This window comes from Sturnira hondurensis, unplaced genomic scaffold (genome assembly GCF_014824575.4).
Source record: "Sturnira hondurensis isolate 20B ecotype Veracruz unplaced genomic scaffold, ASM1482457v3 Scaffold0015508, whole genome shotgun sequence".
Lineage (NCBI taxonomy): Eukaryota > Metazoa > Chordata > Mammalia > Chiroptera > Phyllostomidae > Sturnira > Sturnira hondurensis.
This window is the reverse complement of record NW_028088139.1, coordinates 201994-271692: the sequence shown is the minus strand read 5'-3', so window position 1 is coordinate 271692 and position 69699 is coordinate 201994. Positions and strand designations below refer to the sequence as shown.

General features: G+C 48.0%; 4 protein-coding genes, 1 long non-coding RNA gene and 1 pseudogene across 9 annotated transcripts in view; 3 read left to right on the top strand and 3 right to left on the bottom strand.

Moving 5' to 3' along the window:
- The window catches only part of LOC118999835 (sialic acid-binding Ig-like lectin 5), a 132506-nt gene extending 124778 nt beyond the window's left edge, over positions 1 to 7728 (top strand). Inside the window, exons 1-9 of one of the 2 annotated variants that reach the window (XM_037064580.1) lie at positions 3067 to 3118; positions 3192 to 3572; positions 3818 to 4087; positions 4312 to 4359; positions 4558 to 4812; positions 4951 to 5235; positions 5451 to 5550; positions 6588 to 6678; positions 7212 to 7728. In XM_037064580.1, coding sequence (XP_036920475.1) covers positions 3082 to 3118; positions 3192 to 3572; positions 3818 to 4087; positions 4312 to 4359; positions 4558 to 4812; positions 4951 to 5235; positions 5451 to 5550; positions 6588 to 6678; positions 7212 to 7406 — 1662 coding nt within the window. In that variant the 5' untranslated portion in view covers positions 3067 to 3081 and the 3' untranslated portion in view covers positions 7407 to 7728. Of the gene's footprint in view, positions 1 to 3066; positions 3119 to 3191; positions 3573 to 3817; positions 4088 to 4311; positions 4360 to 4557; positions 4813 to 4950; positions 5236 to 5450; positions 5551 to 6587; positions 6679 to 7211 lie in introns of those variants that run through there. The other variant, XM_037064577.1, reaches the window with a different exon arrangement.
- Positions 7729 to 18472: 10744 nt separating this feature from the next.
- On the top strand, positions 18473 to 23136 carry LOC118999833 (sialic acid-binding Ig-like lectin 5; annotated as a pseudogene).
- Positions 23137 to 26208: 3072 nt separating this feature from the next.
- On the bottom strand, positions 26209 to 30198 carry CTU1 (cytosolic thiouridylase subunit 1). Its single transcript, XM_037064600.1, is given in 4 exon segments — positions 26209 to 26753; positions 26755 to 26831; positions 28400 to 28949; positions 30069 to 30198. Coding segments are annotated over 3 exon segments (1047 nt in total). The 5' UTR covers positions 28908 to 28949; positions 30069 to 30198; the 3' UTR covers positions 26209 to 26291.
- Positions 30199 to 36262: 6064 nt separating this feature from the next.
- Positions 36263 to 60576, bottom strand: LOC118999859 (uncharacterized). Its single transcript, XR_005069191.1, has 4 exons — positions 60497 to 60576; positions 53174 to 53185; positions 51472 to 51476; positions 36263 to 36273 (listed from the first exon to the last, which is right to left on the bottom strand). It is a non-coding gene; the product is annotated as an uncharacterized LOC118999859 (long non-coding RNA).
- Positions 40716 to 48619, bottom strand: ZNF175 (zinc finger protein 175). Of its 4 annotated transcripts, none has more exons than XM_037064557.1 (5): positions 48546 to 48619; positions 46561 to 46828; positions 45467 to 45593; positions 45112 to 45207; positions 40716 to 42773 (listed from the first exon to the last, which is right to left on the bottom strand). In XM_037064557.1, exons 2-5 carry the CDS (start codon positions 46708 to 46710, stop codon positions 41017 to 41019), a joined length of 2130 nt encoding a protein of 709 aa, XP_036920452.1. In that variant the 5' UTR covers positions 46711 to 46828; positions 48546 to 48619; the 3' UTR covers positions 40716 to 41016. The 4 variants fall into 4 exon arrangements, with proteins under 4 accessions (XP_036920452.1, XP_036920453.1, XP_036920451.1 ...); XM_037064558.1 differs by having other exon boundaries at positions 46561 to 46729; positions 48511 to 48612; XM_037064556.1 differs by having other exon boundaries at positions 48511 to 48611.
- Positions 59797 to 67533, top strand: LOC118999837 (sialic acid-binding Ig-like lectin 5). The gene is made up of 9 exons (XM_037064583.1): positions 59797 to 59879; positions 59987 to 60361; positions 60515 to 60793; positions 60961 to 61008; positions 61417 to 61671; positions 61756 to 62040; positions 64589 to 64688; positions 65031 to 65115; positions 66591 to 67533. Exons 1-9 carry the CDS (start codon positions 59843 to 59845, stop codon positions 66768 to 66770), a joined length of 1644 nt encoding a protein of 547 aa, XP_036920478.1. The 5' UTR covers positions 59797 to 59842; the 3' UTR covers positions 66771 to 67533.
- Positions 67534 to 69699: the final 2166 nt, after the last annotated feature.

The window sequence follows — 69699 nt, the reverse complement described above, 5'->3', positions numbered from 1 at the left end:
TTGAGATCACCCAATTTTCCTGTTTTATCTCTTGACATTTAGTTAGTCAAGGGCAGACCAGGAACACAGAAGCCCCACTATGGATTTCAGCAGCGGAAATCAACACAATGAATTTATTATGCTGACTTTGGAGTGCACATGGAGCAGAAGCGGAACTCTGCCTGGAAGACTTTGACCTTCTAATGGAACCCAAGTACCCAGCCTCAGTTACTTAGTATATATATGTGTGTTACTGAGATGTAGTTGACATATGACATTACTGCAGTCTGAAGTTGTACTTAATGATCTGATAGATGCATTTACTGCTCAGCACAGTATGTCTTCTTTTTTAAAAAAAATATTTTATTTATTTATCTTTTTAGAGAGGAAGGGAAGGAGAGAGGAAAGAAACATCAATGTACGGTTGCTTCTCGTGCATCCCCTGCAGGGAACTGGCCCCTGCAGGAAACTGGCCTGCAACCCAAGCATGTGCCCTGACTGGGAATCGAACTGCAATCATCTGGTTCACAGGCCCTGCTCAATCCACTGAGCTACACCAGCCAGGACTAGTATGTCTTCTTAAATATTCATCGCCACATAGACTTACACACTTTTTACTTGTGGTGAGAACTTTTAATACTTTCTCTCAGCTACATTTAGCAATTGTTAAATGTACAATGTGGTGTTATTAACTACATTGTTATAGTTAATGGTATCAATACCCACTGTTATTGACCACAGGCACCATGCTGTACATTACGGCCTCATAATTTAATTATCTAATAACTGCAAGTTTGCACCTTTGACCACCCTCAACCCTTTGGCCCACTCCCCACCCTCTGCCTCTTGCTACCAGCAATCTCTTGTCTCTATCTGTGAGCTGGACTGAGAAAAAATTTTCACATTTAAGTGAAACGGTATGGGCTTTTCTCTGTCTGATTCACTGCACTTAGTCTAAAGCTTTCATGGTCCATCCACGCATCACCAGTGGAGGATTTACTTTCATTTTGACATGAACACCTTCCACTGTGCATATAGTGCATTTTCTTCATTCACTTATCAACAGACACTTAGGTTGCATTCGGATCTTGGCTGTTATACATAATGCTTCAAGGAATACAGGGGTGCTTATATGTTCTCAAGTTAGTGTTTTCATATCCTCCAAATGAATATCCAGAAGTAGAATTCCTGGATCTTATGGCACCTCTATATTTAATTTTGAGGAACTGACACTTACATACCAGTAATTTACATACCAGCTGCCCCAACTTACCAACTTTCTGTTTCCCAGAAACAGTGCAAGAGGATGTCCCTTTCTGTACATTCTGGCCAACACTTGTTATTTACTGTCGTTTTTAAAATCAAGCTTGAAATGTGTTAAACTTCTCAGGGATGTGAATTGTGGGGGCACAACCTCTCAGGGAAGTGGATTTTTGTAACACAACCACAAAACAATCTACTTTTTAGTCCACAAGGAGGCCAGTGTGATGTGGGGACAGAGCTGGTTACCTCTGGCTCCCATGTTCCCTCTGGCAGGGGCAACCCCAGGTGTTGTGGGGCCTGGTATTTATACTCATGTTGAGATCACGGCTTTGAAAAAGGCAACACGTGGCACCCGTGCATTTTTCTGAAACGAGAAAACACATCCCATGAAGTAAGAAGAGGGAAAATCTTGTAAACCAAATAAATAATTCAGATGATTACAGACTATTTTCATTAGTAGCGTGCTGTTCCTGTGTGGCACTCCTGAAGGATACATATTCCCCATGTTTTTTGACTGATACTGCTTGATTGCCTCGTCATAGGAGAATTATCCTGTCTTATAGTAATAAATATTAATATTATAGTAGTAATCATTATTGATTATTACATACTATTATACTTATGTTCTACAGAGAATAGGAAGAGAATTTGATATGTCACTTGGCACCATTACTGACATTTCTTTTCCTCCTGCACAGTTTAAGAAACGTTTTAAAATCACATGACTTATTACAGGAATGTCAGAATTCCTCACATCATTGTCATATTTGGGAAATTGTTCATCAAGTTTCTTCCTCTCCTAAAAGAGCAGTGAGGTTGCAGATTATTTCAAGATCTCCCTGAAGCCCTTGCGGGGGTTTTGAAAAAAGTTGGAGTCTGTGAGGGGCCCTGAGGACTGGGCTTCCTCAGGATTAAGGCTGCAAATTTCCTACTGTGCTGAGGGCCAGCCTTTGGGGTACCCACAAAATGGGGTGTGATCTCCCAGTACACTCCCATTTTCAGGGTTCCTGTGTTGCATCACTATCCTACAGACTCTCAGACCCTGGAAGACCATCACTCATGTGCATCCCAGGTCACCAAAGAGGACTCAGAGCAAAGGGCTTTAACACCCAGCTTCCCCCTGGGTCCCACTCTCCACTGGACTTGGGTCTAAATTCCTTCCCCTTTTTTTAAATATTTTATTTATTTATCTTTAGAGGGGAAGGGAAGGAGAGAAGGAGAGAAATATCAATGTATGGTTGCCTTTTGTGCATCCCCTGCTGGGAGTTGGCCTGCAGGGAACTGGCCTGCAACCCAGGCATGTGCCCTGACTGGGAATCGAACCGTGATCGTGTGGTTCGCAGGCCTGCGCTCAATCCAATGAGCTACACCAGCCAGGTTAAATTCCTTCCTTCCTCTTGTATCAGCACTTGGTGGTCTAAAGAAAATTTGAAAATATCCTCTTCTAGGAGGTTCAGTGGTTTCAGCTGGAGGCTGGGTTCCCCCCCACCCAAGTCACTAGGACATGCTCTACCACAATGACCCCTGGGTGACTTCCCTTTTGACTTTAAACATTCCCTGCAAGGTGATCACATTCGGATTCACATAAGGACAAGCCTCTGAACCTCTGGGGGCCCTGGGTATATCACTTGGAGGATGTGGTAGAGGGCTGACCTTGAGACAGTTTGATTTCTGAGCTGCTACCTCCATGGCTGTGGAGCCCAAGTTCCCCTTCTGGGCCTGGCCACAACTCTGTCACTCATGGCTTCCTGTTCGGGTGTCACTGACCCCACCCCAGAGCTGCGTATTTTCTTCACTGACACAGGGATTTGGACATGTTCTGCCCTGTCAGGTGCAGACATGACACTCCTGCTGCTGCTGCCTCTGCTGTGGGGTGGTGAGTGGGCCTGGGATGGGGAATGGATGGGGAGAGGGGCTGAGGCTGCAGCTGAGCCTCTGTGTCCCCCCAGGGTCCCTGCAGGAGCAGCCAGGCTATGAGCTCCAAGTGCAGGAATTGGTGAGGGTGCATGAGGGTCTGTGTGTCCACGTGCCCTGCTCCTTCTCCTACCCATGGAGGTCATCGTATTTCTCTGGCAAACTCTACACCTACTGGTACCGGAGGGGGAACAACACACGTGGTGATGGTCTTGTGGCCACCAACAACCTAAATAAACCAATGAAGGGAGATTCCTGGGGACGATTCCACCTCCTAGAGACCACAACCAACAACAGGTGTTCCCTGAGGATCAGAGATGCCAGGAACACTGACACAGGAACCTACGTCTTCCAAGTGGAGAGAGGAAATGTGAAATATACTTACCAAGATAAGAAGCTGAATTTGCAGGTGACAGGTAAGTCGGTGGCCCAGGAGAGGATGCGGAGACATGGTACCTGCTCTTAGAACAGGAACAGGACACTGTGATCCTCCCTGATTTAGCTCCTGGGCGCAGGGTGGTCAGAAGAGGCACAGAACCCGGGGTGACATTAGTCCCTGAGTCAGGTGTCCCTCTCTGGTTTATACTTTGAGTTCCTAATCATCTGAACCCAAGGACTTCCATACAATAATGCTTCCATGTCTGCTCCTCGGCTCCAACAGACAAACCAGACATCCTCATTCAGGAGCCTCTGGAGTCCGGACACCCCACACAGCTGACCTGCAGCCTGCCAGGGTCCTGTGAAGGGGGACGACCTCTCACCTTCTCCTGGGTAGGAGCTGCTGTTGGCTCTCTGAATCCCCAGAACCTCCACTCTTCTGTGCTCACCTTCACCCCGAGGCCCCAAGACCATGGCACCAACCTCACCTGTCAGGTGAAATTCCAATGGCCTTTGGTGACTACAAAGAGAACCATCTGGCTCAATGTCTTCTGTGAGTGTTGGAGGGATGACTGGTTTCCTGAAAGCAGTGGGGCTGGTGTGTGCACATGTGTATGTCTGTGCAGGAGGCAGATCTAACCTGAGAACACTTGTGCGTGGATCTCAGTGCAGCTGGGCAGTTGGCCAGAAAGACAGCAATCCCACCTTCCCAGTTCCCACCATCCCTCTTCCAGATGCTGGTCTCCTCTGAAGTGGGGCCCTATCTTTCTGTCCCAGATGCCCCAAGGAGCCTCGCCATAGGCGTGACCTCCACAAATGCCACAGGTAAGGGAAAACCTTCCTCTCTGGGGCTGGGGCCTGAGCCTGGGGCTACCACAGACTTGAGGGGGGAATCACAGTGTGAATGGGATCAGATACGGGAGAGACAAGGATGAAAATCATCATCCTTCCTCACACTTAGTGGGTCGGTGCCTGCCCTGTGTTCTCTTCTCCACCTCCTGCTCTGTGCTTCTCTCCCCAAAGCATTCAAGATTCTGCAAACCACATCCCTTCCCATCCTAAAGGGGGAGGCTCTGCAGCTGCTCTGTGTGGCTGACAGCAACCCCCCTGCACAGCTGAGCTGGTTCCGCGGGTCCTCAGCCCTGAATGCTGCCCTCATCTCCAGCACAGAGATCCTGGAGCTGCCTCGAGTGGGGACTGGGGAAGAAGGAGAGTTCACCTGCCAAGCTCAGCACCCGCTGGGCTCCCAAAGTATCTCTGTCAACCTCTTTGTGGTCTGTGAGTGTGACGAAGCCTGGGGGCAGGGCGCCCGAGTCCTGGGAGGGTAGAGGCACAATGAGTTTATTACGCTGGTTTTGGAGCGCACATGGGACACTGTGCTGACCAAGCTGACCCTTCTCCTCGCTCCCCACACAGACCCCCCACGGCTGCTGGGACCCTCCTGCTCCTGGGAGGACGAGGGTCTGCGCTGCAGCTGCTCCTCCCGAGCCGAGCCCGCCCCCTCGCTGCGCTGGCGGCTGGGGACAGCGCTGCTGGAGGGGAACCTCAGCAACGACTCCCACACGGTCACCTCCAGCTCCACGGGGCCCTGGGCCAACAGCTCCCTGAGCCTCCGCGCGGGGCTCAGCGCCGGCCTCAGGCTCAGCTGCGAGGCGGAGAATGTCCACGGGGCTCAGAGCGCCAGTGTCCTGCTGCTGCCAGGTCAGGGGCCTGCTGGGGGGAGAGGCTGAGGGAGAAAGTAAGGATCAAGGAGAGGATGGAGCTGGGGAGAGAAGCTGTGGCCTGGACTGGGGCATTTCTAGGACAGGAACCTCCATTTTATGAGTGAACAAAACCTACAGATAATCTGCCAGGAGGTGGGAAGACCACACACCAAGTCCTGTGAGTGGGTGGGCTCACAGTCCTCTTCTCTGCAGGGCAGTCCCTGTGCATGCCAAGGGTGGTTCCTGCGACTCTTGGAGGTGCTGGTGCCATGGCCCTACTGTCCTTATGTCTGTGCCTCATCTCCTTTTGCATGTAAGACCATGTCCTGGGGGAGGTACAGGGGGCCGAGTAGTGGGGAGTACAGAGAGAGGCCCCTGATCCCAGAAAGGGGAAGCTGAGTACCTAGAGAGGGGTCTTTGGGGGGATTGGGTAGCCGCTTTATTGAGATAACATTCTCATATAGTTATCGTATTTTTAAAAGATTTAATTTTTTATTTTTAGTCAGAGACTAGGGGAGGGATAGAGGGAGAGAAACATCAATGTGTGGTTGCCTCTCCTGCACTCTCTTATGGGGACCTGGCCCATGACCCAGGCATGGGACCTGATTGGGAATCCAACCAGTGACTGTTTGGTTCTTAGACCAGCATTCAATCCAGTGTTGCCACAGCAGCCAGGGCAAATTCTTATATATTTATATGGTACAATTCAATGGCTTTACGTCCACCACAGAGTTGTTCACCCATCCCACCATCAATTTGAAATCGTTTCCACTAGAACAAAATGAAAAATAAGAATCCCCTATTTGTCATTTGCCACCATCCTTACCCCAGTCCCAGACAGATACTAATCTATTTCCTGTTCCTCTAGATCGGCCCGTTCTGGATTCCATATAAATGAAATCATATGACCCATGATCATTTGTGACTCTTTTTCACATAGCATGTTTTCAAGGCCCCTGTTTCATTATTTTATTCCTTTTTGTTCCAAATAATATTCTGTGGTAGGGATGGGGCACTTTTTATTTCTCTCTTCATTAATTGACAGGCTGTTGCGTTGTCTCCTTTGTTGGCACTCATGAATAATTATTTATGATATGATGAGTGTTATGATGGCTTGTGTGTAAGTTTCACTCTGTACAGGGGCTATTGTACAGAGTGAAACAGGCTGTTAGTACAGGCTGTTAGTCTTGGTCAAACACCTGGTCATGCAGGAGATGGAGCACCCACTTTCATGTCAGAAAGTCTCTGAGTGAGGTTCCTGGGACTGGATGCCTCAGTGGTCTTATAGGGAGTGGGAGCAGCCTGTCCACCTGTGCTTGAGCCGTTGTGGCTCCTGACTTCTTCTCTCAGAGTGAAATTGTGCAGGAAGCAAACAGGCAGGAGACGAAAGGTCATGAATGATGAAGGCACTGTCATGGGCACAGTCCCTTGGGTGAGTGATGTATCTTCTCCTTAGGTATAGGGGGAGGGGCTGGGCATGTCCATTCAGTGAGTTCACAGTGAGCTTCCCTGCATTTCCCCAAACCCGCTCCTCTGTGGTCAGCTGGACAGACAGCTGGGAGATGACTTCCCCTTCCTTACCCAGAGCCCAGGGTCAGCCTCCTTCCCCAGCCCTGCTGACCACTGAGCCCACCTCACCTCTCTGCCTGGTATAGCGAGCCTGAACCATTGCTCCAAAACTATTCCTTTCTACCCATTCTGGGCATTTTACTTCACCTCTCCTCATCTAGTTTCCCCAGCTATAAATGAAAAGAGTAAAACTATCATTTATACTTGGTTTCTGTGAGGATGAAATATGATTACCAGGCCCTTGATATGGACTAAGAAACTGAAGTATTACAACATTCTAAATGAGTGACAAATAGTTGAGTTCCTGTGGAGTGTGTAAGTAAAAAAACTGTCCCATCAGCCCAATTTCCCCTTGAAGCCATATCTGACTTATTCTTCGCTGACTTTTCTCTCCCTTTCATTCAGCATTCCCCACAAACTCCACAGCCAGACAGGGCCCCGGTCCAAGTTTTGCCCATGGAAGATGCTTCTTCACCAGGAGAGGAGCAGGATACCCAGTACGCCAACCTCACCTTTCATGGGAGGAAGCTGTGTGAGGCTCAGAACAAGAAGGCCACCAGCACCTGTGTGTACTCAGAGATCAAGAAGACAAGCCAATGAGGACTTGCCCAGAGCTTGGTCCTGACCAGAAATATCACAGCCTCTGTGAGGGAAAGAAGTCAAGGACTAATTGATGAAACATGAAGAGACCTCGTGCAACATTAACTTTAACCACTGTAAGAGTGTCCACAGGCAGAGCAGAAAGAAGAAAGGTGACAAGATTGGAGAGACTTGGGCGCAAGTGCAGACTTCAGAACTTCTTAAGGCAAGGTCTTCAAGTGAGTCACTTCCTTTTTCCCACTCAGTTTTCCTTCTGTATGGGAGAGATCATACATGATACTCCAAGGCAGCTATGACCATTAAAGAAATCACAACAAACAGAGGTCCAGGACTTGCCTGTCTCTCTTTTTTGAAGAGAAAGGTCCTAGTGGCAGGTCTCCTGAAGCCAGGAGTGATCAGCCATAAAAAGAGGGTGGCAACTTCTTGGTGTCATTTTCCATGCAGAACTCTTCCAAGCCCCCTTAGGGAAAGACACTGAACACGGTTGGTGTTCCGTTGTGAGCTGGTATCTTGTAGTTTCTGTAAGGTCATCTCACTTCACTTATCCCTGTCCATTCCCCACCACCTTCTGAGCACCAGTCCCTTCTCCATCCCAGTTACAGCCCCAAAGGGATCTTTCCAATAGCCTGTTGACGGTAAACAGGAGCTGAGTAGGTATTTCATCACCATAAAGAATGGAGAAGGCACAGAAAATAGCATAGATGGTAGGCAGAAAATGGATAGGGGGAGGGCGAGAATAGTGGGGGAAATATAGAATCTAAAGAACTTGAGATACGTGGTTATAAACTAAGGGGGGGAGAATGGTGGGGGAGGGAGTGTGCGGGTGGAGGGGAATGAAGGGGGGAATAGAACAACTGTAATGGTATAATCAATAAAATATATTTTTAAAAAAACAGTATTTTATAAGAGACAAAGAAAGGGCTGTGATGAAGCTGATGCAGCCACAGTGAGCCATGTGCACACCCTGGACAGGGAAGCAGCAAGCATGAAGCCCTTGTCACAGAGCAAAAGCAGAAGTTTGGGGGAAAGGCTGTTACCACCACAGAGCTCTGCTGTGACCATGGTGTATTTCCTGTAAAGCTGCCAGCACCACATAGGGTGTGACAGCATCACTGAGAGGCCTCCCGATTCCTGGTGGGGTTCATCCTCCACAGTAAAACTGGACACACCAGAGAACTGACCCCACCTTTCTCCTCCAAAATCCCCTCCTGACTTTGTGGCCTCAGACAGAACTTCCCAGGCCCATTCCCCTAGCATTTACTCCTCGCCCACCCTCTCCCCATGGCTTTGTTCCTTCAACCTTCTATGGTGGTTAGCAAAAGGCTTAGCAATTTGACATCCCCCTCCTGGAGGCCATGCACCATGGCTTTCATCAGGGGCAACCCACCTGTCCTTTAAAGCTGAGTTCTTGAGCAGCCTTGGTTGAGCAGGTGGACTGAAGAAAGAGCTTACCATCTCCAACAGAAACACAGAAATGCTTTCTTTCTGGGGTCTCAGCTTCCTTGGTTGGGATCAGTCCCCATTTCTCTCCTAGAGTCCTTCTCTGCTCTAATGCTGAGTGGATGTCTCACCCTGAAACAGGAAGGGCTTTTGTTATGACGTTGCTGCTGGACACGTCTGTATCGTTGGTGGGGAGAGTCAGGACTGAAAGAAGGCTCTTTGTTCAGGAAATCCAATGCTGTACATGGACATGTGAATTGCTGGTTACAGTTACAAGCAAGACTGATTCCTTTAGGAACAAGTGTAATTGGCTATGACTTCATCTTTTCTTGTGCCTCCAAAGGCCACTTCTTCAGATTGATTGTAGACTGAGCAGATCTTAGAAAGCTCATCTTCTTTCTTTCCTTGTATTCTTTTCTTCTGACTTAGAGGAGTGGGAAATATCTGTATGATTCTACCTATTATTCTAATAATTTATTTCTTTTTAAAGTTTGTTGATTTGCAGATTGCAGAAATAAAATCACATTCCTCTAAAAAAAAAAAAAGACCACAAGTTCTCCCTCCTCTAGATAGTTGATCTGATTTAATTTTCTGAACAAAGCTCTAAAACCCAATCAGCCTAAATGCAAGATATAGTGTACCATAGTGTTAAGGGCCTATCAATAAGGTTTTGGGTTCTAAGTGCATTAGTCCCCCCTATCTGTGGGAGAGATGTTTCATGTCTGACACTACAGATAGTATGAGATCTTATTTACACATCATTATTTCTGTACACAGCTATGGTAAAGTTTAATTCATGAATTAGGCACAGTTAGAGATGAACAGAATTACTAATAATAGAAGAATTCTAACGATATACTGTGATGAAGGGAATATGACTATGGTCTCTCCTTCTCTCACAATATCTTCTTGTACTTTACTCACCCCACATCCTGTGCTGTTGAAGATGCACAATGCCTATGTGATGAGGGGTAGGGAGGGGAATGACACAGGAATTGTGATGGAACATGAGGCTACTGTAAGGGTGACTTGACACAGGCACTTGATAGTGGGATAGTAGATCTGATAACCTAATTGGCTACTTAGGTTCTCACAAGGGGGTAGTGTATACAGTATGGAAATGCCAGACAAAGGGATGGCTCATGGCAGGGCAGGACAGACAGAAGAAGTAGAGAATCCACCGTATTACTCAGAAAATCACAAAATTTAAAACATGAATGCTTCATTTCTGGAGTCTTCCATTCAGTAATTTTGGACCATGTTTGAATGTGGATAACAGAAACCATAAAAAGCACAAATAAGAGATGACTGTAATTCACCTGTTTTTTCAAAGTTCCATAATGGTTGTTGCTGAAGTGTGTCTTATAACAAGAACCACAAGGGCTGGTTGAGTCACAACATTGGCTGCAGTGCAGGAAATGTCTGTGGGCACCCAGGTGACTGCCCCAGTGACACAAAACAAGCACCTGAATGCAGATGACTTACTTTGGGAAGTGGCCCTTAGGACAGAAGGAGACAGTTACAGTGTGGGACTAGGAGGGCTTCGGTTCATCACACCCACTACACAAACCCCCATTTCCATGTGGTAAGAAGTCCAATTGTGACTCTTGTTTTGGTAATAACTGGTTAACACATTCTGCTCAGCACTTGTGCTAAAAATAACAAAATTCATTGGGGGAAAAAGTAAACAGAAGAAATAAAATTTCTCAATGTAAAAATATAGAATAATTAAAAGGAAATGAACATTGGAACTTATTAGGCTAGTATTTGGGGGAATGCTTGAATCCAGAAAATGCGACAGAATATTTAGGCCAAGACACCAAAGTTCCCAATGGCAGTTACCCACACTGATCGTGTAGCTTTGGTTCTGTGGCCTTGGAAGCCTGAAAATGATAGTCATGCTTCTGGCCCTGCCCAAGGTGGGGAGTTTCAAAGGAGGCCATTCCCACAGGAGCCTTCCTGTTTTTTTCTTGACTTGAGATATGATCCCATAGCGTAACTGATATGTTTATATACTATAAACTATTTTAATAAGATAGCATATTTATATTTATAATATTTATAGACATAAATTATACTATTAAACCACAATATAATAAGATACTGTAGGGTATTTTTAGTTATAATAATCACTTATATATAATTATATCTATAAGACATATTTATACAATGTAAACTATAGTTAATACATAAGGTTTACAAAATGTAGACTCTAAATATATTTTTCATAAGCAATACATGTAACATATTTCAAGCCAGGAAATGATCCAGTGGTCACTTTTTGTGGAAAAATAAGAAGGAAGAATAACATTAAACAGCGTGATGACAAATCAGAGAAATGAGAGGAAAAGCACAGATATCAACCCAGCCCACTGTCACACCTTCTCCTGACCTTGCCTTCTCAAGAAGGACCCTGCCTTTCCGAAGCCCCTCCAGACTAGGGGCCCCGCTTACCTAAGGCTCAGGCCCTTGTGACTGTGAACTGGGGTCCATGACAGAGCGAATCCAGGTGTGCTCCAGGACCACAGACAGCTCCAATCCTCTGCAAGGAGCTCCCTGGTCTGGCAAGGAGGACAGGGCGCCCCCTGGAGGCAGAGGTTTGACCTGCCTCATGCAGGGGTAAGACTGGGAAGTGAAGTTGATGGCATTCTGTCCAACAAGACAAAGGTGCACCCAAACTCCTCCTCAGTCTCCCCTTGGACACCCTCACATCCTAGGGAAGAGGAGCCCTAGCTACAGAGAAACAGTGCATTTCTCAGAGGCCACTGGATTCCATGCCCCTCGTGACTGACTCCAGAACTCCTACATCAGCCCCTTGCTCTTCCTTCTTTTCTTCACAATAGTGGGTTGATATTTCCTTTTTCATTGAAACCCTTCTTTGGTGACAGAGCTTTGCACACCAGAAACACGATCTGTGATTGTCTTCTGTGCCTGGCAGAATCCAGTCCCAATTCAGCTCAAATGAGGAACTGAAGATTCAGAAGTCTGGTTGAGATGTTGTGGTTAGAGCTGACATTAGAGTTCCCTCAAATTATTTCTAAGTTTCAGTGCACTCTACATGGAGGGTAAACATGCATGTGGAGAGAATGTTTCTGTGGCCTCAGTGAATCACAGTAGGGATAATGTTACCGTGAAGGGCAGAACATGCCAGGCAAAGGGAGAAGAAAGTGATGGTGGGGTTAAAACAGAGAGATTCAATTGATTCATAAAGATGGGAGGCCTTTTCTGTCTGGAGGGACTGTAGCGAAGTTAGAAGGTGTGAGTGTAGGGTCCTGGGAACCCTGAGAATGAGCTCACAGCCCTACACCAATCCAGTCACTGTCCAACCTCAAACTGAAAGAGGAACCAACCAGCAGCACCCTCACCTCCGGGGCTGGAATCAAGGCAACCCTTCTCGGTTTGAGCCTCAAAGCACAAGGGGCTCCTTGACCTGAGTGTGAGTTCAGCCACCTCTTCTTGAGGCTTCTTGTGTGACTAGACCTGGGCTGAGGACCAGGACAGAGAGGGGACTGGGTTTCAAGTAGGTCCTGTCCCCTTCACCTTCCTGCTCCTACAGATGTTCTGAGAAATATGGGAGAGCAAAGAGACCACACTTGGTCCATTCTCTGACAGGGAACAGAGATGAACACTTGGGACATGTGGCATGAGTGGCAAGCGGAATGCAAAGGGGCCATCGTGACAGGCTGTCCCCAGAACTAGATGAGAAGATCTCTGTCTACCTTCCCCTTCTTGTCACTGGGAAAAAGGAATGCCTCTTGCACAAGGCAGGTTTGGGATACCACCCCCGAAAGATTGATAGATAGGAATCTACTGCTTCCCAGAGAGAAAGGACTGGCCCTGTGACCTCAGGAGTGCTGGACAAGACCCTCCAAGGCCACATGGTGCCACTGCCCCTGCCTGTAGGATAAAAGGGCTGTGGGACACTGTCCTTCCTCTTTATTAGGGAACAATGTAGAGAAGCATCAGGGCTGAATTGCAGGTGTGAGGATTGGGGACACAGGGAGGACCAAAGTGCCGGTGTATCATCGTGCTCTCATCTCCTCTCATCCCAAAGCCTATGGGTTTACTGTAGAATAGACTACACCTGGTTTAATGAAGAGGCCAACATATACCATGATCCCCCTGTGCTGAAACAGAATGGCTCAAGAGCTGCAGCAGGTGACCAACAACCTTGGGCCAATTCAACCTCCTCAGAAACATCCACCTGTGATGGTTCCCTGAGAAACACAGGTGTCAGGATGGGGAGAGCAGGACATTCTCCTTCAGGAGAACACTGCTTAGGAGATCCTGTCACACAGAGGAAACACCCTCTGTGGTTGAGACATGTAAAGTTGGAGCCTCAGACAGAGTTAACGTGAAGGACCCACCTGGTGCCATATATTTCTGAGCTGTGTCTCTGTCTCCTCCCTCCTGCTGACTCAGATACCTGACATCCACACCCTGGGGACCCTGGGGACTGGGCTCAGGGTTCTGGTAAGGGAGTCTGACATTCAACCAATATTGGCAATATTTGACCCTGAGTCCAACACACATCTCATGATTCAGAAAGTCCTGTGCAACTTTTCCCCTTCTCCACCTAGGACGCCTGGGTGCACTCAGCTCTTGTTTATTCTGCTGGTTCTTGGAGAGAGCCATCCTCGTTTTTGTATCATGATGTTCATGCTGTTGACCATGACGTCTTGTATACCATCATTTTTGGTTATTCCTGTGATAGAGGAATGCATTTGCATTTTGGAATTTGGTTTTGTCTTTAGTACCCCTGCTAACTCTCTTCTTAGTCAGTGAAATATATCTGTACATACTTGTATACTTTACTGTACATGATCTCTTTTATGACAAATGACAATTTTGTTTTCTTTTTAATTTCTATAGCCTGTACTGATTGTTATAGCTTTTGTAGACTCAGACCTGATACTACTGCATTAGGTGTAATGTTTGCTAAAGACACTGCCTCTTTCATAGGGAAATTCATCTTTATTCTTAGTTGTCTTCGAGTTTTTTTCATGGAGGCATTTGAGATCACCCAATACTCCTGTTTATCTCTTGACATTTAATCAGTCAAGGGCAGACCAGGAACACAGAAGCCCCACTATGGATTTCAGCAGCGGAAATCAACACAATGAATTTATTATGCTGACTTTGGAGTGCACATGGAGCAGAAGCGGAACTCTGCCTGGAAGACTTTGACCTTCTAATGGAACCCAAGTACCCAGCCTCAGTTACTTAGTATATATATGTGTGTTACTGAGATATAGTTGACATATGACACTACTGCAGTGTGAAGTCGTACTTAATGATCTGATAGATGCATTTACTGCTCAGCAGAGTATGTCTTCTTAAATATCCATCACCACATACACTTACACACTTTTTACTTGTGCTGAGAACTTGAATGGTTTTCTCTCAGCGATCTAGTCTCTGAGGAGTTCTCAACTGTACAACATAGTGTTATTAACTACATTATTATTATAGTTGATGGTAGTAATACCCACTGTTATTTTTATATATTTTTTATTGATTATGCCATTACAGTTGTACCATCCCCCCCCCCTTCATTCCCCTCCACCCTGCACACCCTGTCCTCCAACATTCTCCCCTTTGGTTCATGTCCATGTGTCACAAGTTCTTTAGCTTCTACATTTTCCATACTATTCTTGCCCTCCCCCTGTCTACTTTCTCCCCACCATCTATGCTACTTATTCTCTGTGCCTTCTCCCCCCTTCTCCTCCTCCCACTCCCCTGTTGCTAACCCTCCATGTGATCTCCATTTCCTTGTTTCTGCTCCCGATCTAGTTGTCCTCTTAGTTTGCTTTTGTTTTAGGTGTGGTTGTTAATAACTGTGAGTTTGCTGTCCTTTCACTGTTCATATTTTTTAACTCCTTTTTCTTAGATAAGTGCCTTTAACGTTCCATATAATAAGGGCTTGGTGATGATGAACTCCTTGAACTTGACCTTATCTGAGAAGCGCCTTATCTGCCCTTTCATTCTAAATGAAAGCTTTGCTGTGTAGAGCAATTTTGGGTGTAGGTCTTTGGATTCATGATTTGGAATACTTCTTTCCAGCTCCTTCTTGCCTGTAAGGTCTCTTTTGAGAAATCAGCTGACAGTCTGATGGGCACTCCTTTGTAGGTGATTGTCCCCTTATCTCTTGCTGCTTCTAGAATTCTCTCCTTCATTTTAATCTTAGGTAATGTAATTATGATGTGCCTTGGTGTGTTCCTTCTTGGGTCCACCTTTTTTGGGACTTTTTGAGCTTCCTGGACTTCCTGGAAGTCTATTTTCTTTGCCAGATTGGGGAAGTTCTCCTTTATTATTTGTTCAGATAAGTTTTCCACTTGTTTCCTCTTCCTCTTCCCCTTCTGGTACCCCTATAATTCAGATGTTGGAGCGTTTAAAATGTCTTGGAGGTTCCTAAGCCTCTCCTCATTTTTTTGAATTCTTGTTTCTTCATTCTTTCTGTTTGGTTGTTTCTTCATTCCTTCTGGTCCACTCCATGGATTTGGGTCCCAGTTTTCTTTCCATCACTGTGCATTTTGCTTCATTTCACTTAGTGTAGCCTTCATTTTTCATCTAATTTGTGACCAAAATCAACCAGTTGTGAGCATCCTGATCACCAGTATTTTGAACTGTGCATCTGATAGGTTGGCTATCTATTGGTTCACTTAAAAGTATTGGCTCTGGGGCTTTGATTTGGTCTTCTGGTTGAGTTATTTTTGGTCAGGTCACACCTGTTATGTATGAGGGACAGAGCCTTCAGTGTTCACCAAGGTGGGGCAACCCAGGTGGTTGGGTTGTGATGCTGTACGATCAGAGGGAATAATGGTGCTTGCTCCACTCTCTCAGATTTTTGTCTTCTCTGCCATTTCCTACAAGCAAATTGGGCCCTTCTGGTGCTGGTTCCTGGATGGGTGGGCTTGTGTCCATTCTAGGACTCGGTGGGTCTCTCCCACAAACTCTCCTGTTAGGCTGGGAACCACTCTCACCACCTCAACCCTCACAAGTTTTTTCAATCACTGCTTTTTAGCTCTATTTCCTGTCACTGGTGCCTTGGGTTGCATGGTCTGTCTCACTGCTCTTTTTTTTTGGCTTGGTTTATCTGTGTCTAGGAAATGTGTGGTCATGGTCAGCCAACTACCTTGCGTGCTTTACTGGGTTTGCTCATTTCCTCCCTGTGCCAAGGTCTGCTAACCACTGCCTTTTCCTGCTGAGACCCCTCTCCTCTGGCGGCCGACTCCACCCCTCTTACCGGTCTGGATGAATAGTTCGTTGTGTCACTTCAATTTTTTGTCTGTTCTGGTTGTGTTTTTGTTTTTAAATCATTGTTGTCCTTACATTTGGTTGTGCAAGGAGGTACAGTGTTTCCACCTATGTCTCCATTTGGCCAGAAGTCCTAATATCCACTGTTATTAACGATACTCACCATACATTACATCCTAATGATTTAATTATCTAGTAACTGCAAGTTTGTACCTTTCATTACACTCAACCCTTTGGCCCAACCCCCACCCTCTGCCTCTGGCCACAAGCAATCTCTTGTCTGTAGCTATGAGTTTGATTTTTTTTTAAGTTTTCACATTTAAGTGAAATTATATGGGCTTTTCTCTGCCTGACTTACTTCATTTGGCCTAATGGCCTCATGCTCCAATCACATGTCACAAATGGCTGGATTTCCTTCTATTTTATGACACAAACACCTTCCAGTGTGTGTATAGTACATTTTCTTCATCATTCACTTATTAACAGACACTGAGGTTGTCTTCAGATCTTGCCTGTTGTGATTAATGTTGCTACGAACACAGCGGTTCATATATTTTCTCAAGTTCGTGTTTTCATTTCCTCCAAATAAGCGCCCCGAGTGGAATTGCTGAATCTTAAGGCCGCTGTGCATTTAATTTTGAGGATCTGATGTAGTAATTTCCATAACAGCTGCCCCAACTTACATTCCCTGGCACAATGCAAGGGTGCCCCTTTCTGTACTTTCTTGCCATCATTCATTCCTTGAGATTTGCCAGACCACTCAGAGACGTGAATTGTGGGGACACAGCCATGCAAATCCTACTTCCTTTAGTCCTTTGCTTGCACAAGACAATCTTCTCTGCAGTATGTGAGGAGTCCCAGGTGGGTGGGGCATAGAGCTGGTTCACACGTTCCCTGAGACAGGAGAGCCCCAGGTTTTGCGGAGCCTGATATTTATACTAACGATGAGATCACTGCTTAAATAAAAATAGTAAAGAAACCTGTGGCACCCAAGAGTTTTTCCAGAAAGAGAAAACACATCACATCAAGCAAGAAAAGCTAAAATTGCCCTGACTGGTGTGGCTCAGTGGACTGAGCAGTGGCCTACACATCAAAGGGTCGCCAGTTCAATTCCCAGACAGGGCACTTGCCTGGGATGGGAGCCAGATCCCCAGTAGTGGGTGTGTGAGAGGCAACCACACAGTGATATTTATCTCCCTCTCTTTCTCCCTCCTTTGCCCTCTCTCTAAAATTAAATAAATAAAATTTTTAAAGATGCTGAAAACCAAAATATAAGAGAACGAACAGTTATGGACTATTTTCATTAGTGTGTGGTGTTCCTGTCTGACACTCCTGCACAGCACATGTTCCCCACATTGTCAACAGATCCTGTTTGATTGCCTCTTTATGGGACAGTAATTCTGTCTTATAAAAACAACCATAGATACTATATTAGTAACCATTATTAATTATTATCATAATATAATATTTATATCATATCGCCAATAGAAGGAGAATCAGTACATCCTCTGGCACAGGAGACCGACATTTCACTTTCCAGTATAGTTTAGAAACTTTCACTGGTCACGTGACTCATGGCAAGGAAACTCTGAATTGTTTTACTTCATGGTCGTGTTTGGGGAAAATGTTCATCAAGTTTCATTCATAAAAGAGCAGCAGGATTGCAGGTTATTTCCACACATCCCTGGAGCCCTGGTGGGGCTCTGAGAAGGTGCTGAGCTTGTGAGGGGCCCTGAGGATGGAGCTTCCTGAGTTTAATGTGGCAAGTTGGCTGCTGTGCTTGGGGCCAGCTTTTGGGTCCCCTGGTGTAGAGTGAGATCTACCACCACACACCCCATTTCGAGGGTGCCTGTGCATCGTCACTGTCCCCCAGATCCCTAGACTCCAGACGGCCACCACTTGTGGCCCATGTCCCCAAATAGGCCTCAGAGCAAAGGGCTTTAACACTCAGCTCCACCCCCACGGGGTTCCAGCCTCCACTGCAGTTGGGTCTAATTTCCTTCTATTCTCACCAGCACTTGTGCGGTCTAAAGAAAACATAAAATTATCCTCATCCAGAATGTTCGGTGGTTTCAGGTGAGGGATGGGTCCTCTGAGCCAGTAGGACCAGTTCTGACTGCCACGTGCCCTGGGCGACCTCCCCCTTGAGTTCGGTGATCACATTCAGCTCCCCATCTGGACAAGCCTCTCAAACTCTGGGGACCTTGGTATAACCACTTGGAGGATCTGGCAGAGGGCTGAGGCCGAGACAGGGGTGATTGCTCAGCCCCTTCTCCACCCCCACAGCATGTGGAGCCTCAGTTTCCCTTCTAGACCTGGCCACAGCTCTATCACCCATGGCTTCCTGTTGGGGCATCCTCTGCCCCACCTCACAGCACAGCATTACCTTCCCTGACACAGGGACTGGGACCCACTCTGCCCTGTGAGAAGCAGACATGGTGCTCCTGCTGCTGCTGCCCCTGCTGTGGGGGGGGGGGGGTGGCCCAGTGGGGGAGTGGCTGGGGCTGCAACTGAGTGTCTGTGTCCCCACAGGGTCCCTGCAGGAGAAGAGAGGCTACGAGCTCAGAGTGCAGGGATTGGTGACAGTGCAGAACGGTCTTTGCGTCCACGTGCCCTGCTCCTTCTCCTATCCATGGAGTTCATGGCCTTCCTCTAGCAAACTCTACACCTACTGGTACCGGCATTGGGACAACACAGGTTATACTGATCTTGTGGCCAAAAACAACCCAAATAAAGCAGTGAAGTTGTGGACCAAGGGCCGATTCCTCCTCGCAGACCCCAGGACCAACAACTGTTCCCTGAGCATCAGAGACGCCAGGAAGAGTGATACAGGAACCTACTTCTTCCAAGTGGAGAGAGGATATAATGTGGAATATACTTACCAAGATAAGATGTTGACTTTGTGTGTGACAGGTCTGGTAGGGGGCCAGGAGAGGATGCTGAGTTGTGGGATCCCATCTTAGAACAGGAACAGGACAGTGGGACACTCCCTGATCCAGACCATGGGCCCAGGGTGGTCAGAGGACACACAGGACTCAGGGTGAGCTCAGGTTCCTACTCTAGGTTCCCAACCTCTGTAAGGAGGAGTTCCCAAGCACCTCCCTCTCTCCTCCTCAGAACTGACACAGAAACCAGACATCCTCATTCAGGAGCCTCTGGAGTCTGGCCATCCCACACAACTGACTTGCAGCCTGCCAGGGGCCTGTGAAGGGGGAAGGGGAAGCTCTCTCACCTTCTCCTGGGTGGGAGCTGTTCTCGACTCTCTGAACCTCCAGAACCTCCACTCCTCAGTGCTCACCTTCACCCCAAGGCCCCAGGACCATAGCACCAACCTCACCTGTCAGGTGAAACGCCAATGGCCTTGGGTGACTACAGAGAGAACCATCTTGCTTAATGTTTTCTGTGGGTGTGGGAGGGATGGCTGGTGTCCTAGGGGCAGTGGGCCTGGTGTGTGCACATGTGTGTGTGTGTGTGCACAGGAGACTGAGCTAACCTGAGAACACTTGTGCATGGATCGGAGTGCTTGTGGGCAGTGAGCCAGAAAGACAGCAATCCCACCTTCCCAGTTCCCACCATCCTGTTTCCTGCTGCTCCTCCCCTCTGAAATGGGCACCTATCTTTTTGTCCCAGATGTCCCAACGAAGCTCACCATTGATGGGTTGTACAGAAATATCACAGGTAGGAAAGAACCTCCCTCTCCGGGGCTGGGACCCGCCCTGGGGCCACCATGAAGCTGAGGGGGGAATCACAGTGTGAATGGGATAAGAGAAGGGAGAAGCAAGGAGGAGAATCACCACCCTCCCTCCCTCACCTCTCTGGGTGAGTGCCTGTCCTGTGTTCTCTCTCTCTCTCTCTCTCTCTCTGTCTCACTCTCTCCCCACTTCTCCCTCCAAAGCCCTCAAGATTCTGCAAACCACATCCCTTCCCACCCTGGAGGGCGAGGCTCTGAGGTTGCTCTGTGTGGCTGACAGCAACCCCCCCCCNGCCCCCCCCCCCCCCCCCCCGACAGCACTGAGCTGGTTCCGGGGTCCTCAGCCATGAACGCCGCCCCCATCTCCAGCCCCGCGATCCTGGAGCTGCCTCAAGTGGGGACTGGGGAAGAAGGAGAGTTTACCTGCCAGGCTCAGCACTCCCTGGCCTCCAAAAATATCTCCTTCAGCCTCTTAGTGGTCTGCGAGTGTGGGGACCCCTGCGGGCAGGACACATAGGTTTGGGGAGAGCAGAGGGACTACTGACACTTCTCCTCACTCCCCACAGACCCCCCACGGTTGCTGGGACCCTCCTGCTCCTGGGAGGACGAGGGCCTGCACTGCAGCTGCTCCTCCCGGGCCAAGCCAACACCCTTGCTGCACTGGCGGCTGGGGAAGGCACTGCTGGAGGGGAACCTCAGCAACGCCTCCTACACGGTCACCTCCAGCTCCTCGGGGCCCTGGGCCAACAGCTCCCTGAGCCTCCGCGAGGGGCTCAGCACCGGCCTCAGACTCAGCTGCGAGGCGGAGAATGTCCACGGGGCCCAGAGCGCCAGTGTCCTGCTGCTGCCAGGTCAGGGGCCTGCTGGGGGTGCAGGCTGAGGGGAAAAGGAAGGAACCAAAGGGAGGATGAAATTGGGGAGAGCGACTGTGGTCAGGAGTGGCATGATTTACTAACACGGGCCCCTCCATCTGGTGTCTGAACAGAACCTAAGGTGGTTCTGCAAGGAGGTGGGAAGACCACACACCGAGTCCTGTGGGTGGATGGGCTCACGTCCTCTTCTCGGCAGGGCAGTCGGTATCTGCTTCCAGAGTGATTCCTGCAGCTCTTGGAGGTGCTGGTGCCATGGCCCTACTGTCCTTATGTCTGTGCCTCATCTCCTGTTGCATGTAAGTCCACGTGCTGGGGAAGTACAGGGAGCTGCATGGTGGGGAGTAAGGAGAGAGGCTCCAGAATCCCAGAAAGGCAGAGCTGAGTCCCTACAGAGGGGCCCTTTTGAAGGTGAGATGGCACAGCAGCTTTATTGAGATAAAATCCCCATATATTTAATGGGTGCAAGTCAACACTTTTTACTTCAGTCACAGAGTCGTGCACCCATCACTACAATCAATTTCAAAATTTTTCCTTTGGGTCCAGATGAAAAAATAACCCACGTCCCTTATTCGTCATTTTGCCACCTCCTCCCCTCAGCTCTAGGCAGCCAGTAATATAACTCTTCTCTCTCTTAATTTGCCCCTTCTTGACATTTCCTATCATTAAAACCATACCATGCATGGTCCTTTATGACTGACTTTTTCACATACTATATTTTCAAGGCTCACATCTTAATACTTTATTTCTTTTTATTTCCAAATAATATTCCATGGGACACATTTTACCTGTCTTCGTTCCTTGAAGGATAGTTGGATTGTTTCTAATTTTTGGCTCTGAGGAATAACACTGTTATTGCTCGTGCATACGTTTCTCCCTGGGTAGGGGCCTATCATGATGTAAGTTTAGTCTTGGCCAAACACCTGGTTGTCCAGGGGATGGAGCACTCACTTTCATGTCGGAAGGTCTCTGAGTTAGATTCTGGGATCTGGATGCCTCAGGGGTCTTCTCAGGAAGTGGAGGCAGCCTGCCCACCTGTGCCTGAGCCGTTGTGGCTCCTGACTTCTTCTCTCAGAGTGAAATTCCTCAGGAAACAAACAGGCAGGAGATGAAAGGCCACGAATGATGAAGACCCTGTCATGGGCACGGTCCCTTGGGTGAGTGATGTGGGTCTCTTCTCGTGAGGTATAGGGGGAGGGGCTGGGCATGTCCAGTCACTGAGTGCAAACTGGGCTATTCAGCATTTCCCCAAACCCGCTCCTCTGTGGTCAGCTGGACAGACAGCTGGGAGGTGACTTCTCCTTCCTCTACTGGGGCCCTGGGTTAGTCTTGTGCCTCAGCCCTGCTGACCACTCTGCCCCCTTCACCTCCCTGCTGGATACCGGTAGCCAGAACCTCTCCCCCGACAAACTGTTACTTTCTGCCTGTCCTTGGCTTGTTAATTCACTTCTCCTCACGTCAGTTTCCCTATCTGTAAATGGAAATAATAAGAGTATCATTTATATTTGGTTTCTGTGAGGATGAAATGTGATTATTAAGCCCTGGATATGGTCTAATCATTTGTAGTATTACAATATTTTATTCACTTTATTTTATTTATTTACTTTTAGTGAGAGGGGAAGGAAGGTAGAAAGAGAAGGAGAGAAACATTAATGTGAGGCAGATTCAGTTGCCTCTCGGACGCCCCAAGCTGGGGGACTCAGTTCACACCCCAGGCATCTGCCCCAACTGGGAATCAAACCAGCGACCTCTCAGTTCACAAGCCAGTGCTCAGTCCACTGAGCCACACCAGCCAGGGCAGTATTACAATATTCTAAATGAATGAGCAAATAATTGAGTTCATAAGAAATGGGTATGGAATAAGAGGATGAATGAAAAACTGTTCCATCGGCCCATCTTTCCATTAGGACCATGTCTGCCTTATTTTTTCTCCAACTTCCTTGTCTCCCCTTCACTCAGGGTTCACAGCAAAAGTCCCCGCCAGACAGGCTCCCAGACCAAGCATCGCCCACCAGGAATATCCCTCCATCAGGAGAACAGCAGGAGCTCCACTACGCCAACATCAGCTTTCACGGGTTGAAGCCACGGGAGCCCCAGGACCAAGAGGCCACCAGCACCTCCGAGTACTCAGAGATCAAGAGGACAAGCCAATGAGGACTCACTCAGAGCTTGGTCCTTGCTGGAGGCATCACAGCCTCTCTGGGGAAAAGAAGTCGGGGACTAGTTGGTGAAGCATGAGGAGACCTCGTGCAACGTTAACATTAACCACTGTAAGAGCATCTGTAGGCAGAGCAGAAAGAAGAAAGGTGATGGGCTTGGAGAGACTTGGGCTGACGCACAGGCTTCGGCACTTCCTACGGCATCGTCTTCAAGCGATTCACTTGCTTTCTCTGTTTCTGTTTTCCCTTCTGTGCGGCAGAGATCACGCATCCCATCCAAAGGTGGCTGTGAGCATTAAAGAAGTTACTGGAAATTAATTCATGGAAATTAACACGTGGAAATCAGCCCACAGAGGCCTTTGACACTCAGCTCTCCCAGTGGGTTCCACCGTCCCCTGGAGTTGGGTCTGAATTTCTTAAGACCACTTGGGTGGTCTAAAGAAAATTTAAAATTATCCTTTCCCAGAGTGTTCACTGGTTTCCACTGGAGGACGGATCTCCCCGAGTCACCAGGACCAGTTCTGACTGTGGCGGTGTCCTGGGTGACCGTCCTCTTGACTTAAACACCATCTGCAAGGCGATCACCTCACATTCACATCTGGACAAGCCTCTCAACCTCTGGGGGCCTTGGTACATCCACCTGCCATGTTGGGGTGAGGTGAGACAGGATGATGTCTCAGCCTTCACAGCACCCTCACATCCTGTGAAGCTCAAGTTCCCCTTCCAGGCCTGGCCACAGCTCTGTCACCCAGGGTTTCCTGTGGGGCATCATGGGTCCCAACCCACAGCTGGGGACTTCCTTCCCTCACACAGGGACTGGGACTTGCACTGCTCTGTCCGATGCAGACACGGTGCCCCTGCTGCTGCCCCTTTTGTCGGGGGTGGGTTGTGAGTGAGCCAAAGGGATGGTGGAGGTCATGTGGGGGAGGGTGTGGGTGGCAGCTGAGCCTCTGTGTCCCCCCAGGGTCCCTGCAGGAGGAGCCAGGCTATGAGCTCCAAGTGCAGGAGCCGGTGAGGGTGCAGGCGGGTCTATGCAGCCATGTGCCCTGCTCCTTCTCCTACCTGTGGTGTTCTCATTACTCCTCTACCAAACTCTGCACCTACTCGCTCTGGTGTGGGGTCAGTCCATGCCTGAAACTCCTATACCTGGGTCACCTGGACTAGGTCCATGCTGTTTTCCTCTTGGTGTTCTGTCATTGTTCTGTCACCTGGCAATCTCGTAAATTTTTTATTGAATAGTGGGTATTTTGTGTGAAAAACTGTGGAGATTTCGAGGCTGCGGTTGAAAAGTTTTCCCTCTGGATTCTAGAACAGTCTAGGATAACACTGCAGAACAGAATTTTCTGTGATAGAAACGTTCTGTATCTGTGCTGTTCACCCAGCCACATGTGGCTGTGAAGCAGTTGAAATGTGTTTAGTATGGCTGAAGAATGAAGCTTTAAATTTAATTTGAACCGATTTCAATGTAAATTGGATCGCGTGGCTAGGGCTACCCCACTTTTGCTACCTGGAAAGCAGATGGAGTATATGAATCCAGTGTCAGATTGAATTTGAACATGGGTTCTGGTCTTCTTGTGAATAGGCCTACTTGCCCATGACCCTTACTCTAATTGGTAATTCTGTTTGGGTCCTAAGGGAGGTATTTATGGGGCTTCTCCTTCTTAAGAGATCCTGAACATCACATTTTGTTTACCCAGTTCCATGGCAGCCCAGGGGCTATCTGAGCACATCGTTAGGCTCACCTCAATGCTCTTTCCTGCTCTCCAGGATTTTGGACCCCTGAGCTCCAATGGCCTTGGGAGCCCCCGATGCCATTTCTGTCTCCATCCCCATGATGCCGCAAAAAATTCAGCTGTTTCCAGCCTCTTAGTGTGAGCCTTATGGCCAGTTCCTTAGTCTTCTGGTCCCTCCTGCAAGTTAACCTTCCCTTTTCTCTGGGATTGTGATTGCTGTTTGGTGTCTTCAAATAGATTCTGTTTTCTGTGTGTGTGTGTGTGTGTGTGTGTGTGTGTGGTTTTCTTGCATTTGGTTTCACTATAAGGATTCTTGACATGAAATATTCCATCATGGCTAGAAACCTCCATGACTTTATTTTGGTCTCTAACCCAAGCCACCTCCTCAAAGAAGCCCTGACCTCCCCAAATAAAACAGCTCCCTCCATCGCCTTTCCCCCTCATGTTCCTTCATTTTCTAAGCATAGCTCTCATCATCAGTCCTCACAGTAAGTATTCACTTCTCTTAGTCTCTTCCCACAAGACTGTAAGCTCCACAAGTGAGACATTGTGTCTTTTTCGCCAGCCCATGTATACATTAGGGGCTCCATAAATGTTGGAAGAATGCTGCTGTGTTACCTGGTGGGGAGGGAGACTTGGTCTCTGCCCTGAAAGCCCAGTGCAGTTGGGAGAAATGACACCCAGAAACTGTGGGTGGGCACACAGGAGGGCCGGACCCAGGGGATGGGGTGTGGGTCGGATGGAAGAATCAGGGAGTCTTCCAGGAAGACCCTGGAGGATTTCAGCAGAAAGATGGGAAAGGAAAGGCATTCTTCACTCAGGAGCAGCCTAGGAAAGCTGAGAGGTGGGACTGAAAACACCACGTCTCCCCGGGGGTCCAGCAGGAAGCATGTGGGCGTTAGGCCTGCTTGGACCAGCAAGATGGTCCAAGGTGGGTTCAGGGGTCCTGAAACCCAGAGTCCCTGGTGTCCAAACTTTAATGCGACCAACCAAGCCGGCACCATTTATGGAGCGCTTTATCAAATCCTCATAACAGTGCTTCCTCCATTCCACTTTCAGAGGAGGAAACTGAAGATCAGAGAAGTTAAATCACTGACCCCGGCTCACCCAGCTCCGCCTCCAGAAGCTGAGGTCTGGGAAACCCACCCAGCTGCTCCTCATCCATCACAGAGACACCAGGAGGGATTCAGGTGTGTGTGGGGGGGGGGGGGGGGCAAGAGCCCCAGGCAGACCCTAGTGTGTGAGTCGGTCCTGTCCCTCACCATGCAGGTGACCTCAGGCCAGTTGCTGGTGCTCAGGCTACAGCCAATGAGACGGTGGGAATGAACTGAGGGGGCGGCGCCTGCAGCGTGTACCCGTCTCAGAGAAGCACTGGGATTACAGCGAAAGACGTGGGCCCATCAATGCTCCTGACTTTGCTTATCCCGCAACAGGCAAACAGGAAACGTCTGTGCACAGCAGGTGCTCAGAAAGGGCTAGGGCTGGCTGAGAACCTGGCAGGGGTACGAGGCGAGCAGCCCCCAATTCGCACTCGCTCGGGAGTGGGAAGTTGCTCGGGCCTCCTCCTCCCTCAGACCCAGCTCAGGCCTCAGCTCCCGCAGGGTCACAGCTCATCGGTTCTGTCCCCCTCCGGACTTCACACCGAAGCCTGGGCAAAGGTAACCGGGGTTTATTCACAGTGTCATTTACAGGCTCCCTGAGCTCCCAGGTCGGATCCCAACAGAAAACTGTGGTTCCTAGAAGGAGGGAACGGCCTTGGAGGCTGGGGTTTGCACCTGCTCCCGACGCGCCCCACGCGGCCCCATTTCGTCCAGCCCCCGGCGGCCCTTGCCGATGGCCAGGCGGGGCCGGCCGCGGTCCAGGCTGTCCAGAAGGGCGCAGGCCTGGCAGAGCGCGCCGCTGGCCAGCGCCCCGCAGCGGGAGCAGGTGCCGGCGGGCGGGGGCCGGGCCGAAGGGGCCAGCGCCAGGCGCTCCGCCGAGTGCACCAGGTCCAGCACGGCCGAGGGGCGCGCGGCCTCCAACAGCTTGAGCAGGTCGCGCGCGTGGCCGCGGAAGGCCTCGGGCGCGTAGACGCACTCCTCGGAGAAGTAGTCCAGGCGGCGGAAGTGCGCATACAGCACCACCTCCTTCTGCGAGGCCAGCTGCAGCGGGCGGCAGCGCGGCAGGGCGCCCCCCTCGCCCGGGGAGCCCAAGCCCCCCGCCCCGGGCCAGCCGTCCCACGTCGCCCCGCAGGAAGTTCATGAGCACGGTCTCCGCCATGTCGTCGGCGTTGTGACCTGGGGGAGAGAAGGGGAGCAGGTCAGGAGGGGGCGCGGAGGGGGGGGGGCTGCGGGTCATGGGGACAACGTGGGGCAGCCAGAACCCAGAGAGACGGGGAGGGGCCTGACGAATGGCACAGAGTGTGTGACCCCGCCATGGGGACACCCTCCCCCACCCAAAAGAAAAACTCCTGGAGCAGCCAGAACTCTGAAAGAGACCGGCAGGTGGGGGCAAAGGGAGCAGGCCTTGGCGGCCCCCAGGACCGTGGGGCAGTCGGTGAAGGCGGAAGGTGGACACGGCAAGAAACAGGAGGGGACAGACACGGGCTCCCACGGAGCAATTTGGGGTGTCCTCACCGCCACCCACCGACTGGGCCAGGCCGGCCCTGTGCTAGATGCCCTTTCACGGAGGCAGTAAAGTGCTTTACGCTACAAACATCATGCCAGTCTCAGTTGAAAGTGTGCATCAGACCGAACGGGAGGAGCAGAAACGGCACTTAACGGAGACTGTCAGCAGCGCTGTCCACACAGGCACCTCTGCGAAGGCAGATGGTGGGAAAGCGACCACCCAACAGTCGCCGCAGAATTTAAGCCAAATCCCTGTTTCCTCCGCATCCTCACATCTTACACCCGAGTCTCTGCAGTAAAACACTGCTCTTCTCAGGGGTTCTCGATCGCCCCACATCCTCGCCTCAGGGCCTTTGCATAAGCGCTTTCCTTCGCTCAGAACTGTCCCTCCCAACCTCCATTCATCCCTCACTAGTTACCCACGCAGGCTTCAGGTCCTGGCTCACCCAGGAAACGCTTCCTTAGTCCCCATCTTTCTCCTCCCACTAGGTCCTCCTGCCTCAAACTCAAACTCACGAAGGTTAATTTTCCTTGTTAGCATTCAGGTTGCAGTGAGCGCGTGGCAATCGGGCGGGAGCAGGGACTGGGTTGTGCCTAAGAGCGAAGGTTTGTATCAGGGTCACTGCTTTCCAGCCTCTGGTCTAAGTGCTCCACACATCTATTCTCAGCATCTCCAGGACCGAGATGGTTGGTATTAATGCCCCCCATTTAACCAAAGCGGAAACCGAGGCTAGGAACTTTGCTCTGTGCTACACGGCTGGTAGTAGCTGAAGTAATGATAGGAAGAGAATTAGACCATTATCAAAGAGGTGAAGCGAGCAAAGGAAAGGAGTTAAAAAGATACAGTTGCGTTTCAGTCGTTTGATAGCTTCTACTGGGAGACACCCCTGCAAGCCCCTCCTTTTGGGAGGGGAAACCTACAGAATGCCATTTAAAAATGCAGAGAACCACAGCCCTAAGAGAACCCGCCCCCGCTCTCCATTTGCCATTATTTGTGTTCGCATGAGCACCAAGGTGATGACAATGACCCAAAATCTTGCCGCACCTGCCCCACACCATCCCAGGGTCGCACACATTCCACGGCCCTGAACTATACTAGACCCACCACTGAGGACACACCCAGGGGCGCTTTTCCACTTCTTGGGCATGAGCCTCAGCCTCCTTCCAGCGCCCACCCTGGCCTGAGCATGTGCCTGATCCTCCCACAAAGTCTCTCCTATCCCAGCGCGTGAGTTCACCTGTCACGATGTGCGTGGCCCCCACGAGACGCGCCCCTTCCTCCAGCGCCCGGCGCCTCAGCACCCCGCAGAAGGTGCAGCAGGAGCGGCTGCGGCCAGAGCCGGCCGTGCTGCGGGCCACGGCGTCCATTGTCCAGCCCCCGAACAGGTCAGCGTAGGCCACCACGGTGAGCGCCAGCTCCCAGCGCGCCGCCTGGCGCCGCACCGCCGCCAGCGCCGCGTCCCGGTAGCCACCGATGCCCTCGTCCACCGCCACCAGCTGCAGCGAGATGCCCAGGCGGGGCGCCAGTTCGCGCAGCACATGCGCCAGCACCGTGGAGTCCTTGCCACCCGAGGCGCCCACGGCCACCACGGCGCCGCGAGGCAGCAGGCGGCCCGCGACGACCGTGTGCAGCACCTCGGCCTCGAAGGCGGCGCAGAAGCAGGTGCGGCACAGCGCTTGGCCGGAGCGCGGGCGGCGCAGGGCGGCGCGGGCCTTGCCGCAGGAGGCGCACGGCGGGGCAGGCATAGCGGAGTCCCGGCTGGGTCGGAGGGGTCGGCTTTTCCTGGACTGGGAGAGAAGGGAAGGTGGTCACAGGTCGATTCAGAATTGTAGGGACATTGCCTCCAGGAAGCCCGCGTGGATAGCACCCAGAGTAAACCCATTGCCTGGAACACTTTCCCCTCAGCACTGCAGGCCAGGCACCTTCACATCTCAGCTTAAGCTTCCATTCATTCCACAAATACCAACTCAGTGGATCCTGGGCACTGGGGACACAGTAGTGGACAAACGGGAAAGGTTGCAGGCAAAAAGTTCTAGTGAAGGAACCAACCCATGGCTCTCTTCCATGGGTAAGGAAGAAATAACCAAGACACATTTAAGCAAATGAGGAGGAAGATGAGGAAATCATCGCCTGAGATGAAGCCAGAAGAATGAGAAGTCAAGCATTAGATCAGGATGGGAAGAAGGTGCCCGATAGAGCTACCAGCAAGTGCAAAGGATGTGAACGGAAGGGCCTGTCTGTATTGGGTTGGTTGGAAGATGTGTTGAGGCTGAACAGAAGAGACGCAGGGGGTTGGCGGTTGTCGGGATGAGAAGCTTGGGCTTTTTCTTAATGAGATAGGAATTACGGGATGGTTTTAAGCTGCGGAGTGACGGGATCTGATTTCTAAGTTAACAAGATCCCTCAGGCTGAAGTGTGTGAATAAGCATCGAGAGTGGCCAGGGCAGACCACTGAAGAGGCTCCTGCAGGGACCCACTAGGTAACAAGGAGCCACTCGGAACAGAGTGGAAGCCGTACAAGTAGAGAGACGTGGTGGGATTCTGGATCTCTGCTAGAAATAGAGCAGCAGATGGGATTCACACAAGTCGTGGCTGGGGGAGGGAAGTGGATGGGAGAAACAGAAAACTCGGGACAAGCCCAAGGTTTTGCCATGAACAGATAAAAGGACAGTGGGACCATTTGGTGGGGAAGAGGCGAGAAATAGGTAAGAATGGGGAACTCGTATGAGAGGGGTAGGTTTAGGGCAGAGAATCTGGAATTTCATTTGGGCACGGTAGAGTTGAGTAAGGAGCTCTTTGCTTTGGAACTCTTGCCTGAACCCAGGGCTGGGTCTGGCGCTTCCCTTGGGTTCCATCCGCCGCCTTGATCGCCCCTTTAGCCAGCCCTGACCATTGTAGATTGTAACCCGGACAGAGGAGAGTGCGCTCTCATGGCACCCAGCTGCTGAGTGCAATGCGGGTCAGCACAGATACTGGCTGCTTAGGGCACCTCCCACCCGGAGGGCCGCTGGGCGGGGATCACGTAGAGGAGTGCCAAGTCTGCAGGGATCCCTACGGGATACGAAGAAGAGAACTATGGAGACCATCAACTCCAACACGGCAGCGCGACAAAGGACCAGGACCATTCCCCACAGGAGGGTACACTCACCTGAGCTGAATCTGCGCTGGTGGAAAGTCCAGGCTCCCAGAAAACGCGAAGGTAGCTGAACGGACTACGACTCCCAGAAGGCTTCAGGCCCACCCGCCTACAAATCCCAGGTACCCGTGCGGCAGTACGGTGTTCAGCGCTCACTTTTCAGGGATAGGTGGGCCTCCTAGTGACGTCACGAGCTCCGCCAGCGCTCTCAAACAGCTCCAGGCCAGTCTAGCTTATTTCTCGTCTGCGCTTGCGCAGGAGTTGGAGCGGCGTCTCTTGCGTACGTGCGTCTCTGCGTGCGGTGCAGTATGCAGCATGTTTCAAAGCCGGAGTGGTGGCTTTACTGATTTCGTGCTTTCTTGGGAGAATGATGGAGTGTGTGGTGCGGGTGGGGAGGCTTCGGGGCGGCGGAGAAAGGAGTGGGACGGGAAAGGGAGAGCCGGCGTGTGCTCTGGACTGGTTCGGAGGGGACGCAGGGTGGTCCGCGGCGCGCGCAGCCTCCGCCTGAGTGCCCGGTAGGGATGGTTTCGGGTTTGCGGTTCTCTACGCGCGCCCTGGCCTCAGGGTGTGGACCCAGCGGGCAGGCGTGGGTTGGTAACCAGAACTGCGCTAATCCCCACCTTGGTGCGCAGTTCTGCCCTGTGGAGTTAAAGGCGACCGTCGGGATGGAGGGCAGGTGAGACCCGTGAAACGGAGGGTTTTCCGGGGTACAGCCCCTAAAAGACGGCCTATCCGGGTCCGAGCCCTTAGCCTCCTTCCAGGCCCCAAAGCGCTCCCTTTCCTTCGTGTTATTTTCTGAGTTTCTTTTGCGTCTACTCCTGTGAAGCCCTTGATAGGGAGGATTGAGAGCGAAGGGCATCTGTTGGAGGGGTTGAATCCTGGTCATCAGACTGATTCATTTGTTGATTATTTCGTTTCCTGAGGTCCGTCTTGTGAGGCACAGGTGAATCAGGCCTGGTTGGGGAGGGAGGGATGACAAAGCTTGATGTAGAGGCACCTGAGTCGGGGGCTGCAGGAGCCCAGAGGCCACAAGCGCTCTAACCAGGACGTGGGGGGCCAGAAGGGGGGCAACAGCACTTAAATGAGCATGTGCCAGACACTGCGCTAGACATCCCACATCTCAGGTTCCTCATCTGGGAAGTGGGGACGACAGTAATAGCACCTGCTTTAGAGTTTTGGGGAAGATAAATGAGTTAACGTGGAAAGTGTGTGTTAACCAACAGTTCGCTGTCTTCATCTCATGTAATTCTCATAATTGGGGAAGGCTTCCTTTTCTGGGGAAGGCCTAAGGTTTCTTGTAAAGTCAGGCAGTGAGGTGGGGGTTTTAAAACCTCAGATCGTCTCCGGCAGTTCTCAATTGGTGATTTTCGTCCCCCGCCCCCACCCCTGAGAACTTTTGGCAATGGCTGGGGGTATTTCTGGTTGTCACAATTAGGGAGCAAGGGAAGGGCGCGACTGGTATGTGGTAGGGCCAGGGATGCCGCTAAACACTGTGCACAGGAGGCCCTCCCGTAAAAGTTACTTGGCCAAAAACAATACTAGGGCCAAGGTTGGGGAACCCTGGCCTAAGTGGTATTCTGCTGTACCTTGGTCATCTATTCAAAAACTAGTGTACAGATCGGGTGTTTCTGTGTTGACTTTAGTCTCCCACTTTCAAAGTTTCCTTAATACGTAAGCACTCATCCACATGACTTACATACTTTTGAGTGAGAAATTAGTAAAAGAGAAGGTCCAGCCCTGGCTGGTGTAGCTCAGTGGATTGAGCACAGGCCTGCGAACCAAAGGATCACGGTTCGATTCCCATTCAGGCTGGGTTGCAGGCCAGTTCCCAGCAGGGGACACACCAGAAGCAACCAAACATTGATATTTCTCTCCCTCTCTGCTTCCCTTCCCCTCTAAAGATAAATAAATAAAATCTAAAAAAAAAATTAAAAGAAGGTTCAGCTCACACTGGGTATCCGTGAAGAAAAGGGGATATGAAAGTCAGCCTTCCCCAGGTGACTAAGCCTACTTCATTGTGTGACCCTGAGTATGTGGCTTAACCTTTCTGTGCTTTCTGTTCAGTGGGGGGTGATGACAGCAATTGTCAGAAGAACTGAGTTAATATATGTAAAGAATTAAGACTAGTGCCTGTCAGTATGTCAGTACTGTGAAGGGTGGGGTGGGGGCGAGTTGCAGCGGTTTGGTTCTTCATGTCAGTTATTTGGGGTAGCGGTAATTGGCCATGCGGAGAACTGGGCCAGTGTTCCCCACCAGCGGGCACAGTTTGGGCAGGGGTTTCTCGGGGGTGCTTTGCAAACATTTGACATTTCATTTATTGCAACATATTCATTTAATATCTGAGGGGGAAAGACTGTGTCAGTGTCAGGAAGGCAGACTGTCTGCAGCTTCTTGGTTACAGGGTAACGGTCAAGTTCCTCATCTGGTGTTTGTGACCTGACCCATGACGACTTTTCTAGATTCATCTCATGACTGAACCTCTAACAGGGCCCCCATTTGGAGGTGAAATAGGTTTTTCTGCCAGGTGTTTACACATGCTCCCTCCTCTTCCTGAAGACTCCAAGCCTCCCCCATCACACTGATTTCAGTTTCTCAACCAGGTATCCTCTTGGATGGGCTTCCTCCAGGAAGCCTACAGGATCCCTCCTCCCCTGCACTGGATTAACACCTGTGGGCTCCCACAGCCTCTGGTCCCTCACTTTGTCATAGGCCCTGTCACCTTGGGCTGTGGCTGTCTCTGTTTCACGGTCTGTTTAGGTTGGGGACACCTTGAGTGAGGAGTTTGGCGGGATCTGAATCTGGGACTCCAGCATCAGTGGGCACGAGGCCTGGCACAGAGCAGGCAAGCTATTCAGGGCCCTTCCCCAGCTGCTCCTGGCTTACATCGCTTGTCTCCTGGTACCTGCACCCTGCTGAATACAAAGTTCAGGCTGGAAGCAGGTTGTGGGGTGAGGTGTGGAGGTGGAGGACAGAGGCACCTGATTCAGGCCCTGGGACTTCCATCCTAGCTGTGTAACTGAACACGTTACACTTCCTCACCTGTAAGACAGAAGGAGGAATAGTATAGCCCTCATAGGGTTAGAGCAGTGGACCCCCACGAGACTATTTTGCCTGTTGCTCTTGGGTTGGGAGGTACTGGCATCCAGCAGGTAGAGGCTGGGAATGTTATGAGATTCACCTACAGGACAGCTCCCTCAGCAAAGAACCTAACTTGTCCAAAATGTCAGTGCCTCGGTTAAATGCTTAGGCCTCTTGGGCCGTAGTTAGTGCGCTGTAGATACTAGTTACCATTACTGCCAGTACTTCAGCACACTAAGCTCTCTAGTGCCTCCATCTCTTTGCCCACGATGCCCTTCCCCCACTTGACATGGGAGTTGAATATCTACACATCCATCAGGACCTATCCAGAAAAACCACCTCTTTGGGGAAGCCTTCCCTGGCCTTTCCCAAGAACTCAACCTGGCAGTGGAAAGAAGGCACGCGCACGCACGCACGCACGCACGCACGCCAGGGCACGCATTCAGGGGTTTTACACCCGAGTGACTGTAGGCAGGTGATTTCTGTTTGTGCCTCAGTATTCTTATCAATGAGATTAAGGAGTGGCTTTGGGGAGGAAATGGGTCAGCCCTGGGCAAATGTTTGATCAATGGCAGAATTTCCTTTTTATTAGTCAGTAAAACCTAAAATCTTAGTGTTGGTTCACATTAGGGGAAATTCCTAAATAGGTTTTTTAGTAAGATTAGCTATGGAAAGAATAGGAGCTAGCAAAATTACCCACCACAGAGAGGCTTAAGAAGAAAACAATGTTTATGTGCTGTTTATGTGATGCTCACATATTCCAACTAAAGATTCAGAAAGTGGGAAAGTAAAGGGTGGGAAGAGATTGCTAGGAAAATAACCCCAAGAAACCTAAGTTTAGCTACGCTATCCACAAAACAAAACAGATTTTGAGTTAAAAGGCACTATCAGAAGTAACCAGGGTGACAAAAACAAACAAAAAAAAGCCCTCTAAACTTGGATGCACCAAACAACATAGTCTCAAAAGGAATGAAAGTTAACAGGATGACTAGAAATCAATGCATTCCAATAGCGTTGTGACATATCTCAACTGCGTGGGGAAAAACTATAAAGCTATGGAAAATTTCAACAAGACCACCAACAGGCTTGAACTAATGAACAGAAATGGAACCCTGTGCCTGGAGTGATTTGAGAACATAGGTTTAGCCAGTAACACATGCAATCTACAGATGCCCTAGGCATAGCTGTTCAGGGTGGTGCCCGCTGGCCACATGTGACTAAGGACCATTTGAACTGTGGCCAGTCTGAAGTGAGCTGTGCCGTGAATGCAAAATACATACCAGATTAAAAGACTGTGTGGGGAAAAGATGTGATGTCTTAACCACTTTTATCTCAATTGCATGTCGAAATGGTAATTTTTAAAGATTTTGTTTTTGGAGAGGGGAAGGGAATGAGCAAGAGGGAGAGAAACATCAATGTGTGGTGGCCTCTCATACACCCCTCACCGGGGACCCAGAGAGTTACCTGATGGGAAAAACAGGTTTTATTACTGAAGAAACTTAAGATTTCTAACAGTTTATTTGGAAGAAGGAGCTTCTGGATGCTCTGGTGTCCAGAGTTGCCCACTTGTCTACAGTGTGTTTTCTGGAGAGTGTGGGCCTTGGAGCGTTTGTGACTTAGGTCAGCTGAAGGCGCCCTCTGCCTCAGCCTTTCCTCTAACCACTAATTCCCTCAGTCTGACTCAGAAAACAGCTGGGCAGGGGGAACATGTTAGGACTCTGAGAGGAGGAAGAGGAATCAAGCAGTCCAGACGCCCCAGGGGAGACCCTCCTGGATGTCCCAGCTTGCACTTGGCTCCTGAGGGGTGTGCAGCCAGAAAGAGCCTTCTATCTACAAGTGGAAATACAACTTACTATTCTGGGGTTTTTTTACTATTTAAAAAACAAATAGTTCCAATGTCACTTGGAAAATGTGACTGCACTCTACTAATTTGAATCATGTAACATGCATGGGAGTTGCTGCTAGTTTAAGACATCAGAAGAGAGTTTATTTTGAAATCTTACATAACTTTGGGAAACAAAAAATATATACAGTTGATTTTATTATACTTGTTTCATCTTTCAACAGTAGTAGAAGAGCCTGTTTATTTTTTTGAGGCGGTAACAAGAATATATCCTTATGCTTCCGTACCTAGTCACATGATTATGCTGCCAAATTCTTTAAAAAAAAAAAATCGTTGTTCAGCTCTGGCTGCTGTGGCTCAATGGAATGAACACTAGTTCGATTCCCAGTCAGGGGACATGCCTAGATTATGAGCCAGGTCCCCAGTTGGCGACGCATGAGAGACAACCACACATTAATGTTTCCCTCCCTCTTTTTCTACCTTCCCCCCTGTCTAAAAATAAATAAGACCTTTAGAAAAATTGTTTATGCCCTGGTTGCATGGCTCAGTTGGTTGGAGCATTGTCCTGTGCACTCAAGGGTTGTGGGTTTGATTCTCAGGGCACATACCTAGGTAATGGGTTCATTCCCTGGTTGGGATGCATATGGGAGGCAACCAGTCGATGTTTCTCTCTCTCCCCCTCTCTCCCCACACACACCCACCCCTTTCCTCTCTCTCTAAAAATCAGTGGAAACACATCTTCACATGAAGATTGAAAAATAGAAATCATTGTTCATAACTAAATTTTCACCATCAAGAGCCTGGAATATAGTGGCAGTGTGGCTTAAATCATAATAATCCTTGTGATTGCAACAGGAATTACAAAATAAGGAATAAGGACAAAATGTGCAAAACTCTCAGGCTGTAATATGCCTCTGCTGTTTCCTGTGGCATCGGAGGGTTCAGTTTCACTGGGCTCTCCAGGAGACAAACCACACTTTCGATAGCAGCCTTTCCTGTCTCAGCGCAAGGAGGAGGAAGTCTGCAAATCCAAGCCTGGGTGTCCCCACGCTGGCTGATGTGTGACCAGCCCTCACTGTTGGCGGCTCTGCAGAAACCACCAGATGCATCTGACTCCTGCGGTTGGCCAGTGGGGCATGATTCAGGCGGGGTCCACACCCACACCATGCACAGCTGGGAAAGAGGAATTATTACAAGCCCTGCTATTTTCAGCCCAGCCAACACATTTATAAATTGCTACTGGGTCAACTCTTAACAGGATTATTTCAAAGACCGTCCCCAGATGACAGCACCAAATCCACCTGAAATGTTCTTGACAAGTGTCTTCTTTGTGCAAACAGGGTGCTGTTCCACCATATCTAGTGCCTTCTCATTTTGCCTCAAGGAGGGGGTGTCTGGGTCTAGAAGTGCCACTCACATGCCTGGGTATTGCTCTCTGAAGCAACTCCCTTCTGTAAGCTGCCTTTCTAGCCGAAAAGCTGGGAGAAGTTCTACCAGTAGGTAGTTCTTCCCTATTTCTGTCCCAGAAAAGAGACTTGGCTGTTTAGATTGGATTCTTGTTTCCTTCAATGCTCCAAACTTTAAGGATTATCTATCCCCAGTCACATTGTTCCTACCCACATTTGACATTGGATCCAGAGCCTGCTTCTGCAATGAGATAATTTTCTAGTTTCTCTAAAAATACACTCACTGATTTAGTGACAAGGACACCAGCCTGTAATGTAACTTTTTAGTGACTTTTAACGGCATCAATTCTTATTCTTCACCTTTGGTTTCAAAATGATCACTGGGACCAATGCAAATCCTGTTCACTTCTGTTCATGGGACCCATTTGCTTCCAGTGTAAAGGCGGCCCCCACTATGAGCCTGGAGAGCGGAGCTTCTGAACCTAACCCACTCCCAGCCATCTCTCCCCAAGATTGCCAGTTTTCACTGTAAATGTAACACCTTCTCTCCAAGGGCAAATTCAAAACAGGTCTCAGCATACATCAGCAGGAGCCCATGACTCCCAGGAAGATCCCAGGATTCATTCTTCAGCTACAGCCACCAGAAAACCTTCAGGGTCCACAAATCAGTCCTTGTCTTCAATGGGTCTTTCAAAGAGCAGGACTCCAGAACCCTCCCTGGTCCTTCTTCAGGAGTGAGGCTGACACTGCCTCAGTCTTCAAGGCCAAGTTTCTTTGGCAAGACAGAGGCATTCTTCCTATGCAGGTCACTCTTCCCTTGTAGGGAACATCACATTGCCTGTTGAGCACTTTCTCAGCCTCAGCACTGTTGACATCCTTTGGTTTGGTGGGGCGTGGGTGGAGCTGTTGTGTATACTGTAGTGTAAGATGTTCAACAGCATCCTTGGCCTCTACCTACCAGATGGCAGCGCCGACCCCCCCACACACACACACACACACACAGTTGTGACCATAAAAAATGTGCAGATTGCCAGATGTCCTGGGGGTGGTGGGGGTAGCATGGGGTAAAATCTTTGTTGAGACCACCATCCTAGGGCAGTCTTTTTGACACATGGGTCAGGACACATCCCTCTTGGGGTCCCTCACTGTGACCCAGAAGACTGGTCCCAGAAAACTGTAGGGCCATAGGGGACCATGGGAAGAAAAGCAGTAGGAGGTGATGAACTTGCTGAGGTGGAAAGAGAGATACATGGGAGCTGGGGGAGAGAGGAGGGAAGAGTAGGAGGAAATCTTGAGATGTGGAGGGAAGACCAGGAGGGCAGGGCATGTGTGAGCCCACAGAGGAAGCTCAGAGCCCTTTGTGCTGGTGTATGGGTTTCCAGAGCTGCCATAACTACGTACCACACACTAGGTGGCTTTAAACAATAGAAAGTTTCTCTCTTGCAGTTCTGGGGGCCAGAAGTCCAAAATCAAGGTGTTGCCAGGCTTGGTTCCTCCCAGAAGTTCTGAGGAAGAAACCAGCCTATGCCTCTCTCTTAGCTTCTGGGTATTATTACTGGCAATCCTCAGCATTCCTTAGCTTGCAGTCATATCACTGTAACTTAATGGCTCCGTGGCAGCCCTCTCTCTGGGGCATCATATGGCCTTATAGGGACACCAGTCATTGGATTTAGGGCCCACCCTAATCCAGTATGACTGCATTTTAACCAGTTATGTCTGTGAAGACCCCATTTTCACATAAGGCCACATTCTGAAGTTCTGGGTGGACAGGAATTTGGGGGGTGGGGAATGATTCAACCAGTACAACTGGGTTGTGAAGTTTCTGGGGTAGGTTCCTGATTATCTTTGGCCTCTCCCTCTCTTAAGTGGCCCCTCGAAGGTGATGATTCCAGAGAACCTGACAATGGAGCAGGTGATGGGAAAGAACCCACTGGAGGAGCTGGGAAGCCAATACTAGCCACCTGACTGCTGGACACAGCACCACACAGCAGCAGTGGTGACCTACTATGGGCAAGCCCAACACTGGTAGCACCTGTTCTTCCACTTGCACCCTTCCTGCAGCGCCAGCAACTGCACTATGCCATCTAGGTGGTGAACCGAGTGTGGTAGGAAGGGGGAGGGGCAAGAGGGCAGAGGGCTCTGAGCACGGCCTTGGACAGTCAGAGCTGAAGCGGTCACTCTGAGCTGCCAGTTTCTGGGCCAGAGAGTATCTGGGGAGCTGGACTTATGAGTCAAGATCTTGAAGTGAGGGAAATCAGAGCGAAGGGCTGTAGGTTTGGTCCTCACTGGCTGAGTTTGGAATCAGGTTGAATGGCTGGCTGAGGGAGAGGCTCTGTTTCACTGAATCTGGGTCTTTGAAACCAGGCTGGCCAGATCGAGCAGTAAAGCTAATAGGTCAATTAAAGGGGGGTTGAGTCAGGTGCTTGTTTGAATCCTGGCCTTGTCCATTGTATGGGTTTCGGGTGCATACTTCCACAACACATCATCTGTACACTGTATTATGTGTTCACCACCCCAGTCTTCTTCCATCACCATGTATCCCCCCATACGCTCCTTTGGGTTGTGGGAAAAATTAGTCGATATGATGTACAGCATTTAACAGGTGGCAGCACAATGGCACCAACTTGCCAGGCTATAGGAGATGCAGCCCCTCTACACCAACCTCACCATGGGCATCGTTCCAGCCCCAGGAGCCCCGGTGCCAGGCTGAGGGCTATCTGGGGGCTGGAACAGAAACCCTCTGATGGGCTGCAGGGAAGCCCTCCCACCTGTTCCAGGTGGTTTCTTACTAGAGTTTATTTAGCTTGCTGCTTCTCTCTACATCCCTAATTCTCACCCTTCCATTTCTACTCATTCATTCAGGGCCCCACTCAGACTCAACAAACACTGGTTTTCTCCACACAGTTCCAAGTACTTAAGACCCATCCACCCACTTACTTCTAATGCAAACTCATGGGGTAGGCACTATTATAAACTTCCTCTTGAAAACCAGGGCAGATGAATTAAATGACTTGCCCAGTTAATGGAGAATCAGACACAGGAGCCTGGCCCCTGGGCATGTCCATTTAAAGGTAATGCTATTCTGCTTTTTGTGGTAAGAAAAAAAAAGTGGGGGGGAAATAAATAAAAATTTATACCATGTCCATGATAGAAAACCATGCAGCATTGAGCAACTGTACTGTATGAAAAAAGAACAAGATGCCCACATGTGTAAGCTATGATTTGATATTTATAAAGCAGAGTTGCTATTCAACATATAGGTATGAGCATACTAATGCGTGTATGTGGATAGCAAATGTTGGCAAGCTTCTTCTGTAAAGGGCCAAAAAGCAAGTATTTTTGGCTTGTAGGTAATAAGATCTTTGCCACAACTACTCAACTCTGCCACGGGAGCACAAAAGCAGCCACAGACAATAAACAAATGAGTATGAATGTGTTCCAATAAAACTTTATTTAACAACAACAACAAAAAACACGTATCTGACCACATTTAGCTTATACCCAGTTTGCTGACTCCTGGTGTATATGATTGGTAGCCCATATAAACATGAAAGAGCCCATAACCACTCCTTACACTGGTTATCTACAAGAGGCTCTTCATAGATGGTGGAGGTGGAAAGACGGTAAAGCTGAGCTAATCATAAACAAAGATAAATTATACTACAAAGACCAGTATACATTATACAGACACATTTATGCATTTACCAAAAATGTGAGTTCATGTGTCTATATAAATAATTATTGTGCAACTTCAGGGTATATATCAATAGGAAATAAGTTTAATGAACAATTTCATTATTTAAAAAATATATAATCTATACCTCCTATTGTGTAGTGGATTCTGTAGCAGGTGCTATAGAATTGAGGGTGTGTGTATTGATCTGACTGTAAAAATATACATACATATATAAATATACAGATACCACACATACATACATACATACATAATACAGTCTAATCATCAGTTTGCTGGCACTTTAAAAAATATTAGTATCTCACATTAAACAGGGTTATCACTAATATGATTGCTCACAAACTAGCCTATAAGTAATCTGGTAACAATCTTTTATCCCTTTTTATAGAATATTTCTCTCAATACATTAGCCATGACTTCTTCCCCAGATGAATTTTATAATCCTTAACAAAGGTAGTACAAATATGGACACTTCACTCATCCTTAAGTTCTTTTCTGAGTAATTCCCTTACATAAAATAATGTGTAACTTTGTGACATGCGGTGCATTTTCTATAGTTTTTCTGAAGCATAAATTCTATAATGTACAACTAACTCTCATAAATTTTTTTTCATTAAGAGATTCAGAGAGTTTGCTTCATTTATGTATACACAAATTTATACTAGGTATTGATTTCCAGGTGAAGCCTTTCACAGAATTAACTTTTTTTGTACAATTTGTCTCTGGTATGAGTTGTTTGGTGTTTGTTAAAATTTGACCTATTGTTGAAGGCCTTCCCACATCTAGTACACACATAGGGTCTCTCTCCTGTGTGAGTTCGCTGATGCATTTTGAGTTGTGGTTTCTTACTGAAAGATTTCCCACAGTCACAGCATTCATATGGTTTCTCTCCAATATGAGTTCTCTGATGGGTCACCAACTCTGACTTCTGGATGAAGGCATTCCCACATGTGTAACAGACGAAAGTTCTCTCTCTCGTGTGAGTCATCTGATGTTTATGGAAATTTGACCTCCCATTGAAAGCCTTCCCACATTCAGTGCACACATAGGGTTTCTCTCCAGTGTGAATTCGCTGATGCTCTTTGAATTGTGATTTGGAAGTGAAGGCTTTCCCACAGTCACTGCATTTGTAAGGCTTCTCTCCAGTGTGGATTCTTTGATGCATGCTGAGTATTGACTTCTGGTTGAAGGCTTTTCCACATTCACTGCATACATGGTGTCTTTCTCCAGTATGAATTTTCTGGTGTATATTGAGATGTGACTTTTGGGTGAAGGTTTTTCCACAGTCACTACATTCATAAGGCTTCTCCCCAGTATGAATTCGATGATGTATATCAAGTTGTGACTTGGAAATGAAGGATTTCCCACAGTTGTGGCACTGATAAGGTTTCTCTCCTGTGTGACTCCTTTGGTGCAGAGTTAGGTGTGCCTTTTGAATAAAGGCCTGCCCACATATGATGCACACATATGACTTCTCTCCTGAATGGATTCTCTGGTGCAAGCTTAGTGTTGACTTCTGGGTGAAGGCCTTCCCACATTCATTGCACACATACTGTCGTTCACCGGTGTGAATTTTCTGATGGATAATGAGAGTCGAATTCTGAGAGAAGCCTTTCCCACATTCACTGCACTTATAGAGTTTTTCTCTCATATGAGTTCGCTGATGTCTGAAGAGAGATAGTGTCTGGAAAAAGGCTTTCCCACATTCATGGCATTTATGGGGCTTCTTTCTAGTGTGAGTTTTCTGGTGTATAATCAATTCTGACCTCTGAATGAAGACTTTTCCACATTCCTTACATATATAAGGTCTGTTACCTGTGTGATCTGTCAGATAGTCACCAAATTTTGGTTGCAAGGCAATGGCTTTTCCACATTTGTTGCATTCCTGGAGGTTTTCTACACTATGGAATCTCTGTTGCTTGAGGAGATGTGACTTCTGGGTGAAGTCCCTCCCACATTCAGTACATTTATCTGGTTTCTCAGGATTATGAATTTGAGGTTCTGTGAATGACTGTTTGTGGCTGAGGACTTTTGGGTGTTGATTACCTTTGCAGAAGTTCTCTCTGGTGTGAATATTCTTACAGCTAGCATGGGAAGAACTGTGGGTGAATAGCTGACTAGATCCCACAATCTCATTGAAGTGTTTTGTGGTATTCCTTTGGTTTTGACTATTTAATTCTGGGTTAGGTGTCAAACTTTTTGCAAATGAACGTTTATGATGTCTTTTTTGTGAAGGAACAAGATGGGACCTCACATGAATGATTTTCCCAGAGTCCTTATATTGACAATCTTTCTCTGTATTCAGTTTCTTCATGTTAAGGAAAGCCGTCTGATGTGAAGGTTTATTTTGATTTGGCTGATCTTTCTCTGTATGACCGGCATCTTTCCACAGTTCTGCTAAAATGGAATACCAAGAAATGTCCTGTTGTGGGGTATTAAGACCAAACCTCATTTCTACAAGGAGAAAAAGATGAAAAAGACATGAATAGTTTGGGTGAGCACAGGGAGACAGCTGAGTCCTGTATTAACAACGGTGGTCGTGGTGGTGGTAGTGGTAGTGAAAGGAAACAGTCTCACAGTGCTTATATGTCAAGCTCTTACCTATATAGCACTTTGCATTTGCCAGGCAATGTTCTATGTGAAACACACATAAACTCATTTAATCCTCCCAATAATAAAGGAGGTACCAGAATGGATGAGTAATTGGCCGAAACCACTTTACTCACCAACGAGGAAAATTAGACTTGAACGAAGGCAACCTGGCTTCACTTATGGAGGTTGGGCAGATTAGATGCCCAGACCTGGTGGGATGGCTACAGGATAACAGATACAACAGATGAGAGTGTTTGTTATACGGCAACAACTGGCTCAGGATATAGGTCTTTGTGAAACTGAATAAAGTCAATGTTGTTTAAAATGGTGTCTCCAGGCCAAAAGGAGGCCTCTCACATATTACCACTGAAGGTTTATCACACATCCCAGCAGGGAGAACTGCTTGTTGCATTCCCAACAAGCTTTAGGATCTAAATTCTCACTAATCTCCCAGCTCCCTTTTGTAAAAAAAAAAAAAATGTAAATGCTGTGCCCTTAAAATTGCCTCCCAATGTCCCCACACCTCTAAGATGACATCATTTTTTCCTGACCTTCAAAAGCAGTCATTCTCTATGCCCTCTATTTTGATACTTACTGAGTGGTCTTCCATTAAATAGACATGATTAATGGCCAAAAAGGCTAATGATTTTAACACCTCATGCTATTATCTACTCTGTTCAATTACAATTTCTGAGCTTTTGAATTTACTTCAGCAGGTATTTAAACTATCTTTCTAAAGTAGAGCAAAATATTCTTTTCTGCCCATCTTTAGAAATTCAGTAATTTTATACCCTCATGCTTAACACTGACATAATGAAAATTATGTAGAGAGAGTACAAAATAATAAAAAGATCATGTATAGAGAGGACCGTTTAATAGACAATATATATTGCCTATATATATATATTATATAGGATGTCTACACAGAGAACATATGAAAACAATGAAGTAAAGGATGAGTAATAAACTTATTCAGGTACATTTTTAAATTGGAAATATGTGGCCATGATGATAATGTTGCTGAAATAACTATATTTTTCTGTAATTGTATTTTTATTAAAATATTGTTGATAAAAAAGGAATACAATATCAATATTTGTGGTAATATGTCGACAGCAACTTGACATATTTTATGTCAACACATAAATGTCAGGAATCCACAAAGCCCCTTAGGGACAGAATAACCCAAGCATGAGAAAACAGAGAGCTGCTTTATGATGATACCACTGGGATTAGGAAAAAGGATCGGCTAAACTGTAAGTGCAAAAAGGAAAAATGGTAGGATTTCTAAAAGAAATTAGAAGACTGAGCTGGAAGAGCTAAGAAAGAGAAGAATTTGACAAAGATATGTATATAAAGCGAGAAGAGTTTGAGACTGGCGTAATGATTTCAATTCTGATCTCCAAAAAATGAAGTGAGTTATCCCATGGGAACTGTCCACCATGTGGCTAAGCAGGGCAAGAGAACACAGTTTAGGCACAGGGACTGGAGGGGTTAATACAGGGATTATCCGAAAACTATGAGGCCTAATGATCAGAATAGAAGGGTCCTTTCAGGCAATTCCTATTCAAAAAGATGACCAGAGGGGAGCATGGAGCCCCAAGCTGGAGACATCACAATCAGAGGAAAAAGAAGGAAGGAGATCCAGCACAGAAAAGAAAAATCAATGAATTCAGGGGGCAAATAAAAAGGAAAGTCTTGAGAGAATCCCATGAGCACAAAGGGATAAAATAATACAACAAAAGCAATATACACATGGAAAACCCAGTCGGGTAACAAATATGATGAGATCCTCTGACTATTTAGTTATTAGAAAAATGAAGTCAAGACATGAAATAGCCCTTTTACCCATCACATGGGCCATAAATAAGAAATGTGGCAAATGCTGTGTTGGCAAGCAAGGTATGTGAATTGGAATTCTTGGGCACAGCACAGGGGAGTATAGCTTGTGCAGCCCATCTGAAGAACAGTATGGTTTATTAGTCAAATTGAGCATACATATATCCTAATCAGGCAATCTCACTCCATGAGTGTTCACCTAAGAAATTCTTACACCAGCTCCTACAGGACATTTTCAAGATAATTAGCTATAGGAATTGGGAGTTAGAAAGTAACCCAAGTGTCCACCACTGTGAAAATGGATACACGTGGCAGGCTGAATACTGGCCCACAAAGATATTCACATCTGCCAGGCACTCACCTTGGTGCCTCTGATATGGGAGTTCAGCCTCTCCTATCCACAGGTCCCTGTCTTTCTCCATCCTGAAAATGACCTCTGGGTTGGGAATGTGACACCCTGTTAATAAGAAAGCATACTGGCTTTGGATGTGGTCTTAGGCTTTAGAGGCCATTCAATGAAGCCTTGCATGTGCTCAGCAGAAAAGTCAGTATCTTTTACTAAGAACACAGTAACACTTAAGATGCCCAAAAGGAATGAACAATTTAGGACAAAACCAAAGACAAACCAATTACATCCTACAGATGCCCCACTGCACTCCACAAAGAAGGAAACCTCAAGGAGGCCCACCCAAGGTTCCCAGGGCATGTGTGCTCACCCACAGAGAAGAGGTGGCTATAGATCTCCAGCATCACATCCAGGTACAGGCGTCTCTGGGCAGGGTTGAGTTGCTGCCACTCCGCCTTACTGAAGTCCACGGTCACGTCCTCAAGTGACACTGATCCCTATAACAACATACCCCAGCTCTATGAAATTAGTCATCATTGGTGAATGGGAAAGATACATGTAGAGACAAGTTCTTAATGTTTTTGTAAGTACTGTTAATGTTTCTTTTAATGTCTTCTATTATAAAACGTTATTATCATGTTGAGATGATTTTTAAAACACTAATGAAATATATAATCTTCTCACAATACCTTAGTTCACAATGATAAAAAGCCATGCACTTATTATAACTTTTTAAAATAGAACATCTCTGTAATTTAGTATAAACCTATCACAGGATAATGAAGCACTAATTATTATGGCTACTCATTATTATTTTAAAATACAAAGTATCATAAAATATACAGAAAAACTTAGAATTTCAGGAAATCTTTAGTATGCCCAAGTATCCTGCTTTCTCATTCCTAAATATTAGTATCTATGGGCCATTTTTAAAACACTGTCCTCTGGCATTTTTATTCATCCCTTAAAATGGGAAAAAAATCACATGGTCCCATGGTCCTTAGAGGCAGTTCTTGCTCTAGGATCCTATGACTCTAAAACTATGAAGACAGAGGGGAAACAAGCCAACCCAACAGAGTAGGTAAGTAAGTAGGAGTCCGGTGGGAACCAACTGAGAATATGCAAAGGCCCAGGGGTAGAGGAAGGATCTTAGCCTGTGGTGAACAGGAAGGAGTTAGCATATTCTTGCTTGTGGCTAGGGCTTCCCACCCAGACCAGGGGCTAAGTTTTCTTCTTTCTTTGGCTCAGGGCTGACCCTCTTTTCTAACACAGCTTCCTTCACTGGCCAGTTCAGTTTCCTCTGTAACACACATGGCCTGTGAATATGACCTCACATCAGCTTCCTGTGGCCCACTCTCAGCAGGAGGATCCACACTGTTTTACTCACAGGGAGTCCAGATGTGGCTACTTCCTGTATCTGCCCAGAAGTTCTAAACAACTGTCCCTGGGGCGGCCCCTGCTTACCTCATATAATTCGTTCTGCTCCCCTGGACCCAGGACCTGGGGCCTTGGGGACAAATTCACATCAGCAGCCATGTCCTCTCTGGGCTTCAACTCTTGGTCTCTCTTGCAAACAACTCCACTTTTCCCAGGAGCTTGAAGCTGCATGGGCATCTAGAGGCTCCAGTCACAGCTGCTAGGGAGAGTCAGGCTGAGCCATGGAGAAGGATCCTATACCCTCAAAGATGTATAGGATCCTGACTCACAGGCTCTGAAAAAACACCAAGCAGCCCTGGAAAGGCAATGACCACATAGTTGCTCATCTAACATTTGCTCCACACAAACATTTCTGAAGGCCTTTAAGTGAAGGTCACTGTGCTGGACACTGTACAACAAGCCAAGTTTAGAAAACTACAACTCTAGTTATTAATCACTGAAAAATAAAAGACCATAAGTTTAGATTAAACTTAATGAAGGTTTAATTGCAGCTCTGCCACCCTTTTAGTGGTGAGAATATGAAGCTATTACTTTAGTTGTGGTTTTCAAAATGAGTTGGAAGGTTTTTATCACAGATATTGAAAAACTTACGTGACATGAGACTTATTAACCCCTGCCTGGCATGTGATACACACTGAATAAAAATCAGCAAGTTGCACATCAAGTACCTGATGCTGTTACATAATTCGCCTTAAGGGCACGCAGTCTGCAAAGGGAGTCAGACCTGTGTCTGCCTTATTCTAGACTGCACACAGCTACCACTATCCAGTGTGGTCCCCTACATGGGCAGCTTCCAAAAACATCATTTCTAGTTGCTATTGCCTTCAGAGAGCTGAGATCTAGTTGGCCATGTCTGCTATGACAGACTATGTAATCCAAGCTTCTGGATATTTCAGTGCTCATCTATAATACCCCAGACAGCTCAGCCTTTTCTGACAAAAATTTAAATTCATTGTACTTAACCTCACCTTGACCTAAGAAAGCCACAAACTCGCACCCAGCCTCCAATCCCTTACCACTTCTGGCCTGTCCATGTGAACTGCCCCTGACCCACCACACCCCAATGCAGTCTTGGACAGGTCTGACATCCAGAAATCCCCACTGAGTGGACCACAGGGCTGCCAGGTCTGGAATCAAGGCCAGACTCTTAAAGCCATTACTACCTTGATTGCCAATAAATGTGTCCCAGAGAGTGTGATTTCCACAGAACCCCAAATAATCCCCACCACAGGGTTCCAAATAAAGCACTCTAAGAGGAAGCCCCAAATAACACACCCCAAGAGGTAGCCATCGCTGATCTGTTCACTGACTGCCAATCACTGACCCTTACCGTGTCCACAAGCACCCAAGGAGAAACCAACACTGAGGTACCATCCATCCCTGAAGGACCCCAACACACTGCTCAGAAGGCAATGCAGCCGACTGCACAGGCCCCCATCCCTTGCAGCTCTGCACTGGGTTCCCATATGCTACTCTGATTTTTACAGAATCTGTAAAATCACTTTACAGATTTCACAGGTCCCCAATCAGCGCCCCCCACCCAAGTGTGTCACAATATTTTCCTCAGAGTCCTCCAGTCCCTGAAGCTCCTGCTGCCAGTCAATCCACTGCCTCCTTTCGTGCCCCAGGCAGCGGATTGCTTCCCCAAATGTCCCCAGTACCAACCATTGTACTAAGGTTCTTAAGACACAACTCAGATGAGCAAGTTTCAATGGGCCAACAATATAAAATCTGGTATGAAAGTACACTTGGAATTTACGTCACAAAAAATACTCATAGACCTACGAAAAAGACGCAAAACGTGAAAATTAACGAGTCTATCTTCCAACTTCAATTCCAATCCCCCCCAACTTACCTCATACCCCCCATCACTAAGAACTCCATCACTCGCCCCACAGATTCCCCCATCACTTATTCCCCAGCCTCCTTCACCTAACCCCCACATCACTCACACCAACTTGACTTCACGTCACTAACCTCACAGAATCCCCGTGGCTACTGTCCCAAATCACCTGAGGGTCCCGCCTCAGACACACGGTTAAAATCAGTTGATCACGTAAGCAGAATGGACGCTCCAAGCCGCTTCCTGGTTGGGTGAACTGTGCGCACACTCACTAGAACCTTCGAAGCCACATACTGCCAATAGTTATCATGGCGTCTTACATTGTATTTCCGTCCCGCAGTGCATTTTCTTCCAGGGAAAGACAGGAGACGACATGGCAGCGCCCATGAAGATTATGACGCTGGAGGCCGCCATTTTTAAAGAACTTCCATTCCGTACAGCCAGGTTTTGCATTTGCAGTCTCAAGAGTAAAGTCTTCAGGTCATCTCACATTCGCAGGAGACCTATTCAATATCCGTGGATGTCTATTTCTAGGAGAAACTAGCATTATATATTCTGAAAAATACCTTTTCTCTGTATTTTCACACTGATTTAAAGCCCAACTCTCAAAGTCCAGATATCCTGCCTCTTCTTCCCTCCCACAACTCTGCACAGAGAAACTATTTAAACACGTTGGGAGCCCAAAGGGTGTTGAGCTTGGCAGAACTCCCCTCCATAGCCAGATTCCACTGTGGGCAACTCCAGGACCTACATTCTGGGCTTGGTTCGTCTGGGTCCAGCTCAGCCTAGAGAGGAGGTTGCTGTCCATCGCACAGATCAAGCCCAAGGATTAGCCTTTCTTTGGTGCCCTTAAGGTGAGAGAACTAAAGAGCAGAGACAACAAAAAAGGGAGGCAAAGATTCTGGAGTTGACTGCTTGGGTTTGAAGCCAGATGTTTGGGCAAGTTTGGGCAAGTTACTTCACCTTTCTGTACGGCAATTTCCTGTTTCATAAGGTCATGAGGATTGGATAATTAAATAAATGACCATGTGCAAAATGTTTACAAGAGTGCTGTTATATAATAAGAATGAGTTGTCACGTGAGAAAAATAATATTTATTTCACCCGTTCGACAAATATTTATTAGGTGTCTGTGATGTGCTCAACAAAAAATAGCTTAAGGTCAGTGTTTGTGAAAGTATTTGAGGATTTGAGCAGTTCCCCCCCCCAAAACCATTAGTAAATCCTTCAATGTTCAATGTGTTCTCTTTTAAATCATCATGTCATCATTCCTGTTGCTTTTTAAAAAATATTTTATTTATTTATTTTTAGAGAGAGGGGATGGGAAGGAGAAAGAGTGGGAGAGAAACATCAATGTGTGGTTGCCTCTCACGTGTTCCCTACTGAGGATCTGGCCTGCAACCCAGGCATGTGCCCTGACCGGGAATCGAACCGGCAACCCTTTGCTTCCCAAGCTTGCGCTCAATCCACTGAGCTACACCAGCCAGGGCCATTCCTATTGCTTTCATTACAGCAATGGGCCTAATTCTTCTGGATCCTCCCAAATTCATGGTTTGGGCACATTTTCCAAACATCATTTTTAATTATTGACCTCATGAAATCTTGCATCTCTTGAGAAATTTGCCACTTTATCTTTATTCCTTTGCATTGTATTTACATTATATTGTAGAAGGTTTGCAACATTGGACAGAGACCGACTGAGGTACCTATTTGTGATATTGGGAATTATCATATGAAATATCCTACAAAATATTTTAGCCTTCATCCTTGTTTCTGGCAGAGCTGCTCTCCAAACCCTTGAAATTTCCTAAGTGATGAAAGTGATACATGTGTCTTTTGTTATGATGAAGTGACTTTGGGAAAGCACCTAAGAATGGAGACTGGTTGCCAGGGGAACCAACTAAGTGATTAGAGGATGGGAACGTTCTGTCCCACACCACTCCTACCCTCACCAATAGCCAATGACTTAATCAACCATGTCTATGAAATGAAGTCTCCATAAAAGCTCAAAGGGACAGGGTTTGGATAGCTTCCAGGTTGGTGAACATGTGGGGATTTAGGAGAGTGGTGCACTTGATGGGAAAGGGCACAGAAGCCCCTTCTGCACACATTGCCCTGTGCATCTCTTCCATCAGGCTGTTTCTGAGTTTTATCACATTGTCTGGCTCAGGAAACTCATATAATCAGAAGGGAACTCATGGCGTCATGGAGCCGCAAGTCAAGTGGTTTTCAGTGAAGAAGCTCAGCAGGCCAAGAACTTATTAGGTGGAGGGAGGGAGAGAGGCAGAACGAGGAAGGGAGATGTCATGGTCTCAACAGAGGAAGTCTCGAGTGGTGAGGGGCTGGGTCACGTGTGAAAAGGCTGAATCTTCAGGACCTCCTGCAAAAGCCCACGTGGCTCTAAAACCCAAGAAAGAAGATATCTGAGAGGGAGGCAGAGGAGGGGTAGTGAGAGCAGCAGATGGCAGGACTATCTTGGTCCTCTCTGGGAGACCAACACCACACTACAAAGGTAGAGCTTGTGGGGAATCCCGAGGAGGGTCTATAAGGCAGGCTCCTCCTTGGACCTGTGGGTGAAAAGGGGCCACATACTAAACCTGGCAAGCTCAGGGGAGACCAGCATGGTCTCCCTGAGACCAGCCTTACAAGCTCAGGGGTCTAAAGTAACCACGTAGGATGGTTTAAAAATAAAACTTGTTATCTAAAAGCAAGTCATGGTGGGTAGTCATGTCCTATGTTGATATCTTTTTTGGCATAGGTCAATCTTTACCTTAAGTGAGCTTGTCTATTGTCTTTTTGCAGCTATGATAACATACCTTTGAAATGCAAGACCCCTTTTCCCATTCCCCTCAGAGCACAATCTCCCACCAGGGCAAGAGACCTTGAACCCCTCATTGTTCTCCTGCTGCCCAAACACCAACTCTCTGTGCTGCGAATGTTAATTGTTAACTATCCTATACCCACAAATATGAAGGAAGTATTTGTCTCTTTTTTTAAGATTATTTATTTATTTGTTTATTTATTTATTTTTAGAGAGAGGGGAAGGTAGAGAGAAAGAGAGGGAGAGAAACGTCAGTGTGAGGTTGCCTCTCACACACCCCCTACTGGGACCTGGCCCACAACCCAGGCATATACTCTGGCTAGGAATCGAACCAACGACCCTTTGGTTCACAGGCCATCACTCGATCCACTGAGCCACACCAGACAGGTGTCTCTTTATTTTACTCTTAATCCAATCTCAGAGATTTCCCTCCTTTGCTTCCTCCTACCTCCCTAGTCTACCACCAATGGATTTCATGTAACCCAAATTATGCCCCCTCCTTTGATTGTAATAAAACAACTGCAAAACTGCCATTCTCTGGAGCATTTCCTCAGTCCATTGAGCTATTGCTTCCCAGAAATTGTTGTCAATTTGGCTTAAATAAACAAAAAAATTTCTTTCATGTTTGGATGATTCTTACATGACATTCCAAATTCTGATCTATTAAATACTGGCCTTTGTTTTGAAGCACTGGACACAGGAACAAGAGGAGTTTGGGAGTTATATGTCCAGTGCTTCACAAGGCTCCATACATGCCTCAGACCTGGGCTGAGGCTGAGTATGGCATGGGACTGTTTGGTCCCAAGTGAATATCCTGCATGGAGCAAGAATGACTCAAATTTCTGGTTCTCCTGAGGGAAGGTAGAGAAGGATTTCCAGGGGCAAAAGGTGGTGGGGTCTGTGTGGGGGGAAGTGAAAGTGTCACTTTCAGAAAGCCCACTTCTGAAGTATCCTCGGGGTGAATTAGGCTTAACCTCTGCTCCCCCTGCAGTGGTTTGAGGGATTCCTGTTGGAGAGAGGATTTGAGGCAAAGGGTTAGAAATAGATGCCAGATATGTGCCAGGAAGTGCTGATCAGATGGTGTGAAGGGGTTCTGAAGAGGCCCTCCAGTCTCCGAGATGTCACCCCTACTCTACCACTGTCCTTGCAATGGGAAGTTGAGTGGGCCAGGGCACAGAAGGGTGGGGGGAAGCTTCAGCTCAATGTCCGAGCTAAATGTAGGGCTCTCCACAGTGTCCCTGGAGAAGCATGGAGGGTACGAGCTTCAGATGCCAGGGCCGGTCACTGTGCAGGAGAGCTTGCATGTCCTGGTGCCCTGTACCTTTTCCCACTACCCCCCAAACGATGGAATCACTTGGACCCACCCTCTATCTTCTGGTCCCTGGAAGGGGTCAATATACATCAGGACCCTCAAATAAACAAACCAGGTCAAAAGCTGTAAGAGAAAACCCTGGGCAGCTTCCATATCTTCAGTAACTCCCAGACTTATAACTGCTCCCTGAACATCAGAGATGCCAACAGGAAAGATGGCAGGGTGTATTTATTTCTGTTGGAGAAAGTGGAGCTGGGGGATACTTGGGGAGACCAAGGGAGGCTTCAGCGTAATACTGGAGTCTGGGTTTTGTCATGACTCAAGAAGGGATTAGAGAGTGTGACAGAAGGATTTAGCAAAGCACAGCAAATTTATTAAAGCGATACTACTCACTCAAGAAGTGAGAAGGTGCGACCTCAGAGAACAGGATGCCCCAGTAGGGTCTGGATCGAAGTTTTGATTAAACATGGGCCAGGGGGTCGAATAGGGTGGCTCCCGGCTTCTGACACTGGGACTGCTGACATGGCTCATCCTTGTCCCTCCTCTCTGGGTAGCAATTTCTTTCTCCTTCTTTTTTCTTCCCTTCATTCATTCCCTTTCCTTCCTTCCATTTCTTTGTTTCTTTCTTCTTCTGCCTCTTCCTCCACCTCTTCTTCCTCCTCCACCTCTTCCTTCTTCTTCTTCTTTTTGGTCCCCTCAATTACAGGAAATTGCAGAGGAAGAAGGGGGGAACAGGTGGCCAGTGAAAGTCCCTTCTCCAACGTCCAAGCCAAGACGGAAAAGGGGTGGGGTAGGGCCGGGAGGCCTTTGTTCCCTTTTCTAACTTTCCTGCCACAAGGGGGCCTGTTGTGAAGTTCAGTTTCAGGTCTCTTTCTGAATGTGACTGTTGGGCTGGGCCCCGACTCAGAGCGCAGGAGTGGGGATCAGAGTGAGAGTAGATGTGCCCAGGAGCCTGAGGCTCAGAGGGGTGGTATCTTTGGGGCTGATGCAGAGGCCACTTCCAGAGTCACACCCTGAAATCCCCTCTCCATGTCTTGGGTTTCTTTCTCTATCCTTCCCAGCCCTCATCTAGACACCTGACATTCACCTCTCAGCACCTCTGGAGTCTGGCCATCCTGGGGCCCTAATTTGCTCCATGCCAGCACCCTGTGATTGGAGGAAGTCCCTCACCTTCTTCTGAACATATCTGCCTGGGTTCTGGGACAGTTCACTCATCAGAGATCACCACTGTCCTGTAGACAGGCATGAGCAGAGTTGGAAATACAGCCCAGGTGCAAAGGGTCACCAGGGTGGAAAGCCCCTGGGTCCCTAGCCACGGGCAACAGCACAAGCCCTCGCGTGACCACTCGCTTAACAACCCCACAGAAAATGTCCAGGTTTCAGCTGCATGTCAGCTTCAGGCCCAGAAAAGCAGCAATACCATGGCTGGCTTCAGGACCAATGCATTCACTGAGATCCTTTCCTGAGGCCTCAAGAGAAGTGTCTTCAGGACGGAAAACCCAGCATGGCTCTCTGTATGAAGCACCCCTGTGCCTTTCCCCACCCTCTTCTTTCCTTGGGCTTCCCAGTCTCTCCCTGAGCACACCCCCCCCCCAGACTTTTCCCCTTTTCTCTTCTCCCTCCCCCAGGTGCATTTCTTTGCCTTTCTTTCTCCTAAGCTCCAAGGGCCCCTGCTTTTGCACCTGTAACTTGTCTCCTGAACCCATTTCTTCTACAGCTCACTTCTTCTGCCACTGTGTCTCCCTAAATAAACTTTTTCTTAGAACTTGAGTCTTGGCTCTGAATTCTTCTCTTAGCCAGAACTCAAGAATGGAGGTTGCTGAGCTAAGGCCTAACACCTGGTGCTGTTTTGGCAGCCAACCATCCCATGGCCCTTGGCACCATGACAGCCACGTCCCCTGCCAGGTGCCTTACTAAGGTCTCATGTGACCACAGAAATAACCATTTCACTCAGTGTCTTCTGTGAGTCTGGACCATGGCATGTGGGTCATTGTGGGTAGTGGCAAAGAGTCAGGGCCTGGGGCACTTGGAGATGAGTCCTGGATTTTGGACAGCAGAGGGGGACCAAGAGGATGCTAAAACTGAAACTAACCTCAAAACTTCAGAAGGGCATGTTGTCTTCTGAATTCAGATGCTCCGCACAACCTGACCACGGGTGTCCTCTGTGAAAACAATACAGGAAGGAGAAAACTCTTCCTCTGCAGGGCTCTCTGATGGAGGGACAAGGTGTCTGTTGCACCTCAGAACAGACTCCAAGTCTTACTGTGGTTTGCATAGTAGGAGGGCTGAGATAAGAAATGCAAAGTACAGGTGCTAGAATGCTCCCTACCTCCTCCATCTACTGTTATCAGTTCCGCTTCTCACCACCATGACAAAGACCTTCTTCTCCAATCTTATAGGGACTTTCCACCCTCACTCCTCTGAGCCACTTGGAGGAATCTTTTGTTTTGGTAGCTGACTTCAACTTCTCAGCTCCCTCCCCAAGCGCCAAATTCAAGCATTGGGTATCGCCTCCTTATCCGTTCTCCTCACCCAGCCTCTTTAGTTTTCAATACTTTCAATATAATTATTTTCCCCAGGCAGTTTATTTGTATAGTTCCATATATTCAAAGGGTTTAAAAGAGGGTGTAGTAGAAAGTACCTCTCCCACCTCTGCTCCCTGTCCCAGATTCCTAGTTTTCTTCATGCGAGTCACCCATTCTAAACTGTATCTGATGTGTTCATCCAGAGAGTCTTGTGCATATATAAGGATACTTACATATCTATCTGTATGTGTAGATATAAATGTAGATTTTATGTGAGCATTTTTGTGTATGTATGAGCATTCTTTGAGACAAGCATCCTAGACACATTGATCTGTATCTTATTTTTATTTTTTAAAAAGATTTTATTTGGTTTTTTAGAGAGGGGAAGGGAAGGAGAAAGAAAGGGAGAGAAACATCAATGTGTGGTTGCCTCTTGAGCACCCCCTACTGGGGACCTGGCCCACAACTCAGGCATGTGCCCTGACTGGGAATTGAACCAGTGTCCCCTTGCTTCGCAGTCCAGAGCTCAATCTACTAAGCCACACCAGCCAGGGCTGTATCCCATTTTTAAATTAACAGTTATTCGTGGGGATCCTTCCATGTTAGTAGATGAAGAGCTTCATTCTTTTTTTTTTTTTTTGTACAACTGCAAAGCATTCCACTGTATATATGTATTACACTTTAAACTAAGGCATACTGATTAGGAAATAAAAACTTTGGTTACTTATAAATGACGCTACAATGAATAACGTTGTACATCTATTTTGTATCTGTATAAGTTTGAATTACTCAATAAAAGGACCCATACATTTCTAATTTTGATAGACATGGCCAATGGCTCTCCAAGAGGTTGTACCCATTTGCACCCCACTTCCCTGCAGCGTCAGCCTCTCTGCTTCTCTCCAACCTCAACAGCAGAGGGCGTTAGCGATCACTGTGATCGTTGCATTCTTACCGATGAAAACTTTACCTCACTATAGCTTTAACTCGCATTCCTCTTGTTAAGAACGACGGTGAGCATTTTATAATAGGTTCCATAGTCACTAGTATTTTCATCCTACCCTTTTCTGCCATTCTATGAAATGACGGTTCATATCATTTTTTTCATCGTGATTAGCTTAGATGATATTTTTTTAAGGATTTGAATAAATTCTTGTGATGTTGGGAAATAAAATCATCGGCTGTAATATAATTATGAATTTCCTTGCCAAGTTTATTATTTTCTTCTAACTTAGTTTGGTTTGGATTTGCCTCCAAATGTTATGTAGTTGAGTTTGTAAGTCTTGAATTCTAACTCATTTTCTTTAACTCTGGTCCCTATCCTACTTCAGTACCAAGGACAGCGCCAGCTCCCATTTGGAGAGCTGTGTCTTGGGGGGAAAAAAAGAGCGCCCTCCACCGCCCCCCATGGTAAAACTCCAGTAGGAGAATTGGGAGAGGCTTGGGGACCGATGATAATCAGGATAAGCTCCTTCTCAGACACCTTGCTGACGTCAAGGGGCGAGTAGGGACTCCAGCCCCCAGCTGAGAGGGTTCTTGGTTTTGCAGGAAATAATGCAAGGTGCGAGCCAGCATAGAGTTTTAAAGAGGAAGTCAGTATTTTGATCAGAGAGAATAAGCAAAAAAAAAGCCACCTAGAGACAGAGTGGTGGACTCTTCTCACAAAAGCAAGAAGAGAGACATCAACCATTTCTAGAGTTGGAGGTTGTATCTGTTTGTAGTTTCTATGGAGAATTGCTGGTATGGGGAACTAGAGTGTGTGGGGGAGAGTTGGGATTAACTTTGTCGTTTGCAAGATGCCTTTTGTGCTCCATTTTTCCTTTACAGTATGGGTAAGTGCTAAGGCATGGGCGAGCAACTATTAATCCAGCTCTGCAGGAATTTTCTTGTTCTAGAGGCTCGTTGGAGGAAGCCGTGTTCCACTTCAGGCGGCACGAGGCAGGCCCCTGACTTAACTTTCTTTAATTTTAATTATTCTATATAGTTCTCATACCCCTCTCCTCTATTATTGCCACCCTAGGGGACAGGGTCCTATACTCAGCTAGAGAGGGACTGTTCCCATACCCTTGGTTTCTTGATGCTTAGGGCAGACTCCACCCCTAATCTCTTCAGTATCCCTCCTTCTCTGGGATAAATCCCCATCCCCTCCTCCTGTACTTCTCCTGTACTCCTGTACATCATAGACAGGAAGGGCATCTCTCTCCGACATGCTGATTCTCTCTCTCTGTCTCTTGCTCTCTCTCTCTCTTCCTCTTCTTCTCCCTCACCCACTCCCCTCTTTTCCTCTCCTCTTTCTCTTGCTCCATCTCTGGCTGGTGCCTACGTAGAGATCTGGAAGACAGAGAACAGGAGCACGTGGTCCCTTACTGTCTGTTACTACCCCTAGCTCTGTGCCAAATCCTAAAAGATTTTTTTAAATGCACCTTATTGCCCAGAGAATGATGAAGAAAAGAACTATCAGGAGGTGGATGGAGGCCTTGTCTTGGAGGTGATGGAAGATATGCAATGTGGAGGCATATGAGGGACCTTGATTAGACTGGGAAAGCTCAGAGGTGTAACCTGAGAAATGGGTGACTGCAGAAACGACGTGATTAGGAAAGGGAAGGCAGGTGGTCAAATTTTTTTGGTTTGACCACCTTCCCTCACCCATGGTGAGGAGGGATTATGGAGGCCGGAGAAGCTGTGGAGAAAACAAGTCGGGATATTTTGTACTTATATGTGCTGGGCTCACAGGAACTGTGAGGAGGGATGACATCCAGTCATCTGTGATCTCCCCCTGAACCCAAACCACCCACCCAAGACTGGCACTGCAGTGAGGGTCCCAGGCTCAGTCCTAGACCCTGTCCATAGACTCCCTAGGGAGATGGATTTGAGAGTTCACCCAGTGCTTCCTGTGGCTGTCCAGGGTGCTCCAGCCTCAGGATGGGTCCTAGACAGAGAGGATTTGGTCCCAGGAGAGTCTTGGAATCTCAGTCCTCTGTACCTATGGCTCCAGGAAAGCATCTGGAGAAAATAGACCCTCAAACTCCACATCTCTCTACAGGGAAGTAGGGGCAGGGTTTCAGGGTTCAGAAGGAAGGAAGCATCCACCTGCTGAGGTCCAGGGGGAGACGAGCTCAGCTTTCACTTCCCCTGCAGTGGCCTGAGAGAGAGGGGTGTTCCTGTTGAAGGGAGAATTTTGGGGCAGAGACCACACTTTCCATCCAAAAGAGTCTCCCCAGTTCTCTTTCCATCCTGCAGTTGCCCTCACCTTCAAGCTCATCCGATGGTGCCAACGGAATCTAGACTATTCTTTGCAGCCCAGAGATGTGGATGCTGCCGCAGCCACAGCTGTGAGGGCAGCAGGTGTGCAGAAGAAGTTTCCGGGCAAGGCTGCTCTCAGAGACTCTGTCGGTCAGGGGGGCCCCAGAGGACAGTGCAGGTGTGTGAACATGTGACCTTCAGTCTGTGAGAGCAACGGGGGGCTGGCCTGTGCCTCCGGTCCTATTCTCCAGCCCAACCCATGCTTTTTCTGGACGAGCATTAGCCCACTTGAAATCCACCTTCGCATCCCAGATGGTGGCCAGCAGACGCCAGCATCATTCCCCTCTGGTCTGGTCACAGGCACTGTCAGAACTGGGGACAGAGAACCTGAGGCCAATTCCCACCTCTGTGGGGACCTACAGGCCCACAGTTGCTCTCTGAGATTCAGGGGAGTGGGAATACTTCACAACAGAGAGGGATTATGTGACATTTGTCTCTCAATATAGGGTGTGGTCTCTGGATGGGATACAGAGGGTATCCCATCTAGAGATGTCCCCAGGAAAGGTCCCCAGGAAAGAACCCCAGGGGCCAACTCTGCTGTCTTCCTACAACTTTCTTCCCAGCCCAGCCCTGCATGTTTACTGTGCTTTTGGTGACAGCACCTCCATCCTCCATCCCTGGGCTCTGAGGGTCACTTGAGACGCCTACCTGCCCCACTCACCACATCTTCCTTCAAATTTCACTTCCTCACAGGGCCTCCCATCTCGAATCTTTCCTCCATCACCATGCAGGTGTGTCCTCCCCTCCCTGAACAATCACAACCCACAAGCGTCTCCTCTCTGGCGCCTGGTCCGCCCACCTCTCCCTTCTAGGTCTTCCCCTACACTGGCCTCAGAGGGACCATGCTGGTCCCTATACAGCCCTGCCCCTTTCTTGTTTAATAGCCTTCCGTGGCTCCCCATTGCCTCCTGATAAAGCTGTAACCCCCTACGTGTCTGTCTTCTCTCACTGCTTAAACTAGTGGAAGATCAGGACTGATTCAAATCTTTTTTGTTCGTTTGCTAATGAATGAATGAATGAATGAATGAATGAATGAATGAATGAAATGAGGGAAGGTGTGTGGTGTTTCTGTTGCCTCTTCTGCTGCCTTCTCTGCTGCTGGTGCCCATATAGGCCACTCTGAGACTCATCCCTAGCAGGCCGCCTCCATGTGGGCCCCAAGGCCATGGATGTCAGGCACCTGGCCAGGTGAGACCTGCTTCTCTGGTGCAGACCAGTATGCCTGACCCCAGGCCTTGGGGGCTCTCCTCCTCCCTTGCTGCTTTAGCTAGGCTAGTCTCTCGCCTCCCCCGAGCCCGAGGGTTCACTTGCCACACGCAGAAACGGTGCTGGAAGAAGTTCCCTCTTCTGGCCTTGTGACTTTTTGTTCTCACCACACGCTTGTGACTTTTTGTTCTCACCACACGCTTCCGGTCTAAGCTTTTTCTGCCCTCCCTTATCTGCATCTTTCCATTCTCTTTCAGACGGGGCTACCGAAGGTGGACTGCCTCCAGGCATGAGGAGGGGATGCTGCTGAGGCTGCTGTTGCTCATGCTTTGGGGAGGTGAGTGGGCTGAGGGGCAGAGGGAACCCATGCGGGAGGAGGTCCTGAAGCTCCAGGCTGAGTTTCTCTCTCTCTCTCTCTCTCTCTGTCTGTCTCTCTCTCTCCAGGGCCCCTGGCTCAGGGTTCGAGCTCCTGGCTGAAAGTACAAAAGTTGGTAACAGTGCAGGAGGGCCTGTGTATCATAGTGCCATGCCAATTTTCCCATTCCTGGATGATCTCTACAACCCATCACATGTTTTGGTTTAAAAAAGAAATGACTATGAACCGCGATCTTCTAGTGGCCACAAACAAACCTGGACAGAAGGTGCTGGAGAGGATCCAGGGCCGGTTCTTCCTCCCCAAGAACCCCCTGCCCAACAACTGCTCCCTGAGCATCAGAGATGTCAACAGGAGGGACAGTGGGCTCTACTTCTTCCGAATAGAAAATTACTTCCAGAGTACATACTCCTTTACAGATGAGATGCTCTTTCTGAAAGTGACGGGTATGAAAGTGGCCCAAGGAAAAGCTGCAGGGGGTGGGGTACCAGAAAGACAGAAGTGAAGGCCCCTGGGGGTGGGGTGGGGACAGTGGAAACAAGACCCTGGGGCAGGCTGACAGCAGGCCAAGGGGCTCTAACCTCCTCTCTTCTCTCCAGTCCTCAACCAAACACCTGACGTCCTCATCCCGGGGACCCTGAGGTCTGGCCGCCCCATGAACCTGACCTGCTCTGTGCCCTGGGCCTGTGAGCGGGGCACGCCCCCCCTCTTCTCCTGGACGTCAGCTGCTCAAACCTCCCTGGGCCCCAGGACCCGCCTGTCCTCTATGCTCACGCTCACCCCGGGGCCCCAGGACCATGGAACCAACCTCACCTGTCAGGTGCAGTTCCCTGCAGCAGGTGTCACTGTGGAAACAACCATCCAGCTCAACATCACCTGTGAGTGCTGGGCCAGGGGTTTGAAATTGGGGTCCTGGTAGACCAAGAGGAAGGGACCCCCCCACACACACACACCTGTTTCCATGGCTCCTGAGGGGTGGGGAAGGGCCCAGTGCCTACATTCCTGTCACCACGGATGTTGAGGCTGCAACATTCTTCTGTCCCAGATGCTCCAAAGAACATGGCCACCCACATCATCCAAGGAAACAGCACAGGTGAGAAAAGACCTCTGCTCCCCAGGGCTAGCATGGACTCAGGGTCTAGGTGAGCCCCAGAGCTCCTAAGAGGAATAATACACAGGGGAAGCCAGCTATGGAGGTCAGATGAAAGGTACCCTCCTTGCAACATCAGTCTGTGGCCAAATGCAAAGGAAGCTCACACCCCTCTGGCTTCAGCCTTCTCTGTGATGTTTTACACCCTCCCGATTCTGCCTTCTCTTCTTTGGCCCATAACTGCATTTGTTTGTCGCCCATCTGCTGGACAGACAGCCTGGGCGACGTGAGGGAGATTGTCTGGGCCCTTCCTGAAGGGACAAGGCCAGGATGCTGCCAAGCCCTGGAGCCTAGTGTGGGACATCTCCAGCTTTTCTCGTTCCATCTCTTTCTCCACTTCTCCCTCCAAAGCCCTCAAGATTCTGCAAACCACATCCCTTCCCACCCTGAAGGGTGAGGCTCTGAGGTTGCTGTGTGTGGCTGACAGCAACCCCCCGGCAGTGCTGAGCTGGTTCCGGGGGTTTCCAGCCATGAACGCCGCCCCCATCTCCAGCACCGGGATCCTGGAGCTGTCTGGAGTGGGGGCTGGGGAAGAAGGAGAGTTCACCTGCCAAGCTCAGCACCCGCTGGGCTCCCCAAATCTCTCTCTCAGCCTCTCCGTGGTCTGTGAGTGTGGGGAAGCCTGGGAGCAGGGCACCTGGGTCCTGGGAGCGTAGAGGCACCACTGACCCTCCTCCTCGCTCCCCACAGACCCCCCACGGCTGCTGGGACCCTCCTGCTCCTGGGAGGATGAGAATCTGAACTGCAGCTGCTCCTCCCAAGCCCAGCCGGCCCCCTCGCTGCGCTGGCGGCTGGGGGAGGGTCTGCTGGAGTGGAATCCCAGCAATACCTCCTACACGGTCACCTCCAGCTCTGAGGGGCCCTGGGCCAACAGCTCCCTGAGCCTGCGCGCGGGGCTCAGCGCTGGCCTCAGACTCAGCTGCGAGGCGGAGAATGTCCACGGGGCCCACAGCGCCAGTGTCCTGCTGCTGCCAGGTCAGGGGCCTGCTGGGGGCTGAGGCTGAGGGAGGAAGGAAGGGAGCAGAGGGAGGATGGAGCTGCAGAAAGCGGCTAAGACCAGGAAGTGGGTGATTTACTAGAACGGGACATCTCTAGCCCCTCGCCTGAACAGAACCTACAGACGGTTCTGCAAGAAGGTGGGAAGACAGGACACTGAGTTTTATGAGTGGGTGGGCTCACGCTGAGCGGGTCCCTGGGGAAAAAAGCTCTGAGCCAGTCCCAGCCCTCAGCACCTGGGGTCCTGGAGCTGCCTCGGATACAAATGGAGCATGAAGGTGAACTCATTTGCCATATTCAGGACCTGCTCAGCTCCCTCCCTGTCTCACTGAGCCTCTCTGTGCACTGAGAATGGAGGGGTGGGGGGCGCTGGGGGGCCAGCAGCTGGGTCCTGGTGTTGGCAGCGGCAAGAATGGCACCAGCTGTTACACCAGTGGGGCCAGACTGGACCTGGGTTCGGCAACCTCAGTCCTGGAGTTCTGGCTAAGAAAGATTTCAGAGCCAAGACTCACACTATAAAAGTTTATTTAGAAAGTCACAGAGGTAGAAGAAGTGAGCCATAGGAGAAATGGGCCGAGGACACAAGTTACAGAGGCAAAAGAAGGGGCCCTTGGAGCTTAGGGGAGAGAAGAATAAAAGTAACTGCTTGAGGGGGGAAGGTGTAGGTGTGCTCCTGGCTCCCAGGAGGGAGACCAGGTTGGGTCCTTTGTCTTAAGGCAAGGGTGTCAAACTCATTTTCACCGGGGGACACATCAGCCTCGTGGTTGCCTTCCAAGGGCTGAACGTAATTTCAACTCCTTCCTAGTTAAGAAAGTTACAGTCACACAGTCCTAAAGTTATTTCGGCCCTTTGAAGGCAACTGCGAGGCTGACATGGCCCCCGGTGAGAATGAGTTTGACACCCCTGCCTTAAGGGTATATGTATCTGGAGACCTGAGGTTGGGGGAGGATCCCAATAGAATATGCCTCAACTTTCCAGGTGTGTCCTTCCAGGGTCCCGGTCTCTCCTGATTGGTTGGCACCAGGGCAGGGGGTCATTAGTCAGTGCAGCTGGTCCTGACCTCAGTCAGCCCTGGCATCCCTTGTCTGTTTCTGCTGCTTTTCTGGGCCCGGAGCGGAAAGAGAACCGAGGCCTAAATGCATTTGATGTGGGTCGGAACCTCGTCCTCTTGGGAGCTCAATGCTTAAGGGTTATTCTCTGGCCTACTTTGTTCCTTCCTCCTTTAAGGGGGTCTAACCCATGTGACTAGCAACATGCCGGGGAGAGGAGGCCAGAATCAGAGGAGGGTCCAAACTGCATGACAAGATGTTCAAGGGAAGGAAAGGTTTCCCTAGGGACAAGGTCCTTGTTTTCCCAGTTTGGTCTGTTGCTAGGCACTGCCCTGGTGACCTTCTGTGCCTGGCTGCCCTCTCTTCGCTGTGCTCATGGCTGTCTAACTGCCTACCACACTGGGGGGGCCCTAGTCCTCGCTCCCCGCACCCCCCGCCCCACAGCTGCTAGGACCCTCCTGCTCCTGGGAGGAGGGGAGTCTCTGCTGCAGCTGCTCCTCCAGAGTCCAGCCGATCCCCTTGCTGCCCTAGCGGCTGGGGGTGGGGCTGCTGGAGGAGAACCCCAGCAAAGCCTCCTACACAGTCACCTCCAGCTCCACAGGGCCCTGGGCCAACAGCTCCCTGAGCCAACAGCTCCCTGAGCCTGCGCGGGGCTCAGCGCCCTCCTCACACTCAGCTGCCAGGTTGGGGATGTCCACGGGGCCCAGAGCGCCAGTGTCCTGCTGCTGCCAGGGGTCTGTCGCGGGGCGGGGGGTGATGCCTGAGGAAATAGGAGGCTGTGTAACAAAATACTTCTCACTGAAACGCTTAAACAGGGAGGCTTATTGTCTCACAGTTCTGGAGGCTGGAAGTCCAAGGTCAAGGCTTCAGCAGGGTTGATTTCTTCTGGGGTTCTGGGTGTGTTGCTGGTCTCCCCTAGCTTCTGGGGGTTGTCTGGCAGTCTTTGGCGTTCCTTGGCTTGTACAAGCATCACTCCCATCTCTGTTCATGTGGCATCCTCCCCATGTCTGTGTGCGTGCAAATTCTGCATTTTTATGAGGACATCACGCATGTTGGATTACAGATCTGCCCTAGCAATCTCATTGTCATTATTACCTCTGAAAAGACCCTGTCTCCAAATAAGGTTACGTACCAAGGTATGGGGTAACGGGGGTGGGTATTGGAGGGTTAGGATTGCAACATAGGGATGTTGGGGGCACACAATTCAAGCCATAACTGCCCCAGAGAGATGGAGCTTTGAGAAGAGGCATTTTAAGGCTTGGGCGGAAGTGGCTGGAAGTGTAAGATCCTGAGTCCTGAGGTCAGGGAAAGGGAGCCGGGAAGGGAAGGGCGGGTCCAGAGCCTACAAAGCAACAGAAAGCTGAAGGACAGAGTCCTGGAGGAGGAGTGAGCTCATGGAACACAGAGACAGAAGCAGCCAGTGTGGAGGATGCTGCGGACTGGGGTTGGGGTTTACACGAAACTCAAATTATCTGCAGGTAAACCAGAGCCCAGGGACTGTGGGGCCATGGGAATGGTCGGGGGAGCTGGCATCATGGCCCTGGCTCTGCTCTCCCTCTGCCTTTGTCTCATCCTCAGGTGAGAGTGAGGTCCAGGGACAGAGGGAGGGGTGTGGGGTGGGGAGGGTTTAAGGTCTCTAAACTCACAAAACCTGAGCTGGAGGACCCTGGATTGGTGAGAAAGCCAGGAGCCATGGAAGGGAGGTTGAGTACTGGCATGAATCAGCCCATAATCATGGGCCAAGTGTGGCCAAGTAGTTTTTCCCAACTACTCCTGGTCCAGTCCTTGGGTTAGGGAAGCCCCTGGAGACAGGGCCCACCTCCACCCACCTCACTGCATGCTCTCCATAGGGAGTAGGGGTGGTCTGCCTACTCCACACCCCAAATAACCAGGCTGACATTCCCGGGGTTGTTTCCCTAGAGTGAAGACCCACAGGGAAAAAGCAGCCCAGCAGCTGCAGAGAATGGACAATGACGTGAACCCAGCCGTGAGCTCCGGCTCCAGGGTGAGTGACAGGACATAGCTCCCATTCATCATTATTCCTTTTGGATGCTGCCCTGCGTAGGGGCTTTTAGACACTTCAATGTTACATGTCCGGCATTTTCGGGAATCCCACAAGTGGTTAGTTTAAATCACTCGTTTAACTGCTCTAATGCCCTTGCTTCTGGTAGAATCTGCATGTGGTCCAATTGATTTGTTGAGGGGTATTCAAGCCTCATATGTCAGATTATCTTCTACCCTGGAATTTTTCTGTTTTTTTTTGTCCACATGCAAAAAATGCAAGTATCTCAGGTGTACAGTTTGGTGAGTTTTTGTTTTCAATCTGGTTTTTTTTCTTTTTTTTTAAGATTTTATTTATTTTTATTTTTAGACAGGGGAAGGGAGGGAGAAAGAGAGGGAGAGAAACATCAATGTGTGGTTGCTTCTCCTGCGCCCCCTATTGGGGACCTGGCTTGCAACCCAGGCCTGTGCCCCAACTGGGAATCAGACTGGCAACCCTTTGGTTCACAAGTTGGCACTCAATCCATTGAGCCACACCAGCCAGGGTGCTTTTTTTCTTTTCAAAGTTAAGTTTATTGGGATAACATTGGTTAATAACATTATATACATTTCAGGCATACAGCTTTATAATACAATATCTGTATGCTCTATTGTGTGCTCGCCACCCAAAGTCTAGTCTCTTTCATCAACACGTGTTTGGCCCCCTTTACCCTCTTCCTCCTCCCCTGAAGTCCCGTTTGCCCTCTGGTAACCATCGTTCTGTTGGCTGTGTCTGTAAGTTCATTTTGTTTGCTGCTTTGTTTTATAATTATGCGTGAGTGAAACCATATGGTTTTTGTCGCTTTCCCTCTAACTTATTTCATTGAACATGATACTATCCATGTTGTCTCAAATGACAATATTTTATTTTTTAAAAAATAGCTTCTCTTTAAGGGTTTCTGGTTCATGCTTCTGGAGCCTGAGAGTGTTGTGGGCAGGGAGTAAACATGGGCGAGGGGGTCTCCACTCTGTCTCCTAGGATATGCTACCCTTGCCCCTGCTTTGCATTTTAAAATATCTTCCATCCCAATTTAGAACTTGAAACATATGTGTTTTCTATTTGTTTAGTAGCTGCCTCCCCTAGAAAATCATAACCTACCTGAACAAAAGAAGACACTGTTGTTAAAAAGACTGGTAGTGACCTTGTAGCTCAGTGGCCCATTTACATAGATGTGTGTCTAATTTCTCTTAGTCTTCGTTTTACTTTTTTGTAAGGTAAATATGATCATAGCTTCCTCTCCCAGCATTTCTTAAAAGAAGATAATGTGCTCAATACAAACACTCTCTAAGGACTGGCCAATCTTAATTATTAAACATTTTAACATAAATGGACAGGTAAATGAGAAGAGTTCCACCTGTCCCAACCCCATCCTGGCCCTTGGCTGCTTTCTCCCGGACACCTTTGAGCAGCTTTGAGTCCTTGCTCTTTTTTCCACTCAGGTGCATCAGCATCCGTTCTTGACAGATAGCCCTTCAGCTCACCCCGCCCCTGATGGTGCCAGGCCCATCCAAAAAGAGGAACAGGGGCTCCACTATGCCTTCGTCAGATTTCACAATCTGAAGCTTCAGGAACAGGAAGGTGCCGATACCGTGTACTCAGAGATCAAGATGCACAAATGAGGAATTACTGCTCACAGTTCTGGAGGCCAGAAGTCTTCAATCAACGTGTCCGCAGGCTTGGTGTCTTCTGAGGCTTCTCCCCTTGGCTTGCAGATGGTCGTCTTCTCTCTGTGTCTTCACGTGGTCCTCCCTCTCTGGTCCAGATCTCCTCTCCTGATAAAGATACCACAGATAGTGGATAAGGCCCAACTTAATAACCTCAACTTCAACTGAAGTATCTCTTTAAAGACCTTATCTTTGCCCTGGCTGGTAGCTCATTTGGTTAGAGCATCATCCCAATATGCCAAGGTTCAGGTTCAAGCTCCAGTCAAAGCACAAACAAGAAGCAACCAATTAATGCATAAGTAAGTGGGACAACATATCAGGGTTTCTCTCTCGCTCTCCTTCCCCACTTCCTCTCTCTCTCAATAAAAGAGAAAGTGGCAAATATGTGAGCTAAAAGAAACAAATACTATTGTGAAAGATAATGATGATGTGTAAAGGAGTCAAACATAAAATATAATATTGAAATGCCATACTATTGTAACATAGTTCAGGAAAGTATAAATAGAATTTTGATCTGGTAAAGTCTTTATGTTATTCAGGAGAAAACAAAATGTTATGACAAGCTTTGATTTTGCTATTTTGCTGTTGCAAGCTCAAGGAAATTTCCTAAAAGAATTGATTCCAGGTTGATCATCTCCAAACTAGAAGTATAAGACGTTCTAGAAATATTTTCCAATCAAACCAGAGAGAGCAAGAGATGAGAGATTGAGGGAAAAAAGAGAATAGGATATATAGAGTACAAATATACAATTACATATTTAGACTCAAATACATTTTTTAATCACATTAAGCACAAATGGACTTCATGCTCTCAATGAAATACAAATATAGTCAGAGTAGGGGGAAATGGGTCTATATGTTGTTTACAAGAGATTTATGTAAAACCTAGATTAGTGTTTGATTGACTTTTTTCTGAGGATTGCTGACCTTCACAAGTGTATTAATGCCAGAAAATATATACTTTATAATAAAGAGTGTTAATGAAGATAAATGGGACCACTTCATCATGACGAAAGGTTCAATCTACCAGGAACAGATAACATTTGACACGTGCATGCATATGACAACAAAAGGGAAAAACTGGAAAAGTTTTTAAAAGATTAAACTAATCTGCATTCCTAGAGGGGATTTTAATATATATTACAACAATTTATAAAACACAGAGACAAGAAAATCACTCAGGAAATGTAATTACACTACGTGTAAATGGCACTATTAAGGACTTGACCTACAGCCATAGATAGAAAAGTTGTCTCCATGATGACAGAATATGCATTCTATTTGATCACACACACACATGGAACATTCCAAAATACTGCTTCATGTATCGGACCATAGAAAGTAAAATTTCAACATATGGAAGTGGATTGAAATCATGCAGAATATATTCTCTGGTTCCAAGTTGATTAAGCTAGAAATCAATAACAAAAGCACTATTATATTTATATTATGTTTGCTTATATAATATATGAGGGAGACCTAAAAAAACAGAATTTATTTGTAAAAATTTGCATACTTAGTTTTACATGTTTACACTTCAGTCACCTTTAAAATGCTCTCTATTTGATGCTATATGCCTATTGAGATGCCTTTTTCACTCCTCAAAAGAGTTTTTGAACTTGGCGATTTTGATACCTTTTGGTACTTCTGCCATTTTTTGTTCCACCTCTTCTGCATCAGCAAAACATTTCCCTTTCAGGATGTTTTTCATCTGGGAAAACAAAAAAGAAAATGTCGCTCAGGGCAAGATCGGGTGAATAAGGAGGGTGGAGCACAGTGGTCATGCCATTTTTGATCAAAGGCTGCTGAACACTCAGCGGGGTATAGGCAGGTGCACTTATAAACTTCCCATTATGAAATAGGCAAACATCTTTAAAAAATAGTCTTCAAAAGAAAAAAATCACTGAAGCTGAACAGAGCATCTCACAGTAATATTAGCTGGTACACACACAGATGGGTTCTGGAACGCTCACCTAGTGGGAGACTCTGGTACTACAAGGGGCCCGCTCTCCAGAAGATCATTCTGGGATTTTGGGGGGGGCGGGGTCATCTCTTGTAGTCACAAATATATAATATATGTTTATATATTACATAGTCATAAATATAACTGTATCACTATGCATGTAAATATTAGTAGAAATTCAGAAAATCCTTTATAAATAAATCAATCATAAAATAGGCACATTAAAAATTATTTAAAATTAAATAATAATAAAATACTAACTATAAAGCATATACTGTAAAACTAAAGTGGCTATTAGAAGAAATATGTATAATTTCATATGTCTATATCTGATGAGGAAGAGCTAAATTTTTTTTTAAAGATTTTATTTATCTTTAGAGGGGAAGGGAAAGAGAGAAGGAGAGAAATACCAATGTATGGTTGCCTCTTGTGAGTCCCCTGCTGGGAACTGGCCTGCAACCCAGGCATGTGCCCTGACTGGGAATTGAACCACAATCCTTTGGTTCGCAGGCCCACACTCAATCCACTGAGCTACACCAGCCAGGACAGGAAGAGCTAAAATTTAATAATTTAATACTTTATTAAAAATAACTTAGGAAAATAACAGTAAAATAAATGAAAAGAGAATCGAAGAAAGGAAATACCAATTTAAGACCACACGAAGCCCTGGCTGGTATAGCTCAGTGTATTGAGCACGGGCCTGCGAACCACACGATCGTGGTTTGATCCCCAGTCAGNATATTACATAGTCATAAATATAACTGTATCACTATGCATGTAAATATTAGTAGAAATTCAGAAAATCCTTTATAAATAAATCAATCGTAAAACATGCACATTTAAAATTATTTAAAATTAAATAATAATAAAATACTAACTATAAAACATATACTGTAAAACTAAAGTGGCTATTAGAAGAAA

Excerpts from the sequence above, each read along its gene's own strand:
- ZNF175 (XM_037064557.1), bottom strand. The coding sequence starts at position 46,710 with ATGCCCATGCAGCTTCAAGCTCCTGGGAAAAGTGGAGTTGTTTGCAAG. Across the intron at positions 45,208-45,466 it reads TAGCCACCTCTTCTCTGTGG|GGTGTCACATTCCCAACCCA; the intron begins GTGAGCACACAT and ends TCTTATTAACAG. Across the intron at positions 42,774-45,111 it reads CCCATATCAGAGGCACCAAG|AAATGAGGTTTGGTCTTAAT; the intron begins GTGAGTGCCTGG and ends TTCTCCTTGTAG.
- LOC118999837 (XM_037064583.1), top strand. The coding sequence starts at position 59,843 with ATGCTGCTGAGGCTGCTGTTGCTCATGCTTTGGGGAG. Across the intron at positions 61,672-61,755 it reads TCTCAGCCTCTCCGTGGTCT|ACCCCCCACGGCTGCTGGGA; the intron begins GTGAGTGTGGGG and ends CGCTCCCCACAG. Across the intron at positions 62,041-64,588 it reads CAGTGTCCTGCTGCTGCCAG|GTAAACCAGAGCCCAGGGAC; the intron begins GTCAGGGGCCTG and ends AATTATCTGCAG.